At 31.5% G+C, this 60372-nt stretch overlaps 3 protein-coding genes across 8 annotated transcripts; all 3 read left to right on the plus strand.

Annotated features, from left to right (window-relative positions):
- The first annotated feature begins 17708 nt into the window (after nt 1-17708).
- On the plus strand, nt 17709-22998 carry LOC118446918 (cytochrome P450 6B5). The gene is made up of 5 exons (XM_035878126.2): nt 17709-19371; nt 19620-20196; nt 21348-21569; nt 21691-21942; nt 22539-22998. The coding sequence occupies exons 1-5, from the start codon at nt 19021-19023 to the stop codon at nt 22715-22717; spliced, it is 1581 nt and encodes a 526-aa protein (XP_035734019.1). The 5' UTR covers nt 17709-19020; the 3' UTR covers nt 22718-22998.
- Nucleotides 22999-23861: 863 nt separating this feature from the next.
- Nucleotides 23862-35595, plus strand: Pi3K68D (phosphatidylinositol-4-phosphate 3-kinase catalytic subunit Pi3K68D). 5 transcript variants are annotated; one of them, XM_035878123.2, is made up of 25 exons: nt 23862-24455; nt 25001-25245; nt 25313-25525; nt 25607-25844; nt 26290-26551; nt 26644-26864; nt 26937-27042; nt 27110-27271; nt 27356-27585; nt 27664-27763; nt 27848-28267; nt 28354-28555; nt 28641-28814; nt 28917-29177; nt 29248-29436; nt 29621-29846; nt 30865-31011; nt 31085-31333; nt 31409-31845; nt 31909-32065; nt 32688-32923; nt 33024-33224; nt 33881-34077; nt 34199-34446; nt 34561-35595. In XM_035878123.2, the coding sequence occupies exons 2-25, from the start codon at nt 25001-25003 to the stop codon at nt 34732-34734; spliced, it is 5295 nt and encodes a 1764-aa protein (XP_035734016.1). In that variant the 5' UTR covers nt 23862-24455; the 3' UTR covers nt 34735-35595. The 5 variants fall into 5 exon arrangements, with proteins under 5 accessions (XP_035734016.1, XP_035734012.1, XP_035734014.1 ...); XM_035878119.2 differs by having other exon boundaries at nt 23863-24455; nt 26934-27042; XM_035878121.2 differs by lacking the exon at nt 23862-24455 and adding an exon at nt 24589-24611 and having other exon boundaries at nt 26934-27042.
- Nucleotides 35596-45043: 9448 nt separating this feature from the next.
- On the plus strand, nt 45044-58867 carry cad (homeotic protein caudal). Of its 2 annotated transcripts, XM_035877969.2 has the most exons (4): nt 45044-46519; nt 47854-47928; nt 57835-57980; nt 58219-58867. In XM_035877969.2, exons 1-4 carry the CDS (start codon nt 45610-45612, stop codon nt 58375-58377), a joined length of 1290 nt encoding a protein of 429 aa, XP_035733862.1. In that variant the 5' UTR covers nt 45044-45609; the 3' UTR covers nt 58378-58867. The 2 variants fall into 2 exon arrangements, with proteins under 2 accessions (XP_035733862.1, XP_035733865.1); XM_035877972.2 differs by lacking the exon at nt 47854-47928 and having other exon boundaries at nt 45063-46519; nt 58219-58858.
- Nucleotides 58868-60372: the final 1505 nt, after the last annotated feature.

Raw genomic sequence — 60372 nt, forward strand, 5'->3', positions numbered from 1 at the left:
GGTAAGTCGAACGCCTCTTCAGAGTCTAACACGCGAAGCGGAAGCACGATGCGGCCTCACGGTCCAATGCTCTCACTTTGCTTGCTGGCTACTGAATTCTCGGCCAATTATATAGGGTTTTGCGGCGTATAGTCGGTTTCCCATTTTCATCTTTATCACAGCTCGTTTTTCGCCCATGATTTTCAATTTATTTCTCCTTCTTTTTTTTGTTTCTTTTTTGTCTTTTTTTTTCTTTTTTTTTTTTTTTTTTTTATTTTATTTTTTTCTTGAACGCTCACAAAATATGAGAATCTTATCTAATCGTTCAAATGTTTTCTTTCTTTGCTCTTCTTAATATCCTTCGACGTTCTCATATAAAGACGTCCAAGTGAAAAGGATAACGATAAGTTTCTGCGTGCATTCTCGATCCAGATTCAATTTGAGTGTCCATGTTCCATGGACTCGCGAGTAATAAATAACGATTTCAAACGTCAACCAAGAATTCGCCGTGGCTAAATTGATACCATAGATCAAGCTATGGAAAAATAGCTCTGGCATACCAACCTGTCTCTCTCTCTCTCTCTCTCTCTCTCTCTCTCTATCTGTCTATCCCTTTCTCTTTCTCTTTCTCTCTTTCTCTCTCTCTCCACCTTATTTATCCTCTCGTTTTCTCTTTTTCAAGATCGATGAAACACAATTTTCTCAGACGTTTTCTTGAAAACAATGGAACTGGACTAAATAACTCGGAGATCAATATTTAAAATTAAAAACAGTTCGTCGATTTTTTATTCCGTTTTATTTTTTCAACGAACATGTGTCAACACATAATATCATTCACAAATCAAAATATGCAAAAAAAAAAAGGAAAAAAGAAAAAGAAGGAAAAAAGGAAAAGGAAACTAAAAAAAAAAAAAAGATCTGTCGAATTTTCGACTAGCTTTGAGCTATTTCGCAATCCAGACTCTATGCATGCACATTCAAACGTGTGATCTTGTTTGATCGCTTCGGCGCAGTAATCACGACGGCTTCAATTTGTACGTTCATACCCACCGGTATTACATTCTCTCGACTCTGTTCGATTTTCATTCACTATGTCACCTTACCGTCAAAAGCCATTCCCATTGGTGAATTGCAATTGCACCGGTACTATCACCATCATCAATGGTATCACTCGCCGTCCGTGAGCAACACTCCTCTACAAATATATCGAGACTTTTTCAATTTACAACTGCGTGTAAAAGTGAATTTGGGAACTCGTCCAAATGTTAGCTCGTCGGTTAAATCCATACACAGGCAGGGGATAAGTGAGTTGAAAAAGGGGGTGGGTGGTTGGATGATGTTTGATATTGTAACTGTGGAGGTGACTGCGGTATAGACGGCCGCCAGTTGTCAGCCAACCCCTCTGTTTACCATATAGATGACTCGTTAGCGAATGTTAAATTACTGTATTTGCCTAGTCGAGATTTATCATTCATACCGCCAAATCTAACCATTCGTCGCAATAATAAGTCAGCTCTCTCTCTCCCCTCTCTTTCTCTTCCTCTCTCTCTCTCTCTCTCTCTTTCTCTTCCTCTCTCTCTCTCTCTCTCTTTCTCTCTCTCTCTCGCTTTCTCTCATTCACACTGACTCTCGCCATTCTATTCCAGTATTCTATTTGTCTGTTTGTCTGCCTCTATCTGTCTAACTGTCTTTCTCTCTCTCTCTCTCTCTCTCTCTATCTCTCAACCGTTCTTCGGCCACCGCTACTACCTGCAATTTACCTGCGGCGAACGCAGGTGGTAAAGCCTATAATTGATTTATTACCACACTGACACGTCCAACGGCATCTCCTACCAAAAGGGTCAGGAATAATACCTCCTGAATCCGAATTCACGTACGCGTAATTACTATCTATCTAGAATCGCAAGCATCGAATTGTTCCTTCGCTTTTGTATGCGACCTAGCGAAGCCTCCTTTTACAACCTCTACAACTTAAAGCCTCTACAACTTCTACATTCGTTATCGATTTATCGGCTATCACGTTTTTATCGTTAGACTTTTTAATATTTGTCAAATCTTCTTGCCAATCGAGCTTTGAGAGTTCGTTCAATTCTTCTTCTTCTTCTTCATTTTTTCTTTTTTCTTTTTTTGTTCGGATAGAAATAGTATTTGCAATGGTATTTATTCCAATTGTTTTTACGTAGGTACCTTTGTTTTTTTCTTTTTTTTTTTTGTAGATATTTTGGTAATGACGTTGAAACTTTAACTTCCTTAATATTTAAATCGTCCAAATAACTCCAATAGTGTTTCTAATTCAATAGCTGACGTCATTGTTGGAACGAAAGTACGAAAAGAAAAGCAGAAACGAGTATTGCGAATATCAGCGGATATCGGCGAGGTGTCTAGATTTAATTTTCCGGTATCACCATTGTGAAAAACTTTTGACGCCCAAAGCTCAGCATCATTGCGACGTTCGTTTCGTGAACTGCCGTCATCGATATTTAAAGCTTAAAGATCGTTATTCCATGGAATTTTTCTCCGTCATTCAAGATCGGTATTGAATGGATTGAGACTATTTACATTTCTGAAATACATATTATCTATTCTCTTAATCATCGTACTCGTGATTACGTAGATTCATTCTTGACAAAGGCAGAATGGTCTACACTTGTCCGATAGTCGACTAGACACGCGCCAGATAAATGACAAGAAAGGATCACGAAAAGAAACAATGACGGGACGAACTACGAAGATATACGTACGGGAGAAAGAAGGAGAAAAGAAAAAAGAGAAAAATAGAAGAGTATTCTATACCATGGAAAAATAATCACTGTGATTAACGCAGGATGTAATTAGTTCGCAAAGTGGAAACGCGCTAGCTCTGCTCTTTCTCTCTCTCTCTCTCTCTCTCTCTCTCTCTCTCTCTCTCTCTCTTGCTATAGACCCACCTTCGCATTCACCATAAAAAATAATGGTTCTCCCTGGCGTATTTTTGAATGGCCGAATGAATGGGCACTTACGGTGCTCTCAGGCTTCGAGTACAGTCCGTCAACGAATGAAAAGATATTCGCGTTGCCAAGCACAAATCGTACAATAGTTTTCTCTCTCTTTCTCTCATACTCTCTCTCTCTCTCTCTCTCTCTCTCTCTCATACTCTCTCTCTCTCTCTCTCTTCTTCGTGTCTCTATTTATTTCATTCAACTATCAACGGTACATCCACTTTTTCATAGTCACCACTTTACAAAACAGCGTCAATACCGGCGCCGTTCGATTCTCGAACGGATCAATTGAATCGTCATCGTACGATTTCGTTTGTCCTGAAATGAATTTTTGTAGAAAAAGAAAAAGGATGAATTTTGAATAGGTTTTCAAGCGTTTGGTTCATGGAACCGATAAATTTTACAATCTTATCGCGAGCTAGATGAAGAAGGACAAGAAAGAAAATTAGCATAAGGATACAGACTGTCGTGGCACGCACGACCAAAGAAGGTACTTCGTCGAGTTGAGAACGTCTCTTGAAACCTCCTACGAGTCTTGCAGTGCTTCGTCTACTTTCCGTTTCCTTTCTCCTCAAACCTCTTCCATTCCTCTTTCTCTATCTTGCACTTTCTCTCACTCTTAGATGCGGTAAACAAAGCTCTAATGAAACTTCTAACGAGTCAAATCTTATTATCATTCAGAGTGGAACGAGCGAATGGAATACGAGGTACCGTCGTCGTCGTCGTCGTCGTCGTCGTCGTCGAAGAAGGTGCTGCTACTGGTGCTGCCACTACTATTGCTACTGGAAGAAGAAGAAGAAGAAGAGAAGAGATGCTGTTGGCTGCGAGAAGGAGGTTGAGTTCGTTCGGTTTGAGGAGTGGATAGGTAAGGTAGGTAGATAGGTAAGTAAGTTTAGTTACTTCGCGTGCATAAACACACGCCATTACTTGGAATAACAGCAGACCCCGTTTCGCTCGAGTACTTCCAAACCGACATCCAGCAATACTTTGACGAACCTCTTTCCTTTGTCGTCCTAAATATTATCTCCTTCTTTCCTACTCTATCTATCTGTCCGTCTGTTTCTATCTCTGTTCTTATCTTTATCTCCTATAATTATCATTATTTATAATTAATATTATTATTTAGACATATTGTAACATATATATATATATATATCTACTCGCAAGTAATTTATTTTTTATGGTATTATTCTAATAAACAGCATTCTACAGAAAGAAAAATAAAATAATTCAATAAAAATGTGTTTTTAATTAAATGAACATACTCATTTTTACTTGAAAAGGTAATATACTAGACAGAGAGAAAGAAATGAGAGATGGATAGAAGGCTTTAGATGTAGGTATCACGCAATTATGAAATACCTTTATTCTTTAATATGAACTACGCTTTCAGAAGAACAATGATCGCAAAAGTACAAGGAGAGAAAGTTGAAGGACAAAAGCTAAAAGGAAAAAGGGTGAATCCATGGAAGAAAGGTAGAAAGTTAGGACAGTGAACGGTCCCGCTTGAATGAGACGAATTCGGATTACTTTCAATTAATTAAATACCAGAAGATAGAAGGGATTCGTTTAAAACACGATTCCCGATTTCGTTGCGAGCTTTCTATGGAAAGGACAGACTAATTAGTTGTTTTAATGAGGATGGAAGAGATTCAATAATTAACGAGGGACGATCGATTTCGAATTTATTGTGAATTTTTTATTTTCTTTTATTTTACATCTTATTACGTACAACTTAGTGATGTCGATTTGTTTTTAAACGAAGGTACATCGATCTCGTTAAAATTATTGTGCAAGCTATTCCAACGAATTGAGAATGGAATGAACCGATAATGATTTTTCGAGAATGGTGTAATACCCGGTTTATTTCCCCAACGTAGCGTAATTTCGATGCAAAACGAAAGAACCAACTATCTTTTGTTCGCTCTTTTAAATTATTCTTGAATCTCTGCCACTCAGACAGTGCTCTGCCATATAATTTTCGGGGCCTCATATTTCTTTTTCTTTTTTCTTTTTTCTTTTACTTTTTTTTTTTTTTTTTATATCGCATATGGAACAATGACACGCCATTCGGCTGCCATTGTTTGTCACCGTAATCGCGCCCGGGGCCTGCCAGTCTAGATTAATCTCTCACGATTTCGAGAGGTTCCCCTGTTCTCTTCCCTTCTCTTCCCTTTTCTTCTCTTCTCCTATCTCCTTCCATCTTAACTTTTTCTCTTTCTTTCATTTTACCGAAAAACATTTAATAACGATTTCTTAAAAATATTTTTCATCGTTCCTAATTCAATCTCATCGCATATCATTATATATATTTTTTCTTATTTAAAATTGTTTATATTTAATAATTTTTAAATAAAATTCAACGAGTAAACGGGATTCTTTTTATTCCATGAAATATTTTTCTCTATCTCTTATCGGATATTGCCTTTGTCCTACTCAGAGAAAAGTTGGTGGATGTAGCGGTAATACTCGCGAGGTACATCGAGGATGTCTACGGGTAACTTTTTTGCATGTCACTTTGCATTCAGATCGACAATGCGTTCTGTACCGTAAGTATAGAACTATGTAAGTATAGTCGCGTAGAGACATAGAATCTAAGGGGAAGGCCTTTTTTCGAAAGTTACAATGAATCAAAGCAAGGAAGAAACGGTAGTGTCGTACAACTCCATTGCTTTCCTCTCTCTCTCTCTCTCTCTCTCTCTCTCTCTCTCTCTCTCTTTTCTACATTTTCTTTCCTTGTTCTTCATCTTCTTACTCTTTCTCTTTCTTTTCTACATTTTCTTTCCTTGTTCTTCGTCTTCTTTCTTACTCTTTCTCTCTCTCTCTTTCTCTCTCTCTCTTTCTCTCTCTCTCTTTTTTCTCTGTCTATCTTTTCCTATCGTTTCTCCCTTTCTACTACTTTCTTGGCCGGTGACTGGGGAAAATCACTATTGGAAAGTTACCTTACAAATTAGAGTAAATGAAATTAAAAAAAGTTTCCGCCTGCAGTCTGGATTTTCAAGGAAGTTTGTCGGTGGAAGGAGCTTGCGTTTAACCGTGTTCCGGGTATAATGAGAGAGAGAGAGAGAGAAGGCAAGTCACTCTTCCCTCTCTCTCTTCTTTCCTACTACTTAAGCAACGTTTTTTTCTCTCTTTCTCTCTCTCTCTCTCTCTCTCTCTCTCTCTCGTTCTCTCCTCTTTTCATGTCGTCTCTCGAGTACCGATAGAAAACGAGGTACGTACCGTGCACAGAGTCCGATCAAATCCGACGTGAAAATTAGCTTTCGAGGATCGTCGAACTCTCGGAAATCTTTTAAATTTAAAAAACATTATTTCACACGTTCTCCATTTAATCGAACATTTTATCGTTCCTTCTCACGATTATATATATATATATATATATATATATTATATAGTTCTTCGTTAAAATATTTTTTATTTTTCCTTTCTTTTAGACATTTATTCATTCCTTACGATGAAATAAAATCGTGTTGGAATATTAAGTATAGATCGAGCATTTGTGCTTTATCGATAGAATAAAAACTGATAAAATGTGACTTGATAAAATGCGACTTGAAGAGCCGATCTTACCGCGGGCGTTTGACTTTTTAATTACGTGTCATAAATTGGCCGACACGCTCGGCCCGTTCTAGGACAGTCTATTTTCTGGATGGCCGCAGGTTCGATCTACCACCTCCATGCTTTGGGATGAGCTCCAAGCCGGTTCCTTCGTAAATTGTCTCGCTTGATAAATCGATTGGCCGGCAGGGTAGCTCCGACGTGTACGTAATATGAGGTGTCAGTAGGGTGAAGGAAAACTTAGAGATGATACTACTACAACTTCGTATAAACGCGTGATAATATCGAATCATAGATTTTCATCGGATTTTTATCATTTTATTTTTACGATTTTATTCGTCCCGACGTAGAAAACTCTCATAAAAATTTTATTCATTTTTCTTCTTGCGATTACATTTAAATTACGTTTGATATCATGTGAATCACCAATAACTTCAGATCATTCAATCGTTATTAATAGAAACACGTAATTAAAGTAAATATCAATATTTTTAAATGTTTCAATACTATCATAATTATTACAATGGTGTGAATATTCCCGTTAAAATAAATTCATTAAACACGATTATACATTTCAGCTTATCTGTTCTAGATAATATTCAAAAATAATATGATGGCATATGACGTCTTAAAAATATGTATATGTGAAATATCTACTTTGTTTCGAGTACTATCCGATAGTATATATAACATAAATAAATATACACACGTACATATATATATATAATATATATATATATATATATATATATATATATATACATAGATATAGATAGTACATGTACATGAAGTTTTCTCACTCCAGTCCAAAAATCCACCGCAAGGACAGTCGTGGTGCTATGATTCACGGGATTTGTTCTTGAAAATAAGTGGCTCTCGTGGTATCCTTCCTTTCACGTGGGGTGAAAATAGACGAGGGCAAGGTGTGTTGTGGTGGGTCGAACCTGCGGTTTCGAGAAGTGTCTCCCTATTGTACGATTGACAAATCCGAGAACTCATATGCAATAAATCTCAAAACCGCTACAGCGGGGTGCCTTTCGTATTTATGTCCGATGGAGATGCAGTAGTAGTAAGCAGTAGTGTAACATGTACGAAAGAACGTTCGATTGCGAACGTTCGACGAAAGCCTTTGGAAAAATGGTTGCTCTAGGTGATCGTCCTTATTCGTGTTAGTTATAGATGGTGGTAACAAGAAGATGGTTGCCAACTTTTCTCCATGCATCGATATGAATATAAATAATCGCAATTCGGCCATGTGGAGACACCCCTATTTCCCCCTATCCTCTTACCAATTTGCCCAGAAGTCCTTTTTGCCTTTCACCGTTATATATGGTTTATACCTTATATCCCATACTTCGCACCACATAAGCTGATTATAGGCAGCAATACCTCTCCGCTGTAATAGAGATCCTTTTCTTTTCGTCCTTAGTCGAATGCGTGGACCACCTTATCGGACCCCTACCGAATCGGCTCATATACCTTCTTCTTCTTCTTCTTCTTCTTCTTCTTCTTCTTCTTCTTCTTTTTCTTCTTCTTCTTTTTCATCTTCTCCATTTTCTCTTTCTTCCTTAACTGAGCGGCTTTTCTAATAAAAAAAAAAAAAGAAAAAAAAACATACATAAAAAAAAAATAAATCTTCTTTATTGGATCGTGCTCCCTTCTCATCTTCCTAGAACTCCTCAATTACAGGTTCAATATTCGAGAGAAATAATCGTCGTAATTCAAATATTTTATTATTAAATTGAATTATCTTTATCATTTTAATTTCGATTTTTCGTTAATTTACAGTTTAATCGATTTTCCGAAATCTTCAGAGATATACAATAGTAGATAGTAAAGGGGATTCTACTTAAACTTTCAATACCATTGTCTGCGAACAATCTGAATTGGTAAAACAAAAAAGAAAATAGAAAGGAGAGAACAAGCGAAGTACAATAGAAACGAGAGATATCTGTAGGACAACCTTAAGAATTTTAAGATCCTGTAAATGAGGAAAGGTGCTATGGTGGAGGAGAAAAGCTGATATCTACCGAGTGTAATTGTCATTCGTATCTCATTCTGTATTGCCACGAGGCACGAAGGTGGACGATGAAGAAGAAGAGAGAGAGAGAGAGAGAGAGAAAGAGAAAGACAGAGAGAAGAGAGAGAGAGAGAGAGAGAAAATGAGAGAGGGGTGTCAAGACAAGGATGAAAATGGGTGGTAGAATGAGAAGGGAGAGGTATAGGTATCGTAGCTTGGAAGCAAACACCGTTTCGCTACAATGAAACGCAATTTCCTGCTGTTGCTGCCGAGACTGAGCCAGTCGTCTCATTTGTCTTGGCTAAAAGCTTCACTCCTCACGCTCGCTGCGTTAAACAATCGTACCTGCGTGGCATTCGTTAAGAGAAGAAGGAGATGCTCTTCTCTCTCTCTCTCTCTCTCTCTCTCTCTCTTATTCTCTCTCTTACTCATTCTCTTTCTCTTCCTTTTCTCTAATCTCTCGAGACGTTCTTCGAGGATTATTTACAGCATTCGAGGATTATTTACAGCATCATCCCTGTATCGTTCCGGTATTCAACGTAAATATATTTAAAATATTGATTTAAATCGTAATAATCGAAATACAAAACTGAACTTTATCGAATAAAATGTCAATTTTCCTCACGAGGAAATATAAATGTAATAGACCAAGAGAAAAAGAAAGAATGTGAAGTAAAGGAGAAAAGAAAGAGAGAAAGAGAGAGAGAGAAAAAGTAAAAAGAAGGGCAGAGTGCCAGGCAGCAGGAAGACAGGCAGTATTATTGCTTTAATCGATCAGCCCGATAATTCTATTACCATTTGCGTTATTCAAATAGTATTTAATTTTCCGCAACGTTACCTTTATTTCCCGATTTACATTTCATTCATTCAGAATTATCTCGCCTACCGCAACACCCTCACCTTCGTTCTACCCTCCCATCCACGCCTTACCAATCCACCAACCTTCTTCTCTCGTTCGAAGCGACAACCTTCGCGTAACTTCTTCTTTTTTGGTCATTTAAAAACTGCGGTCTTTCGTATCTGCATATCGTTAACCTTTTCCATTTCTATCTTGGACGATGAAACGGTCAGATGCAGTATGCATCGACGTTAAATGTAATCAGCGGCCAACGTTGTCTTTTTCGTTCGTCTTTTTTCCTTTTTCCCACGTCCCCGTCCCCGGCGTTTGCTCCCGACTCAACTTTCTTTTTTTTCTTTTTTTCTACCGCGAACGATTTGAAATTTCAATAGCTACTACGCCTTTTTAAAATGTATAAGAGTCGGTGCGAGTCACCATTAATGGCTTTATGCAAATCGTACTAATGCTTTTAATCGAATTTGAATTTGCAGTACCCGGTCTTTCAACATTTCCCCGATACATTCGTTTTAAAATACGATTTTCAATCGATAAAGACAGATCTCTTCGTAGCTTTTCGATCTTCACCATTGAAATTTACGTTAACTCATAGAATACTTATCCATCTATTCAAGCTTTATATGTAGTAGGAAGGATGAAAGTAAAGAGAAGAAGAGAATCGATTATGAAGCGAAAGGATGAATGTGTAAGGAGAGAACGCAAGAAGACAGGCTAATAAAACGCACGACGAAACTCTGAGACTCCTCTCGAATCGTTTCCTCGCAAGAAGTCGACGTCTTCTGTGCTAACAGTCTGAAGAACAATTACGATATTGCCTCGACGTTTGCATAGAGGAGGCTCCACTCTTCTCTATCTCTATCTCTTTCTCTCTCTCTCTCTCTTCTCTTCTCTCTTCTATTCCCTTCACTTCTCTGATTCCGTACGCTCGTAGCTTTGCTACATTTCCTCGCGTGGAAAATGTGTTAGTGAATCGTATTGTCGTCCTTCTCGTATTTCGCAACCTTCTATAAAATCGACTACATTCTCTGCGGTGAGTACACTTCAGTCTACCGTCGTTCTTCTTCTTTTCTTATTCTTATTCTTTTCTTCTGTTTCTTCTTTTAAATTCCTCAAGACCTTTTGCCAACGTACTTTCACCTTCTACTTTTTTCTCTTTAAAAAAAAAAATATATATATATATATATATATATATCTACTTTCCTCCTTTAGCCACGAATATGATTACACTCGTTCCGTTCAGATCATATTTCATGCTAATAAAAAAAAAAGTCAATGTATATTTCAATTTATAGAAGTGATATTCTTGTCTTGTGTGCTTAGCGCTTCAAAAATTTTCTACGTGTGTATACATACTTATGTATCTCAAAGAAACGTTTTCCGCCATCGAAGAAAGAAATATCATTAAAAAATCTCAAATGTCTTTAAGAAATAAGAATGTAATAGATTTAATCGAAATACTCGGGTGAAACATGAAATTCTAAATAAATTATCTATTCCTATTGACATGGCCGCAACGTGAATCTATCTAATTAGAACATTAATTAAATAGAAAATATAGTAATTATGAAATTTCGATAACCTATCAAACCGAGTAATACTGTACGTATAGAATTTAATCTTTTTTATTGTTAACGACAAGAAAAAAATCGGATTATTTATTTTTACAATTCGAAAACAAAATATATGTATCGATTTTCAAAGAAATATTTTATTAGATTTTTTCATACTACTTTAAATATTTATTAACGCGATAATAATTTCTCTCTCTCTCTCTCTCTCTCTCTCTTTCTCTAGGTTCGTCTATTTATTTTCTTGCCTGAAAATTCAATAAGATTTTTCTATAAGTACAATCTATACGATGAATTTCAAATGCTACGACTCGTCGTAGAAAAGACGTTGATGTTGTTAAAAGGAAAAAGAAAAAAAAAGAGAAAAAAAAAGAAAGAAAAAAAGGAAAATGCTAAGAAAGATACCGCGAAGCTGGATTATTTAATTAAAGCGTGGTCGTACTTGGAAGAAAAATTTTTCTGACGAGGAACCAAAGGATCGATAAGAAGGAAAAATAGGCGAGTGATCTCGAACGAGAAACGAAAAACTTTCGAGTTCGGCCGATGTAAAAGTAAGGAAAGAGAAAGATAGATAAAAAGAGAGAGAGAGAGAGAGAGAGAGAGAGAGAGAAAAGGATAAGAGAAAGGGAGACGTGGAAATTTCTGGTGCTTTACCTTATCCAACCACCTCGTCCGACGTCGGTTTTCTCGTGAAGTAGATATCGGAAACTTTCTTTAATCAAGTGTTTGATCAGCGGACTCACCCTTCCTTTTCATTGTCTTCGTTCCTCACCAATCTCGCTTCGTTGAAGGTTACTTATAAGTAATATAAAAAAATCTCTGATACATCAATTGATATTACATTATATCGTGTAAAAAGATCTTAAACGAGATAATGTTTTAACAAATTACAAAAATGTTCACCAAATTGATATAATCAATTGATAAATCATAAATGAACGAACTTGTATCTACTACATATATTCTTATTCTTAATCATTATTGCCTTTATGTTAACTTGATAATTTTTCTTTTCTTTTCTTTTTTTTTTTTTTTTTTTTTAATAAAAATATTATCGGTATTGCATACGTGCATTATCAATTATATGTTGATGTTAATACTCGTATATTTGAAAATTTGTAAGCGTTTCACAACATTGGCAATGAGCATCATTTAGAAAGAGAAACAGAAGAGGAAGAAGAAGAAAAAAAAAAAGAAGAAGAGAAAGTCAAGGTGCAATGAACGGTTACTAAGAATCACGCGACACATAACGGTGCATTAAGGTTGGCTCTAAAAACGACGATATAATTACATGAGGTTGCGCTTGAGCCATGATTTAGGATGGTATAATGTATAATTCTTAGGTCGAGGGTAGAGCGCGAGTACGAGCGCGTACGCGAGAGACCGAGCGAGCGAGTGCGCGCGCGAGAAGCCACCCTCTCGTTCACGCCAACCCTGTCTTCCTCGAGCTTGCTCTAGCAGCACGGCATCGTTAGTGTAAAGTGTAGGTGCTTTCGCTAAAGTATCACGCCTATAAAATGAAATTAAACTTCCAGCAAATTTATCGGCTACCGCGGTATTGCGGCGGCTCTTCTCTCTTCTTCCTCTCTTTCTCTACATCGTACGTATCCCTTCCTCTCTTTCTCTCTCTTCTCTATTTCTCTGATTCCTTCTGTCAGCTCTATTACATCGCCTCTAACTCTCGCGATATCGCAAAAATCGAATCATTCAATTTTCAATCATCTTACGATTATATAAAATTAAATATAAATCTCTCCAAGTTTTTGTATCGTCTTAAAAAAAAAAAAAAAAGAAAAAAAGAAAAAAAAATAACAAAAGAATTATATAATGTAAAATTAGAAAACATTTAATCTTCCAATATGAAATGACAATAAATTTTCAATCTTTAAATGTGTAACAGATGTGTAACAAAAAATAGTGTAACGAAACAAATGCGAAAAAAAAACGGAAATATTATCAAAAATATTTGATATATTTATTGACGTGTTAATTAAATGACGTTATAAAAGATGAAACTCGATTCTTCTCAATCGATAAATTCGAAAAGTTCTCAACCGTATAAATGATTGACGTGACAATAATCGTATTAAACTTTTTTCTTTCTATTCATTTTTTTTCTTTTTTTTTTTTTTTTTATATACACTAAAATTTGAAAAGGAAGAAAATTCTTATTTATCTTCAACTATCTGAATAAATATCGTAAACTGCATACAACATGTTTATAATTTATTAGTCACATTATAGAAACTATCCTTGAAATGTGATCAATACTCAGTATTAATTCATTAAATATAATCTAACCATGATAGTTCATGTCGTCACGAGACAATTTAAAACGATAATAATTTCTTTTAATATAACCAAACGAAAAAAGCGTTTACATTTATTCATGTATTTTGATAATACGACAATATATTGATTTGTGTAATTTTTTGATAAATATCAAACTCGAGGTATATAATATAAAAAATAAAATATAAGAAAAGATTGAATTTCTCTTTTCTTTTATCGTCGATCATGAAATAAATTCGCATACATTTACACTGCTGATTTATATAAATTTATTACTTGTAAATATCTTCCAATCGAAATACTCGAAGTATATAATGTAAATAATAAAGAATAAAAATAAAATTGAATTTCTTTCTCTTTTATCTTCGATCATGAAATAAACACGCATACATTTACACTACCGATTTATATAAATTTATTACTTGCAAATATTTTCCGATAGAAATACTCGAGATATATAATGTAAATAATAAAGAATAAAAATAAAATTGAATTTCTTTCTCTTTTATCTTCGATCATGAAATAAACACACGTACATTTATATTGCTGATTTATTTAAATGTATTACTTGCAAATATCTTCCGATCGAATAATTTTTAAAATATAAAGAAAACGATATATTTTTATAATGATACGATTATACGAAATAATATTGAACTATTAAAAAATTATAAAGTGTCTTCTCCTTTTGTTTTAGAAAATCGTTAATTTAAACAAATTATCCAACTGAAATCATTATTAGAGTTAAGGCAAACATTTTTGATGAATCATTTTTATCTATTGTAGCAAACGTGTATATATATATGTATGTGAATAACGCGATCGTTTTTAGAGTAAAACTGCAAAGTACAGATAGAAAAGTGTTGGAAATCTCAAACGGGAGAAGATAGAGGTAGTAGTTAAAAAAAGAAAAAAAAAAAAAAAAGAAAAAAAAAAAAAGAAAAAAAGAAGGAAAGAGGAAGTTTGAACGGCAAGACTCGTGGAATTATATCCACGCTTTCGAGGCCCTTAAGCCGGTCTCTCTCTCTTTCCCGTTTTATCGATAATGCGTCTCTGGAAGCAGTTCAGTCTTTGTAATAAATCGCGCTCGGGGACGCAGTTAGAGGGGATCAAACCGACATCTCCGATACTAGACGAGTCTCCGTGTCTCCTTTTTCGTCCACCATTCCTCTCGAACACTTTCTTATCGTCTGCTATAAATCGATATAAATTTTCGAGGATCGTAACACTATCGATCCACCGGATATACATACATATACTCAATGGTCCTTTTACGTAGAGTATAAAGATTGAAACTCGATGGAGAATTGATTTATCTATGTGTATATTACATTCTTCGTCAAAATGATATTTTCTTATAATTATTTTTTTTTTAATTTACGATAACAATTAAATTACTTTTTCTTTTTTTTCTTTTTTTTTTTTGTGGAATATATAATTAACGAGAGAATTAGATATTTTTCTTCGAGCGTATTATCGATTCTAATTAATTCAATATTTCTTAACTTTCTACGTTTTATTTGTTTATTTATTAGAGAGGATGATTAATGATACAATCGACTGGATTCTTTATCTTTCTTTTCGAAATGACCGCTGCGTATCGTCTGTTTCGTGAATCGCATCGTTGAAGTCACGAGTTCTTTGTCGACCGGTTACCAACGGCAGATCAAAGGACAAACGAGTTCATACAATTTTTTAATGATTAACTTATCCTTGAATGGTACATTGTTTTGACGAGTAGTTTTTATCAATGGATTTAAAGTTTATAAAAACAAATCGTACGTTTTCTCTCAACTTTTACACGATATTTTTATAATTTGTCAATTTTCTTCGTTATTATTTTTCCTTTTTCACATATATCTTTTTAATTATCTCTATTGATGATTTGAATTAATGAAAAATATATTGTTACAATTTTATAAAATGTATCTACGCTTCAATCAGTCATTGATCTCTGAGAAAGTCTATCCAAGAGCAAGTCCCAGCTATAGGATGCGTCAACACGATCCATCGAACCAGAATGCGTCATTTTCGGAAAATATTCAATTACAAAGGGCTTTGATCAAAATTATACGCCAGAGACATGATGTAATTAAGTAATATTGTTTGTCTATGCTTCAACGTAATTTATTAATTATCTTATAATTTATATACGTAAAATGATGTATAGATGATATATCGTAAATTTTATCAAAGCTAATTTCTCTTTATCAAAATCTTTCTCGTGTAATATCACACACTTGTTGTCCTGGTTTAACATACTTAAAAACATTAAAGAATAAAATATGATAGCATTTATTATATCTCGTTCAAATTAAGAACATATTTCGGCCTACATAGAACACAGAATTCACATGACCGTATCGCCCACATGAAACGGTAACCATGTATATATACAGGGTGATTCATTAATAATTAGCAAGCATTATTTTCAAACTTGTATCAGTAAATATTAGCATAAATTGTTTTTATCGTATTTTAGAATACAAACAAAAATTTGCTTTTCTCTAGACGAATAAGTTAACTTGTAATAGTAATATCTTTTTTTCTTTTTTTTTTTTTTTATCGGAGATTTGATATAAATTATAATTTCTGACAGAATCTCTTTAATGATGAACTACATTTCTTACATAATATATACGTAAAAAAAATTGTTTAATAATTAAAAATCTGATTAATAACGCATGTCAAAATATATATACGAATATTTTACTTCCATTTTATATTAAGAATAAAATAAAATTTTAATAAACATTAAATAATTATATACGTATTTATTATTAAACAAAATTTACACAAGAGTCATATTCTTATCATCAATGGCTTCATGAATAATCTTTTGTAACAGTTTATGAATCATCCTATATACTTATCGATGCATATACGTACACACACATGTATCTATATAGTACATAGATACACATTGGAATAGCGATTGCCGATGAGATTCAACTAAGATACTTTACATTATATACTGTCACGTTGAACGCGCGCAATCCCGATAAGGTGAACCACAAATGACTTTTGATATAATATCAAATCCTATATGCAGATATATTCAAAAATTATTATTCCTTTCTATAATAAATTATCGATATTTTATGACGACAAAAAGAGATATGATAGATCATGCCAAAAAATTTTCCATTATAAATAATTTAGAGATTCTTTACAATCAATTATTTTTTATAGGTCGACTTGCAATTAAAAAACAAGCGAATTGATTGTTTATTTATTGAAATTGCAACAACACGATATTAAACCAACCGATTGTCCTTGTTTTACTCTGTTATATCTAAAACGAATAAAATAGATGGTTAACGGAAAAAGATGCGATAAGGCAGACCGAGAACTAACATTGCAGACTTCCACCATCTGTTTTCATCGAGAGATTCGTGCTATAGCTATATATATATATACATACATAGCTATCAACGTCGTAAAGGATCACCGAAAGGAAGATCTATTTTCATTTAAGAAAGATCACGTTTCCTCTGATTAACGAGACAACCTCGCATTCAAGGTACTCTCTTCTTCAACTTGCTTGTTATTTACATTTCCTACGAAAGATATTTATTTTTATTTTCTTTTATTTTTTTTCTTTTTTTTTTTTTTTTTTTTTTTTTTACAACACATGTTTTAGAAATGAAACATGTCGTCGTAACATCTTGACGATTTATATAACAAAAGAAAAAAAAAATGGAGAAACATAGATCCATCATCGTTTAACTCAACTAACTGTAATTAACGTTTTATATATATATACTAAAGGAAAAGTTTTTAAGTGAACCAAAAGTTCAGCATACTCTTTTTCGGATTTCTTAGACAAATTTTTCTCAGATTGTAAGTTTAGAAAGGACTTGAAAAAGAGTAATTGATACTTAAAATCATTAGAAGAACTTTCGGCCTGACCTTATTTTTGCGTCCAAGAGCAAAGTGATAATCTTATAAGGTGTAAAAAAGTGAAGTGGGGAAAAAAAGAAAAAGAAAAGAATAACAAAAATCACTGATAGTTTAATTTCATTAAAAAAAAAAAAAAAAAAAAGAAAAAAACAACGTATCTAATTAAACTCAATTAAATTCATTCCACCGTTAAATGATATCGTTATTGAACAATTAGTATTACTCCGTAGTATACCTTGCACTTGAGTTTACATTATTTCAAAAGTATAAAGTACACATCATCATATTCTTGGCTCGAAAATATAAACATCCGTAAGATTTTTCAGATCTTCTCACGTATAAGAACGAAAACGGAAGAAGAAATAGTGGCGTCTATTTAAGTATGTTGACCGAATATGCTATTGGTTGATTAGATGAAAAAAAAAAAAAAGAGAAGAAGAACGAATAAGAGAGAGAGAGAGATAGAGAGAGTGAGAGAGAATAAGAGGGGAGAAAGAATTCAAAAGACTTCGTCAGAGATAAGCGAATGAGGTGATGGTTTCGTAGTCGCGTTGTTGGCCACGCATAGGCTCAGAAAGAGTACGTCAAGAGGCTTCGTTGCTCTCTTCTGCAGACACACAAGGTCTCTATAAATGCGTGCGCGTTCGTTCATGACTACCAGTCGACACCGGTGGGAGGTCAGTCTCTTTCGCGGCGAGGCGCACGCGTCAAACGTATAACGCAACAACGTTTCTCTTCATCCTTTTCTAATCTCATACTCCGTTCTTCCTTCTCCGATTCTCTTTAGCTCCCTCTTCTTCGTTATCACTTCACTTGACAATGACGAAGATTCATCGTAACGCGGTGCATCATCAAAGTGCATAAACGACGTGGATGAAGTTGTTTACGCGCGTAATAATTCAATCGTGAATACTAGAAATTGCATCGTTCGATTGATCGAATGGATCGTTCGATCCTAGAAGAAAAGTGAAAGTTCATTGATTTTCATTCGATATCGAGATAATTATGAAATAGATAATAATTGAAGGAAAGGGGAAAAAATATCAAAAGAAGTTAATGAACGTAGATGAAAAAGGATAGAAGAGAGATGTATCTAGGTCGCACATATTCTACACGATCTAACATGAAAGTTTTCATCGATCATTCACTTTAGAAGGTTCTTCATATATATCGTGGAAAAGGAGTTAGTTATATATCTTACTGTTTGTAAAATCTTTTTCTTAAATATGAGCAATAGACACGCAAAGGATGTAATCAAAACGATGAAAGAGCTCTGATCAATTCTCGTTCATTCGTATGTGATAAGAACGATACGAATTGATTAAACGCGAGAAGTATATTTTACTCTTTCTTACAAAGAGAATCGTATATCGATAAACTTTTCTTTTGTCTCTTTTGTAAATGTTTATACGCGTTTATACATCGTATACGTCTATTCTATCGATATTTAAGATAACTCGTAATTTAAACCACAGTATCATGTGCGGTCGGATCGATTATAAACGTTTCTATGAGAAGAGTGTCAGATCAATATATCATCACTCATTAAAAGTGAATGTACGCAAGTAAGCGCGTGGCTCTCAACGACAAACGAGTCAACGACTTACCCACCGGCCACTTCGTAAAATTTTTTTCCACCAATCCAAATACGTTTGCATATTCGTATGTTGTTGGAATGCAAAAAGTGCAATCGAGCATTCTTATTCTATTAAACGAGATTACGTAGACAACGAACTTTCATAACGAATCGAAAAAAAGTTTTACGAAACACACACACACACACACATACATATATATATATATATATATTGTTTTGCAAGTAAATAAAAACGTTTAATCGACATCAAAGAAACAAAGATAGTAAAGATGTTGGAGCTATTAAAACAACTTTTAGATCCTTTCCTTTTAACTGGCCTATTTTTCGGCATTTTGTACTTTTATTTTACGGCGACTTTTAATTATTGGGAAAACCTTTGTGTACCATTCAAGAAACCAACCGTTTTGGTCGGTAATTTTGGATCCTTGTTATTATTTCGAAAATCTCAGCCAGAAGGAGTGAAGGAAATGTACGAGTGGTTCAAGAACGAAAGATTCTTTGGGGTTTTTCGTGTTAGATCACCGATTTTAATACTAAGGGATCCTGATCTTGTCAAGAGCATTTGCGTTAAGGATTTCGTTTGTTTTGGAAACCGTGGCATACCAACTAATAATTCCCAGGTAATAGAAACTTTATGGTTTTAAGCCGGCAATAAAATACGTATTAAGATTTATCAATATAAATTTTTATTATCATTTTCACATTTTATAGCTTTCACTAATGATAATAAATTACCATTGTATTTCATTTCGTACATGAAATGGTGGACGTTTTGACGTATAAAAAAAAAAGAAAAAAGAAAGGAAAAAAAGAACGACATCAAATTAAAAGTAAATATTTCAAAAAATATAAAAATAAATATTTCCAGGATCCATTGTCAGGACATCTTTTCAATTTGGAAGGAAGAAAGTGGAAGGGTCTGAGGTCTAAGTTAACGCCAACTTTTTCCTCGGGCAAACTAAAACGAATGTTTTATTTATTAGCCGAGTGTTCCGAAGAATTTCGAAAACTCATCAATAAAGCTTCCGAAGGAAAAACAGCTGTGGAGGTTCGTGAGCTAGCAGCAAAATTTACGATCGACGTCATTGGTAGTTGTGCTTTCGGCATACAAATAAATGCTTTGACCGATGAAGACTCCGAATTCCATAGGGCTGCAAAGAAACTCTCAAGGCCAAGTTACAAAGCGACGTTGTGGAGGATGCTTCGTACAGCCATGCCTAAGATCTATAAGTTTCTAGGCGTTCAGGTCATCGATCCTGAGGTTACTATGTTTTTCAAGAACGTCGTGTCGCAGATGATCAAGCAACGAGAGAGCTGCGACCAAAGGAGACACGATTTTATGGATCTTTTAGTGGAACTGAAGAACAAAGGAAGCTTGGAAAACGACATAGGATCGATATCGCAAGCATTGAACGAAGAGGACGTTCAAGCCGCAAAGGAAATTGGTAAAAGCAATGACCATAAAAGAATTTAATGTTATTATTTTGTTTGAACAATCGTAACGACGTGCTCTATATGATATCCGTTATTTCGCATTTTATTTACAGAGAACAATAATTTTAATGGCTTTGAACATTATAGCTGTTCATTATTAACTATAGAATTGTGTCATTGATAGCTTATAAAAAACGATTGAAAGGCGTGAAATCGTTTATTGTAGTTCGTTCTCGAGAAAAAAAAACCAATTGAGATTATAACAGGCATATAATATTATAATCACAATCGTTGAAGCAATCAAGGAACGAGAGAAATTTGAATATTTTCGATTAAATTGTTATGGTTCATTGACGATAAACATTTCTCTGTTCATTATTACTCTTTATTACTTTTAGCAACGTGTTAAATACTCTTCTCTCGGCTTAATACTAACTAATTTAATCGAGTCACGAACCAGTGCTCTTTCCTTGTAAATATTTATCACGTTCTTCGAATTCCATTGGATATTAAACATATATTGTCGAATAAATTGCACAAGAATATTCCATGTCTATAAATGACTTTGCTATTTTTATAAAGATACGTTCGATAATAAAGGAAATATACCAAAGGAGTTCGTAGTTCTGTGCTGCGCGTTCCATCGAAAGAAAGAAAGAAAAAAAAAAAAAAAAAAAGAAAAAAAACATAAGGCCTCAAAACGACTAGAAAAATGCGGTTCTTCTAGAAGGGGGCGGACCGAGATTGGACGCGTCGTGTATCATGCCGTGTAAGGAGTATTACGAAGCTCTTTTCGTAGTGTTTTATTCATACCGAACGTTTGATAAGAAGTCGACCTTAGGTTATGTAAATTACTCTCTTACAATTTCCGTCGAAGAAATGCTGTTAAAATAAGCGCCAGTAAAATAATCCGTCCTATAATTTTATTTGTTTTCTATCGCGTCGCAGACGTATCGCACTATGTAAAAAGAAAAGGAAAAAAAAAAAAAAAAGAAAAGAATATGAGAGAACTCGGACCATATTTGGTAAATACATAACAACGATAAAACCTCGTTTTCTCTAAGCTGATCAAGCGTTTCTCGGTGTAAGTTATGAAAAATCAGCGGATTTTTCACGTCGAAACGAAGTTATCATGACCTACTTTCAAACGTATCATTTCCAGAGCTCGATGAAAATTCCATCGCGGCCCAGGCCTTCGTTTTCTTCGCGGCCGGTTACGAAACTTCGTCCAACACAATAGCGTTCTGTCTGCACGAATTGGCATTAAATGAAGAAATTCAGGAGAAGACTAGGCGAGATATCAACGACTCCATAACGAAACGAGATGGGAAATTAACTTACGATGCCGTTCAGGATATGAAATATCTCGACTTGGTGATATTAGGTGAGTTCATTAGCTTTGTTCGAGCTTAAAAAAAAAAAAAAAAAAAAAAAGGAAAAAAAAGAAAGAAGTATTTACTTCCTGTTTTTTTCTTTTTTTCTTTTTACTAATTTTTTCCCTACAGAAACTCTCAGAAAATATCCACCAGCTCCGTTACTCTCTCGAAGATGCGAATACAAATATCAAATACCTGGAAGCAACGTCGAACTACCAGCTGGAATGCGAGTTGTCATACCAATTTACGGTCTCCATCATGATCCGGATCATTATCCAGATCCTGAGGCATTTAATCCTGACAGATTTATGGATGATAACAAACGAACGAGACATCCATATACTTATCTTCCTTTTGGAGAAGGGCCACGCGCTTGTATAGGTGCTCTTAAAATATAATTACTTTTTTTCGGATAATAAAAGAAAATGTAATGAGGATATAAATTTTCGTTACGGAGATTATATTTACGAGGGTATTAATTATTCTTTGTTATGGTTAGTTCAATGGTTTTATTGTATTTATCGGTTGCCGTGTAAAACACAAAGTAATTGCTATTTGATGAATATTTCGTTGGTATGAAAAAATGCTATCGTTAATCCAATTATATCCTTGGAATTTTGCATACCACAAGATTCTTAATCGAAACTTACGTCATCGATATTTACACTGCCACAAAGCCCGTACGAAGATAAGGCTTATCATTGTTTTTATAGTAGTAATTATTAAAACAAGCGGCTCTAGAGTTATTAGAGTGATCCGATAGTATATTTTTTTCTCTCGATAATTTCATAATAACCTTATTTTCGTCGATAACATATTTATCATCTTCAATAGGTAAATAATCGTATAAATATATCCTGGAATAATATTTATTATGATAATATATTATTACGTTTCGTAATATGATAGATTTACGATGCATGTTGACGTACTCATATTTAACTATATTACTATTTTTATTTCTTTTTATTTCTCAGGAATCCGATTCGCACTGCTGCAAATTAAAATTGGAATAATTTCCTTCTTGAGAAGTCATGCGGTTCAGGTTTCCAATAAAACGGTTCATCCTATTAAATTCAGCAGGCGAAGCCTTGTTACGACGAGCGAAGATGGATTTTGGCTTAATATTATTACTTCAGAATCTGACAATTCTTAAAATATTTTCAATCATTAGAATTTAATGTACTTAACGTTCTTTGTTTTTTTCTTTTTTTTTTTTTATTTATTTATCATTTTCTTTTTTTTTTTTTTTTTTTTTTTTGTTTTTTATAAAGATCATCGCACTTTGCTAAATTTCTAAGTCATTCTCCATATAGAAATAGACTGATATACTTGAAATTTTACTTGGTATTATTAAAATTAAAAATATAATTGATAAAGATCTTTAAATAGAATAGATAAGAAAATACACGTTCTTTTATTTTTATACGTTTTCTATTTTTTTTTTTTTTTTTTTTGCAATAATAACGGCTTTGATCATTTTACAAAAGTCAAGTCCTTTCGAAAGATTTTCTATGCAATTGCAATTACTGTATTACCCCATTATTTATCATACATCTCTATTAATTAAATAAAAAGTAATAATAAATTATATAAGTGTTCATTTTTCTTTTTTTCTTTTTGTTTCCTTTATCACAAAAAATACATTGAAATTGAATGAATGAATGTATATCCATAATGAAACAATCTTAATTATAGAAAATAATTTATTTCATAAACCAATTGATACGATGATCAATTCAATGAAAATATTCTCGTGAGAGAAACAGAAATAAATTCATTAACAAGCTCTCATTCGTAAGTTGTCTATAAAATAAAGATATATAAAGGAAAAAAAAATTAGAAACATGAATGATCTAATAAAATTAAGCGTACAAGATAAGTTGAAAACAAATAAGATCGTGAATTGAGGTAATCTTTCAAAAAAAAAAAAAAAAAAAAAAAAAAAAAGAACACAAGTTACATTTACGTTTTAAATCCTCTTTTTTTCTCCCCCTTTACGTGAAAGACAAGGAAAACAAAAAAATAAATAAAATCATAGAAATTCTTTTTAGGTGGATTTTTAATTCGTAAAAGTTTGTCAAAGTTCAATCGATACGCTTATGCGAATAATGATCTCTAATATCGAACGGAAAGGAAAGATGAGTATGTGAAAGGAACAAAAAAAGGGTGATAATAGGAGAAAGAGATAGAGATCGATAGAGAGACAGAGAGAGAGAGAAAAGGGTGAAAGAGAGAGAAAGAGAGACAGAGAGAGAGAGAGAGAGAGAGAGAGAGAGAAATGAATCTAAAGAGTGAGAGAAGCAATGAGATCCAGCAGCTGATCGCTCAACGCTCCGGAAACTATTACGTTCGCGCGTCATGGAGTCGCTTTGAGACTCTTTCAATTACAAAGCCGCACATCCGATCGAGTTTTATTAAAGCGTCGGCGTGTCGGCGGCCGCTACCAGTCGCCACCAACGCACGATGTACAAGTACGGTAACGTGATGATAGTGTTGGTTATGCGGCGTTTACACGCATTTCTCCTATCGTCGTCGTCGTCGTCGTCGTCGTCGTCGACTTCCTCATCATTATCCTTACCTTCTACAACAAACTTCAAGTAGGTACATTCTTTTCCTTCGTCGTGAAAGAAGAAGGAGAAAAGAAAAGACAGGAAAGTCGTAAAAGGCGACGTGAACGTATAGCGCCCGACGAAACGCGACAACGACATCGTGGAAGACGTGAGAGTTTATAGAGGGGAAGAGGAAGAAAGAAATATACGAGATGTCACGTCCCCGATCATAACGGTGTTTCAACCTTCGAATATATATTTTCTTTGCCCGTTTTTAAAAAGCTATTACGTTCTTTTCGTCCTAACATCTGTCAATAAAACTGCAATAAAAATAATGCCACGGTGAGCAATCAATGAAATATCTTTGTATCTAACAATCATTTAGACGCACTCTTTCTAATTCTTTTACGTCTCTTCCTTTTGCGGGAGAGCATTAGTCCGGAACACGATAAGGACATTTAAACGCACTAATACTGATACTTCTTTGGAAGTGTATCGGTGAGCACATCGACTTTATCACAACCAGCATTCCATCCACTAACGTAAACATTATTCTCTTTCTTCGTTTTTATAAGGTTATCTTTTCTTTGAATTATAACTTCTAGATATAGTATAATATAGAAAGCAGGTTTGTTTACTATATTAATTCTTTGATAACATTGTAAACGATAATAATCGAATAATCTATTTTCATATAAAATTATTATTATTTAATATAAAATGAATATCATTTTGATTTTATTTATAGGTTATACCTTAAATTTTCTTTATTAACTGTTCATAATTCTAAACGTTGCTTCATCATGTTATTTATATTAAACTTTATAAACTTATTATCATGAATTTTATTTGTCATTGTTTTTAATAATTTCATATCTTATTTATAGATGTCAAACTGCAATAGAAATATACACACGCAGGGATCTTCGGTGATAGACTATGAACGTCAATTTCAAGAAGATTTGGAACGTGCTCAAGCATTAAGCTTAGAGAGTTTAGCTTTAGAAAAATTTAAGTTACAAAAGCAACGCTTAGAATATAATAATATACAGCAATCATATCGATCACAAAATAATTCACATGATAGAAGTAGTGGCTCAACAACGACAGATGGTGCTTTGCAAGGTGATAAGTAAGTAGCATTTTTTACTTTGGACATAGTATAATATTTAAAATTAATTAATTATGGTTATTAATAGATTACAATTTAGAAGTCGTCCACGTCCTGGATCTTTTAATAAAAATCAATCGAAAAATGCTGCGCTATTGGCTCCACCACCATCAATTCCATGTAGGAGAAATTCAACAACCGCTACATCCAGCCAGGAAACATCTATTGATTTAATTAATTTTACAAGCCCTATCAAGCAGGATAGTTTATCAGAATATTGTACGCCACCTCCACCACCTCCGTAAGATGCAGCATATTTGTTTTGAAATTTACAGATGTTATTAAAATGATCTATGATTATGTAATATATTTATATAAATAGGAAAACGCCAATAGAACCAAAGTGGGAAACTCATCCTGCCTTATTAAAAAAGCAAGCAAGGATTTCAAGAAGTAATAGTTCTGTAGGATCTTATCAATCTCGAGATTTTAGATATCATTCACTTTCGCCTGGGCCTAGATCTTCTACTGCACCTTGTACACCTGGAACACCAGGAATTAGTCCTATTCTGTCAAGGGCCAGTAGTAGCAATAGCAATGTACCTGATATAACACCACAGGCAAGTAATATGTTTTCATATTTTTCTTAATCTATTTATATAAATCTGTGTGTGTGTGTGTGTGTGTGTGTGTGTGTGTGTGTATGTTTATATGTATACTATTTATATTACATATATCCGTATATATTTTGGTAGCTTCTTAGTAGAATAGTAAATATTTAATATATTATTTTTATTACAGCCTGCATGGAATTTCTTTGCTTTTAAAAATTATTTATCTCCACAGGTACATCCATTTGTATGTTAAAAGGTTGAATTGTTAAATTATGTATATACATAATTATTATACATAATATTGAATATTAAAAATTAGTTGTATTTGAATTATAAGTATTTAATAAGTGATATACTGAATTATGGGAATAAAAATAGATGAAAGAAAATTGGAATAATTAGGTATTATTATTACATATGTATACATAATGAAATATATTGTTTATTTCAGATTCCTCCCTTGCCTTTGAATTACAGACCTGGCATTTCAGCACCAGCTGCCTGTAATATGTTAGTACCTACATTTTGTGCAGATGAACAGTTAAATGTATTGAAAGTGATAGAAAAAAAACCAAATAGTAATCTTATAGATTTGAATACTTGTGAAGAAATAGAGGATAAAACAAATGTTAGAGTCAGTGTATTAGAAGCATTTGATCCTTTACTTGTTAAGACTGATGACAACAGTGAATACACAAAGGATATTAAGGATGGTACGCTATTAATTTTATATTGGTTAAAATTCATTTCTTTATATTAATGTGTTATTTAAATATATATATATATATATTCTTTTTTTGTTTAGATATTCAATCTCAAATTAGTGGATCTGTATATGATCCTTTTGATCCTTTTGACTACATGTATAGCACAAATGAGAGTGTAAATTCAGATCCAGTATATGTAGCAGTAGAAAAGTCAGGCAAATCTCAAGCTGTTTCTCCAGCTGCACCTCCACCACTGCCACCAAGAAATTCATCTGCATGGAATACTATTGAAAGAAGGAGAACATCCTTGGACCGCCGTGTAAGTTATATATATATATATATGATTGTTATATTTTTAATTTTGATATTGTTGCAATATCTTTTGCAGCAGAAAAAACAATCTCGTTTATATGAAAACGTAACGGTAATAAAAACTAGACCATCCAGTAATGATGGTGATCTAAGTGCTTTTCATCAAATGGTTAAATCGGTGCGAGGTTCGTAAGAAGAAGAACGATTTTCCATTCTATGTTAATCATAAATTAATTAATTTAATTTATATAGGAGAATATCCATTTAACAACCCTAGTACAAATATTGGTCACGTAATAAGTCCAACAATGGAAAATTTATATCCTGAAGGCACAAGTATAAAATTAGTTGTGCATCCACAATTGTCAGATAACGATAAAGATTCTATTCCGTCCATTTCATTTACTTGTAATGGTACGTTCATTTTCGTGATATTTATAAAACGTAAACATTCTTTAAACATTATAATGAAGTTTTAATTGAAATATGTTTTTGCAGTGAATTGTAGCGTTGAACATGTTATTTTAAATGTAGCTTGTTCTTTGGAGGATGAAGATACAGTAAATGTAGAGAAGTATTGTTTAAGAGTTTGGGGCTTAGCAGAATATTTAGCTCCTAATACAACATTAGCACAATATGAATATATTCATCAATGTATTAAATTGGAGAAAGACATTGAATTAGCTATTATGACAAGGGCACAAATCAAAAAATCTATAGCTCGCACAGTAAATACTTTAACTTTTATTAATTAATTTACTAACTAATACTTTTTATACAAACTATAATTTTTACTTTATTTTTAGCTTCAAGATGATAATCAAGATCAATGTCTTAAATTAGAAGATATACTACCTAATGAACCATTACAACCAATTTCTTATGATACATTGCTTATCTTATTAGGTATACTTTAAAACAATTTTAATGAATTGAATTGATATCTAATTATAATAATAATAATTAAAATACTTTCTTTTTATATCGCAGAAACGGTAGAAAAAGAAATGGAGCGTGTAGAAAATACTGCGATGCAATTAGCAAGAACAAATCATGGTTCTGGTCTACTACCTCAACTCAAACCTCAAGGTGTAATTCAAGCTGTAAAGGCAGTTTCTGCTCTGATGGGAAACATTGAAACTTTCGAAATCACAGAAGCAGTAGATAATTTCGTAAATGCTTGCTGTCAATTTTTGCCACAAGTTCATACTACGAACATAGAGTGCAAGAAACCTGAAATTGTACATGAAGATGGAGATTATTCGGTTGTAACGTTAAGAACAAAGTTTCCTGATGTGATTACCTCCCATTGCCATAAAATTCGCGATGCAATTCAAGATCTTGTAGAAACTTATTGTCATGCTTTTAAAGTTGATTTTCAATTGAATAGTAGAGGAGAAAATTCTACAAGTAAAGACAAGTCTTTTATTTTTATAGCTAATTTATATAACAAATTATATATATGTGACTATATTTATTTATTTACAATTTAATAGATAGGCTAGTATCTTCGGAAGTTATAGATACTGTACTTGTACGAGTTGGATCATTACATAGATTACCAGGAAATTGGAAACATGATGATTACATTATTGCAGCTCAAATATTTCATGGTACAAGACCTGTTGGTAATCCTGTTTTATCAGAACCTACAACAGTAAGCTTGAGTTTTTATCCGAGAATTTTATTTAACTCTTGGTAAGTAATGCATTGGGTATTATAATATATTTAACAATTTTTTTTTTTTATAAAATTATTATTGTATTGTTTAATATTAATTTAGGTTGGAATTCCGTGGGACCAGTGTATGTCAAGTTCCAAGAGAAGCTAGGCTAGTATTAGTTCTTTATGGACGTACTTTACAACCAACTGAACATGAATCAAATTCCGTATCAGAAGGTGCTATGAGAAAAGAAGAACTTGGTTGGGCTGCTATACAATTTTTTAACTATGATGGGTAAATAAATATAAAATCTCAAGTGACAATATATATCGTGTGATTTAAATCTATATGTTGCTCTTTGTTATAATTATATATATTTTTTTAATATCGTTTTAGTATTATGAGCCAAGGAAGTTTCTTTTTATCTCTTTGGCCTGCTATCGCGGATAAAAGATTAGGTCCTGCACCAGCACCCGGGACTCATCCTCATAGTGATACACATCCTATTATAGGATTGGAATTACCAGATTATGGAGGAAATGTTTTATTTCCAACAGAATTAAGAGATCACGATGTTGAATCATTGGATTTTAATTCATTGGATCAAAATACGCAGGAATTATTATTGGATATTACGCAGCAAGATACATTTTCAAGGTATTGATATCTGAATATTTAAATTATGAGAATATTAGATTTGATTAAAATTCTATTTTTATAACTTTAGGCCTCCTATAGATGAAAGAGAAATATTGTGGGAGAAAAGACATTATTTACACGACAAACCAGAAGCTTTACCTAAAGTATTATTAGCTGCACATAGTTGGGATTGGGCATGTTTGCCAGATTTGCATGCATCTCTTAGAGTTTGGAGTCCTTTACCACCTGTACAAGCTTTACAATTACTTTTGCCATGGTAAGTTACATTGTTGTATTATTAATTTCTTACATTTCATTGACTTTGCTGTGAGGACAAATTTTTCTTTTTTAAAAGCTTCACTATAAAAATATGTAAGTATCGCTGATCGACAATGTAAAAAAAGAAATAAAAATAAAAACAAAAACGTTCAATGTGCACAAGGGATTAATATTTTCTTTAGTTTTCCAGATATGAAGGTACGAGAAATGGCTGTTGGATGGATCAGAGAATTAAGTAATGATGAGCTCGTAGATTACTTACCACAATTGTTGCAAGCATTGAAACATGAAACATACGAAGCTTCTCCTTTGGCTAAATTTTTATTGGAACGTGCTTTGATATCACCAAGAGTAGCTCATCATATTTATTGGTTACTAACACAAGCATTACCAGGACAAAGTCCCCAGGTACAGGTTGGAATGTCGTCATCATGTATCATTTATTTTCTTCTTAATCCTTTCACTATCACGGAACTGATCACTAAAACATCACTGAATGAAATTCCATTCCACAAGTGTACAATTTGCGTGTCGACAGTCTCGCGTGTATAAGAATTTCTTTGATAATAAGAGAACGTGACAACAGATACGTTCTCTACGCACTCTATATAAATACAAAATATCGATACATTGAGAAATATTTACTATTTCGATAAATGATATATATTGAATAACCTTGGTCGTTTGTAATATGTAAACAGCTCAGTTTCGTGATAAACGACTTTTAGGGTATAGACGTATTAAGATATTAATGTTATTTCATGTGAAATCACGTACTATTATATGATTTCACATGACACTCATAGAATATAGAGGTCTGTGTTGTAATTACATCACGCTGTTCACGATATTACGTTTATTGGCACACCGAATTCACACCATTTAAGAATTTTATTTTATTGTTATGTAAGCTTAATGAAAGAATTATTTATAGAACGATATAATCATCAAATTAAATGGATTAAAAGATGTGACAAAAAAGAGACTTGAGAAAAAGTTTTATATCATTTTCAATTAGGCCATAAAAAAATACAAATTTATTTTTAATCATTCTAAAATATATGATATCTACTTATAGATATTTTTCTTGCAATTCTTTTACTAAATCACTATATTTTCTTAAATATATTTTCTCTTTGGATTTATTATCTATACTCAAGTTGATTTATGTATTTTATTCAAAGAGAAAAATACTACCAAATTTTCTATATCTTTTTTTAAATTGGAAGAATTATTGTTCGAGATATTATTAGCAGAAAACAATGAGTGCGATTTCACGTGACGTGATATTAATATGTTTCTACCTTTGTACTCACTCATGGTAATGAAAGGGTTTAGTTTTTTTTTTTTTCTCATATCTTTCACACTTCGCATAATAATAAAAATCCATTAACGTATTAATTAATATAGTATATTTGTCTTTTAGAATTCTGCAGAAATTGTACCAGAAGACGAAAAAGGTATCAGTTCTGCTAGATATCATAGAAGATTACAATTAATGTTGCGAGCATTGCTAGCAGTTATAGGAGATGCTTTAAGGAATAGTTTTCTTACTCAACAATTATTAGTTAAGGTATGTATCTTTGTTAGATATTTTCTTTTATATAATCATTATTTATTATATAATCTAACATATTATTTCTCAGAATTTAAATGAGGTTGCAGAAAATATTAAAGCCACTAAAGAGTCATTACGAATGGATGCACTCAAAGTTGGTTTACAAAATATACATTGTCAATTAATGGAGGATAATGGTACATGTTTACCGTTGTCTCCTAGTAAACAAGTATATGGAATCAATGTACAAATTTGCTCATATTTTCCATCATTTACACTTCCATTGAAAATTAATTTCATTAGCTGTGATAATGTATTATGTCCTGCAATCTTTAAGGTATTTAATTTATACAATAATATTTTTCTAATATTATCGATTATGAAAAAAATATAATAATTATATATATCACAGGTTGGTGATGATTTGCAGCAAGATATGTTGACTTTACAAATGATGCGCATTATGGATAAATTGTGGTTGAAGGAAGGCCTTGATTTAAAAATGGTAACTTTTGCATGTGTACCGACTGGTCACAAACGTGGAATGATAGAAATGGTAACAAATGCAGAAACACTTAGAAAAATTCAAGTCGAGTTTGGTTTAACGGGATCATTTAAAGATCGACCTATCGCAGAATGGCTAGCAAAGCATAATCCTTCTGAATTAGAATATGAAAGGGCAGTAGAAAATTTTACCGCGTCATGCGCTGGTTATAGCGTTGCTACTTACATTTTAGGAATTTGTGATAGACATAATGATAATATTATGTTAAAAACATCTGGTCATCTATTTCATATAGATTTCGGTAAATTTCTTGGAGATGCTCAAATGTTTGGAAACTTCAAAAGGTATAGATAATAATCGTAGAAATAATGACAATAGTTATTACATGGATTTTATTATTTTGTTAGAGATCGAACACCATTTGTTCTAACTTCTGATATGGCTTATGTAATAAACGGTGGTGACAAGCCGTCAGCCAAATTTCATCATTTTGTAGATTTATGTTGTCAAGCATTTAATGTTGTACGTAAACATGGCAATCTTATCCTACATCTTTTTGGATTAGTAAGTACAGTTAAATTTTATATCGTTATTATTTACAAGATTATTATTTTAAGTAGACGAACGAAAAAGCATATTTGTTTTTAATTTTCATCAATTCATCATATAAACGATGCGTTTCATTTATGATAAACTCTCTCAAGTTTTTTTTACGTGTTATATGCTTTGTTATGAAAACAACTAAACCGCGCAACGGAAAAACTTATCCACAAGTTTTATCAGAAAGCGGCCCGTTATCGTACTAAATTCTGCGCCTGGTACTTAATTAACGTTTATCGTTCGAGTCCTTATAACGTCGCAGTCAGAACAAATTGAACGATTAAATTATAAAAAGCATTGGACAAATTTCTTACGTGTTGAATAGTAGTGTTCGTTTCTATTGTAAAAATGTAAAAAATTGTGATTTCATTAATGGATAAATTCTAATAAAATTTGAATTTTGAAAAAAATATCACACTGTATGCATGTTAATATTAATTATTGATTCACAATGGAAAATTTATTATCGCAAAAGGAATTAAAAATGCAACTTTATAAACAAAATATTATACAACAAAAATTAAGTGATATTGAAATAAAAGAATTGTTAAATAAATCAAAGATGAACGAATATACAACTCCACAGATGACTTCATCTGGGATCTCTGGTGTTACAATGGATGCTGTTAGTTATGTACAAAAAGCATTGCTTCCAGGACAAACTAATCCTGAAGCAGCAGCAACATTTGCACGAATGATAGAGAGTTCATTGAAGAGTTGGTTTACGCAGTTTAATTTCTTTTTACATAACTTAGCACAACTCAGATTTTCTGGAGATCATAACGATGGAACATTATTATCTTTTATTCCACGTACATATACGTAAGTCTGGATTAATTTCTTATAAAAAAATATTCGGAATGTAAATTGGAATGTAATAAATTTGAAAAACAATATTCTTATATTTCTTATTTTTGCTTAGGATGCAACAAGAAGGGCAGTTAACAAGTGTACAAGTACATGGATATCAAAAAAGATATGATCCAGAAAAGTATTACATGTATATTTTACGTATACAAAGAAAAGGTCAAGCAGATCCTACATATCTTTTTCGCTCATATAAAGAATTTTGTGAATTTTATCAAAAATTATGTATACACTTTCCTCTTGCTAAAGTAGCCAGGTAATTAATTATAATATATATATTCTTGTTTATAATTCTTATCCTTTAATTTCTGAATTTGTTTTTGAAATTATTGTAGAACTTGACTCAATGTCAATTTTATTCTGTTCACCTTTTTGCATATGTTGTTTTGGATTATTTGATCCATTCTTTTCTATAAGTTGAATTGAATTTGAATGAGATATTGGACGATAAGTTCCCATATTAGATGTACTGTGGTATTTTTTTTTTATAATCAATTCAGCACGAAATCGTTTTAAACCCATTTTGGTCTTCCTCTTAACCTATGATAATCGATCAATCATTTATATTTAATGCTTAACTTATTTAAGATTCATTCGATAATATTTTCACATATTTATCTATTATCCTTTTTTTTTTTTATTTATTATTTTATTATAAATATGACTTACTTGCGAATATGATTAATTTTGTAGAATCGAGAATTTAATTTAACATACACATTTCTTTTAGATACAGTAAATTACTGTATTGTCTAAAAATTGTTATCTTGTATTCTTTTATATCTTATCAATCGAAATTCTTGGAGATTTTAATAATCGTCCACGGCATCGTGCAAACTTTCTTCTACATTCTTTCTGAATATCGAAGACAATATATTATTTATATATAATTATTTTGTTTAATTTAATTAGCTTACCAAGTGGTATAAGCGTTGGACGATCGAATATAAAGCAGGTAGCGGATAAAAGACGTGCGGACATAGAAAAGTTTCTCTTAAGTTTATTTAAAATGGCTCCAGAAATATCACAAAGCGATTTGGTGTATACATTTTTCCATCCTTTATTACGAGATCAACAAAATGCAGATATTCATTTACGTAAAGTAAAAGGTATATATATATATACATATATAATCATTAATGTCCATGCGTATTCTAATACGTATGTATTATTTGATTTAGAATTTGTAATAATGAATTTAATAAATTTAAATTAATATACTTTTCCCAGTTGGTAATTGGTGGGCAGAGAAAAAAATCAGAGAGAACGTGCAATGTGGACAAATAAAATTATCACTTCATTATACCCGTGGGACTTTATCAGTAATGGTTTATCATGCTAGAGGTTTGCCAAAAGTAGCAAATGGTCAGGAGCCAAATACTTACGTGAAAGTATATCTCAAGCCCGATCCTACAAAAGCCACAAAACGTAAAACTAAAGTTGTTAAAAAGAGTTGTTATCCTTCATTTATGGAAATGGTAAATTACACGTAATAACATTAATTTAAATAATATGCAATTGTTAATGTTTTTTTCTTCTTTTTTTTTTTTTTTTTTTTTTTTTTTTTGTTTTTAAATGTTCTTCTGTTTTAGCTCGAATACCGAATGCCACTTGATGTAATTAAGGAAAGAGCTTTGGAAGCTACAATTTGGAATCACGATACTTTACAAGAAAATGAATTTCTTGGTGGTATTCGATTACCACTCGGTCGATTGATTTTGACAAACGAAATAATCGAATGGTTTTCGTTGGGTAGTGTTCGATAAAAAGGAAAATAGAAAGACTGTGTTAATAATATTAATGCTCATAACTATTAGAATAATAGAAAATGCTATATCTTATATCGCACAAAGAGAAGGCATTGCTTTTAAAAATATTCTGCTATCGTAACTAAGGGATTAAGGATGACTAATGTTTTAATCAAAATATTTATATCGGCGTGGTATAATAGAAGCTCATTTTCGTTTGTCACTATATATTCCAAAATTTTTATTGAAATTAATATGAAGTATAAAACGTGCAGCATATTTCATAAAATTATTCAATTTTTACAAAAATTATTTAAAATTTCATAATTATTGAAATGAATGTTTAAAAACTAGTATTTATAAATGGATTTTATAATTGAATTTGTAAAGATTAGATATATTAAGAAGAAAAGCCCGCTTAGATGTTTAAACTATTATCAAAGGAATGATGGATCTGCATTTATACGATGCTGTTTCAGATGAATTATACACAGATATTTATTTAACATGTTTTTTACTAATCAATAGTTATCCTTCTAATTGTACATAAATATAATTGAATAATGTAATCTACACAGCGAATCATTAAAGGTAATATTTTTACATGGCTGTCATGTGTGTTGAAAGTATACGCATATTCATATTTTTCATTGCTGCAAACATGCACACTCATACACACAAAACCGCATAACATTTTCTGTAGAACATTCAGTTCATATATAAGATAACATATTTTTATTTTCATATTTTAACATTAAAACAAAATTAAGTCATTGACCTATGTCATAAGAGTAAATTAACGATGAGATATAAGTTATATTCGTAAATTTTCTTAATATTATTTTTTCTCTGAGTGAAGGAGGAACAAAATTATGTAAATATGCTATCGAATTTGTGTAATAAATTATCATTTCTTATTACATATATAAAGAAAAAAAAAAAAAAAGAAAAAAGTAATAATACGATTATCTGTAATATGTACGTGACGACGTTTTGGAATGAGCAAATATAAGTTAATAGACTAAACGAAAGATTAAAATACGGCAAGTATATGACTGTCAGATTTAATGATAATCATGTTCCTACAGAGATGTTAGTTCTTCGGTCTAATTGAAAGAATTTATACTATTTCGTATGTTTTCACACGAAAATATTTTTCACATATCATATATTTTAATAAGTGACAATTAATACTTTTAACATGTGTTTAGATTATTGTAAAGTAAGTTATTCAGGTGTCCTAATGAATGTTATTTCAATGATATCAATCGTGTTTTACTGGCATGCTCTCATCATCCTTTAGTTGCAGATTCGCTTAGCATTATCTTCTACTTTCTTATATTCTTATATGTAATTTTCACTTTGTTTAAGTAATATAAATGTGAAATATAAATTTTATATATATATATATATATATATATATATATACACACTATATATATATATATATACACTTATACTAAATAAATACTTTCCTTCTTTCGAAAAGATTAATTTTTATATATTATAAAATATAAATACAAAATGTATTTAAAAAATGTTATTTTCTTTTAGTTTTACTGGTAACATTTCGCAGCTTATATGTTATAAAATAATGAGTAAATAATTATATATTTTATGACATAAAGTAGTATAAAATGCAATCAATTTAATTAACTTTTAACTTTTTTACTTTCGGATAAAAATCTAATGACAAATTCTTTTACTGTTATAAAATAAAATGCCAATAGAATATACTTTATGGAAATGATATTGTAAAAATTATATCATAAAAGTAATGTTTTATTCGTTTGCAAAATTTTGACCATATTCGTAATTGAAATTCGTAGTTAAAATTCGGATAATTGAATAAACAAAAAAGGAATAATAATTGAATAGACAATTGATAAATAGTTAGACAGATAAAAAAATGGATAATTATTTATTTTTGTAAAAACTTCTAACTTTTTTTTTTTTTTTCAATACAATATATTTTTATGTAAGATAATACAAATAATAGTTGAGACGTCAAGAATATTTATTATTTTTATTATTGCAGCATTTGAAGGAACGGAAGAACAGCTTCCATTTTTAAAATCAATGGTTTCACTTTTTCTTTTTTTATTTTTTTTTACCTTCCTCCCCCCTCCCTCTTCCTTTCATTGTTCATTTTTGTTACGAATATCCTACCACAATGCGAGAATTAGTTTTGTTTGAAAATGTAAGAACCGGTTGGTTGTCCGAAGGACCAACCCAAACTACGCTTGTTACAGCCCCTTGCTACGCTCAGGACAGCCCCATCACGAATTTTCTCATGTTAGCGATATGAAAAGGTTCAGGTAAATAACTTTAACATTTGTTAATATCTTTACTGACAGAATTAAGCTTTTCTACAGAATCGGTAACCTGGACTTACACAGACACAACCTTTTTTCTAATTTTAAGCATGACTAATTTAAAACATTTTGAAAAATTCGGAGAAAATTTGTTAAATGTTAAATACCAAATATAATAAATAATAAGATTTCACAAATTTTCTACTATGAAAATTTATGAAATCTTATTATTCATGGTATTTTATAAAATATGATATATAATAAAATATTTCTAAAATAAAAATACTGAAGTAACAATACTGAATGCTATTAACAGAATATAAAAATATTATTGAATGCTACTAAAACAATAAAAAAATATTACTGAGTGCTAGTAAAAAAATATAAAAATACTATTGAATGCTATTGCTAAAAAACATTTTATTTTTTGCTTACGTTACACATTCTATATAAAAATATAGAATGTTTTTAAGACGTCTCTTATATCGAACTTTTTAAGCCTGAATTTTGTTTCTCTTTTTTCCCTTTCAATATGTATTACAAAGAAAAAATATTTCTTGATCGCGTTTTTAGAACGATCGCATTTTTTATAATTTCGCTTTGCGAAAATATAAAAAAATGAAAAAAAAATTGAAAAAAAAAAGAGAAAACAACAGAGTGATACTTCACACATTGATGCAAAGAATTATCGGAATGTCTCACTCATTATTGATGATGCAATACAGGTTACTTTAGCTGTTACCTGCTTAATACCTTCGAAATAAGCGACAGAGTATTCTTCGTTATCTTCCTATCCATTTTTTGCCGTTACCTTTATCACATTCTGTGCCATTGTTGTCTTTGTTGAAAAAGAAATTGAAGAAACCTTACGAGTTTTCCTTTTTTTTTTTTAACCACTTCGAAGACACCGAACTTCTTCTGTTTGAAACGTCATAAAATTGTCAAAACTTTATTTACCGATAAGATCGAAAAATGGGCTGTAACCATTTCAAGGATCTTACAAATGGTCATACAACAAAGTAAATATCCTTTAAAAGGAAATTAAGTAAGAAGGAGTGTATTTACATACAACGTATATACAATGTACTTCAATACAATGAATTTACTTGTAATGTATTTTCATGTAAAGAACTTACATACAATGTGCTTTCATACATAGTATTTACATACAAATGTGCTTCCACTGTCGTACGTACGTTCATGAAATATTTCTTTAAAGGATCCGTATAATTTTTTATTAACAGTACTTTCAACAGTACTTTCTCTGACATTTTCAAAAGCTTTTTCTTTTGTATACCTTTCGGAAGGATCACTTTATCCTTGTAAGGAGTACATACTTTCCCTTATTTTTCTTTTTAAAACATTTCTCTCCCTTTTTTTATCTACTCTGTAAACAATGGAACAATGACGTTACAGTCGGCACGAACGGTAGGACTTATCGAGAAGAGAGAGAAAGAGAGAGAGAGAGAGAGGGAGAGGGAGAGAGGGAGAGGGAGAGAGGAGAGTAATTTTTTTAATAAAAAGAGTATTCCATTCTAATCAATTTATTTATTTTTTCTAATCACGTCTTTTTTCTTTCTTTTTCTTTTCTTTTTTTTTTTTTTTTTTTTTTTTTTTTCATTAGGCTGAACGAATTATCTCTAATCGAAATGCATCAGTTTAAAATAAAAAAGTGTCTCTAGCTATGCGTCAATATTTTTTTCTCTAATTTCAAATTAAATAAGCTAAAAGACATAGCTTTGTTTTATTATCTATTATTTCATTGTGACAATGTTTATGAATGTGTAAATCATACATTTATTTTCGAATAGTTAATTCCAAAATTCTTTGATTATAATTATATTAAATAACAAAGAAAATGATGATCGAATTTCTAACTTTTTTTTTTTTTATTGAGGTCAATTGTTTATTGATAATCATGTTACTTTCAACGAACATAGAGAGATATATTCATTCGTAATAATTGCTAATGATGACTTAATATATTACGTTATTAAAACAGAAGATATAGGATCATAAATAATTGACGCCGAAATTCACTGTAATTCACACCTTTGGCCACCGTTTATGAGTTTAGTACTCAAATATTTTGTGAAAATACAATTATATTTATCGATTTATACCTGTAACCGAAGTTTGATTTATCCATTCATATACGTATACAAAGTTTCTTTTTTTTCTGACTGACGAATGCTCGCTCTAGTAAAGTTTTATATGATGATGATTATATCAAACTAAGAGCAAATATTACGAACATTATCTGTAAGAGAGTATAAATGTACCTACTCGACGAGCTTATCACCAAATACGTGTTGTCGTACATCAACAATGAAGATTTAGTAGATCTTCATTTTTGATTATGATGCTACTATTTATATTTAAACATTTATATTTAATAAATAATATTTAAAATTAACGATATAAAATATGAAACGATAATTTACAAATGATCATTGAAATAAATATCTTTTACGATTTTATCTTTCACAAATATAAATATTAATTTATTGATCAAGTTTCAATAATGATCGATCTATTTTGACATCACATTGCAAAGAGCTTTAAATTTGAAATTTAATAGTTATGCGAGGCGATTAAATACACTAACTTGAATGCGTTATAACATCGCGTTAAGTCATGGTATGGTTGGTAGATGGGGCCTATGAAGGCAAAGGGCTTTTAGGTACTAATTTTATGTAAAGTTATGAGACGTTGCGGTGCCCCGATGTGCTATCACGTCTTCCCGCAGGTGCAATAATCACAAGGTTTGCAATTCGCAGTCGCAAGCCCGCAGTATAACTAAATGTTCTGTGAGGAATTTCGAATCGTCCTCGAGACTTTAGCAAAAACGAAATCTACTTTATTGCAGAACATCGCGTTAGAGTTTTTTTTTCTTTTACTTTCTTATTTTCTTTCTTTCTCGTGTAGATATCGCGAGTAAACAAGATTCAATGTATCAAGAAAGAATACCGGAGCGTTGTCAGATACAAATAACCTGGTATACTTTTTTCCCCATTTCTTTTTTATCTTTTCTTTTTCTTTTTTGTTTTTTCTTTTTCTTTTTCTTTTTTATAATCACGCTGTACAACTTTTGATCTTTCCCGACTCTTTTATCGTACAAAATTAATAATACTCGAATAATATATTCCAAAAAGATCCGAATCTGAATTTCTACTTTAATTTCGAAATAGGTAGATATTTATTTTAAAAAAGTAAGAGAGAGAGAGAGAGAGAGAGAGAGAGAGGGTGGGAGGGAGGGAGGGAGAAAGGGTGAAAGGCGCATAAATGCTGCGATGCAACGTTGAAAGTACGCACGAGCATTTCTCTCGGGGCGAAGTGTTTATAGCGTCATAAAAAAATAAAAATAGAAAACATTTTTACGAGCTGATCATTAAAGCCGACTCGAAGCGAAGCAACGAAGATGTCCGCCAATTAATGTTTGCTTCAGCCACGTTCGACTTATAAGTCATGAAACGTTCGCGAAAGAAGACAAAAGAATACGGCGGAGTCGCGAGCCGCTATCAGATAGATTTTATTTTTCTTTCCTCATCTTTTTTTATATCAATTCGTAGCGAGAGAAATTCAGAGGTGTAAGGAATGATAAAAATCCCGTAAAATTGGCATTAACAAAAAACATAGTAGTAACAAAAAAGATAGTAAAAAAATCGATTACTCCGACGATGATAATGTATTCGCAATTTAAAATTCATTATGAAACGTTAAAGTCTACACATTGTTAATGTTTAGAATTAGAATTATCCTTTCTTTTATAAGATAACAGATAGATTCTTCGAGAGTCGATGAAAATTGTACGATCAGTAAAGTATATTCTCAATTACGAAGTTCGTAAACCAGTATTTCACCTGATGAGCATATAATAATTCGATGCTTTATTGTCCATAGATGACGGATGTTATTTTTATGGCGGTCAATAAATTCTTAGTTTATTTATACGAGAGATATTCTTCTAACATTAGACGACGCTGTTCTGAAATCTTTTTCCATTTTTATTTTTTCTTCCTTTTTAATTGGTAATCAATTTTTTAAACGTTACGATTGAGAGATTGTTTTAGATCGATTGGTTATAATTGATTATATATTATATGATAAGTTTCTTCTTTATCAATTAAATCCATACTAATATTAGTCATGAAGACAAAATCGTAAAAAAAAAAGTAATTATTTTTTCTCCATTTTTCTTTTTTTTCTTTTTTTTTTTTTTTTTTAACGATCATCGAAAAATATTATTTATAATAATTCATCAGAAGTATGGTTTACTCGTCACTTTCTAATTTGTTTTGTATAGTGAATGATTTAAAAATGAGTAAATATACAAATGTTAAATTAGAAAATTATTTGTCAGTTCAAATAGCTTTTTTTTCTAATTACTCACTCGTTTTATAATATTTGTCATATTACTTCACTTAAAACTACAGGTGATAGAGTATTTATTTCCTCATTAATGCGTTTTAATTCATTCATAGTTATTCTTGATTATCTAAACCTAATAATTAATGATGAAGTATATACTGTAAACGGGGTATTGTTAAAATCATGATCGGAATTGTGTCCAAGTTGATGTAATCGAACAATTGCTTCTAAAGTAAATTTCTGCTATTCTCGCATGCTGATAAGATTATATATAAGTATTTATTATAATCCATTTGGATTAAACTTTATTTTTGGAAAACGAAAACTACAAGAATTTGTAAAAATCCAAAATATACGATGTTTTGAAATTACTTATGTAAAAAGGAGCTTCATGAAAGATAAGTAAACATGAAAGGAATTAGGCATGACATTATAAAAGATACAATAATAAAAGATACAATAAAATTATCCTATACGGATGTAAAATGTTTAAGGATAAAAAAAAAAAGAGAAAGATTAGAAAGATTACGGACTGTATGTACTTTTAAAGAGCATAACACGCTATGTTTCAGCTCGACGGAAAGATAGTTCTTTGCTAATTGTTTTATTAGGAATGATTATACCATAGTTAAGTCCAAAATATTTTTCAACAAGTATGTAATAACTTGTATTGTTTCTGTTAAAATCTGTGGTCAATGATGTAAATGAAGTTTACTAGATATCTCAATACTAAATATCTATCAAATACTAAATATCTCAATAAAATCTCAATAATGTTTATATACTTATATTATATATATATATATATATACTTCCGATATTGTTTAATACAATATTGGAATATAAAAATTTTATGAAGCGAAAACATGATTGCCGAGAATATGCTATGATAAGTGCTATGATCAAATAAAACCGCGTAGGCATAAGCAAAAGTTATAATTTATTACTATCGAATTTAAATTATCGTATAAGCAGTATTAAAACGTGAACATGGATGGTATGTTTAATGATTAAAGTGCAAAAACGACTTTGATTTTTTTTTCTATTTAATCTAAACATTTTGACATGATTTAGCGTTATATTTGCGACAATTTGTATTTTTATAGTGTGTATATTATTTATAGATAATCTCAATAAGTTTGTGATATCGTTTTGAAAATAGTCAATCAAAATGATCATGTGGATTTTTCTTCTATTTTACTAATTTTTTTTCTTTCTTTGTCCGAGATCAAATTTGTCACTTGCGAAGAAAATTTGTCATCGCATTGTCAAATGCTACAAATATTTTTTCATCTTCGAAAGTCATAAATAGAATAAATAATCGAAAGTCATAAATAAAGTAAATAATTTAACATCACTACTGTCAACCTTGAATAGTAAGGAAGCTTGTATAGCTTTTAAAGGAACTATAAAACAATTTTACTCTTTTCTTTTGTTCTTGTCCTCATGGTGTCTTCTTTGATAAAATAAAGCGACAATATGGTCAGTCAGTATTCACAATAGGCACATTCCTGTCCTTTTTTTTTTTTTTATTATATACCGTAATCATATAATAATCATTTGGAATGATCCTTGTATAAATAATAATAAAGTTATATATAATAATGAAAGAAATATTACTATGATAAATAAGAAATGTTTCTTTCTTATTATAATGATTTAATGTAAAACGAATAACTTTTTTTCTTCCTATCTTTTTTCTTTTCTTTTTTTTTCAACATACTTTTGACGCATAAAACGCAACATATTTTACATACTAATATAAAATTAAATTTCACATACAAATATTTATTGGGAAGATTTTTCTTTTGTTTTTTCTAACGAATCTAACGATAATTAACGAAACCAAAGGCATGAAGAAAGATTAATTATGATGTTACTGCTTGATTATCGTTCTTTACTTAATTAAAACGACTCGTTGATAATCAGAGATATCACGCATGAGCAGACGTGATTGGAGAGGATAGGGGATAAAGTTTGGTCCGGATGGAAGGAGAACGAAACGTGCGAGAGAAAAGGAATTCGAAGAGGAGTAAGGGGATAAAAAGAAAGAAAAAGAAAGAGAGAGAGAGAGAGAGAGAGAGAGGGTATAGAGACAACCGTAGGCGGAGCGTTTCGAAGCGGCAGGCAAAATGGGCTTAAGGGACTGCCAGTTGTGGCTGCAAAAGAGTCAATATTGTGACACAAGACATTGTCGTTGGTTTCGTCAGCTGCCATTATGCCGAAAGATTATTTGCTGCTTCTACAACCTATGCAATAGACTTTTCACATCGTAACATTTTGCCATTGCCGTGATTCCATATCGATACTATCGCATATACGTCATTTCTGAATATCATTCCTGTCAACCTATTTTTCCATGGATAAGATTCAACAGATAAAAGATAAGATGAAATGAATATAGATCGTTTTGGAATATTCCTTTTTTTTTTTTTCGACGATTAAAAGTTGATCATCGGGATAATTGGATTTAAAATTGATCTATTCGATTTACGTTAATTCGTGATAATTAATAAAGGTGATAATTAACAAATGTTTAAGTTTCAAATGAATCCAATCTTTATATGTGATTTTTATCAAATAAAATATGTTTTAAATTTAAGATATTTATATCTAATTTATTAATTATGGTATTACGATTTAATAAATTGAAGAAATAATCCAAGGTGTGTAGACTGTATATAATAGTAAATTCTATAAACAATGATTATCGATCTTATTCATATCTAAAATAAGCAAAGAATTTATGACCGTAAATTTTATTCCGAATGTTTATGAACTATATCATCATAATTTATATTAGAGGTACCGGATTAGGTATTTCAAATCAATTAGATATTTCAAAGTTGAGCGCACATATAAATTCAATTTTTTTTTCATCGATTATATATTATCCATGATTCAAATGTCAGAGATTTAAGTCGAATATAATAAAAACTTTTAAATAGCGTAAATAATTAATTAACATCTTAAAGTCAAGTTATAATACATTATGTCGATTATTTTTCTTCGTTAGTTAAACATTAACAAACGTGTTATCTTATAAAAATCCGATTAAAAAAAGAAAAATTCTAGAATATGTTGCTATTTTATTTTGCGCAATATTTTGCCTTTAGTCTATTAATGCTATTGATTTCTTATAATAATAAAAAATTTATTATAATCATTTGATGGGTAATAAGATAATGATAGTTAAATATTATAAAAACAAATATATAAAAATTAAAACAGTCTAGAACCAAAATATACGATTGAAGTGAATGAATATAAAATTAAAATTTAGATCAATAGTTTAAATTGAGTTGGTTGTCGAATTAAAAAAAAAAAAAAAAAAAAGAAAACAAAAAAAAAAAAAAAGAAAAAAAACCGAAAAATAAAAGAAAAGTAGATAAATATCCAGCGATTTGTTGATTTTGTTAAAAAATATTGATTCTAACAAGTAGAGAAATTGTTTTGAAGTAAGAGAAGAAACGTCGCAATCGTCAACAATGCGTGGTGGTGGTAGTGATAGTGGTGGCAGAGGCGTGGGAGCCGCCTGGCAAGTCTCTTTATCGTACGGCCGTCGGGACGTCCATTAGGCGCCATTTCGGTTGGTCGACAGGCAGAGAGAAATCGGATTGGTTGATTCAAAGTGGTGGGGATCGAGCGTCGTGTAGGCGGCATCCTTTATAAAACGGTCGCACCCTTCTTTCTTACAGATGAGTCGATCCAGTCCTCAGTAAAACATCACTTATAACCGTGAAACATCATTGACAATATCGTTTATAGTCACTCGTCTATCATTTATCGTTTACTCATTTGTCATTCGTTATTGTCCATTATTTTTCTCGGTAGTTATCATAAACGTTTCCTTGTTTCCATTGCTAATTATTTAAAATAAAATAAAAATCGTTCATTAATGAGTTCCAATATTTGTGAATAAAAATTTGAAAATACTTATAGTGTGTGTCAACGGTGAAAGTTTCTTGTTGTAGATCATCCAGAAAATGTTATAATAAACTATTTAATTTTGTGATATATATTTTTGTTAAATATGCAAATAATCATCGCGAAGATATAGGAAAAAAGAAAAAGATTGTCAAATTATTCAGTGTTTCTAAGAAAGAGCAACAACAAGTTACTTGGACAAAATAACGATTTGATCAGTGATTTCAATATTTTCATCTTTGTTAGGAAATCTTTTGATTGTTATTAAAATATCATAATAATGACTGATTTCACTGGTATCGGCATGGTTCCATATTACAATCATATCGTCTACCGTCAGCAACAACAATATCCGCCACAACAGGGATATTCTCAGCAAATGCAGCAGCATACACCCACGCAACAAGTACAACAACATGCAGTTGCGGCTGCAGCAGCGGCCGCAGTAGCTGTAACAGATTCCGCACAACAATATTGGTATACAGGTTACAGTCATGGACATGCCCAACCGACGACTCACCATCATCACCAAAATACCGGATCACCACAATATTTCGAACACACGGATGTTTTCACGGGTTGGCCGGCTCATCATCACACACATCATTACAGTCCACATTACCAATACCAGCATCATACAACTTATCAGCAACCACAGGTGCAGCAACAACTACAACAACCATTACAGCAGCAGATTCACTACCATCATCATCAAGTTCCACTACAGAGATCACCGATGATTCAGCAACTTCCGCCTCAAAGATCACCAATTCAGCAGCAAGAACAAATGACTCAAACAGGTATCAATTCTTGGACCGGTCCGCTGAGTCCACCTACTACCGTTAGCGGTAGCGAAATCAGCAGCCCTGGTGCGCAATCTGTTTCACTAGAGAACAATAATAACTACTGTTATCAAAATGGTACAAACAGCGTAAATAGCGCAAACAGCGTAAATAGCGCAAACAGCGTAAACAGCGCAAATAGCGCAAATAGCGTAAACAGCGCAAACAGCGCAAATAGCGTAAACAGCGCAAATAGCGCAAACAGCGTAAACAGCGCTAATAGCGCTAACAGTGTAAACAGCACACAAAGCACAAACAGTAATAAGGAGAATAACTCAAAACCGGGATTAAACAGGAGTCCGTTCGAGTGGATGAGAAAACTGTCGTATCAAAGTCAACCGAACCCAGGTTCGTGTTACTTTTTTTCTTTGTACATCTCTCATCTTTTCCTAATTCATCATCTCTTAATCCTTCATTTCGAAAAATTGTTCACTTTGTTAACTGGAGTATAAGTCGAATTCAAAGTAGATTCTTTGTCCGAACAAACTTTCTTCAAAGAATTCATTGACAAATATAATCGACATCATACATGATCGATGACGGTAATTGAAATGAAATACTTTTTATTACTACCGATAAGCAGATATATTAAATTAAGGGATTACAAATTAAAAGATTAAAATTTTTCGAATATTATCGATATTTCTATTTAAATATATCGTTAAGTTTATTCTACCGGTCTAATATTTATTTATCTCGGTGACATTATAAATGTAAATAATACGCTTTCGAGAGATAATAATTTGAAAGTTCAAAATGTATTTCAATTTCTACCAAATTTCTTATTCCAATGTCCCTCGTAACTTATTATTCGTGTTGCTTTTCTCGTGCTGCTTTTTGTTTGTTTTTTTATCTTATCTCACGTTTCGATATCGCCTAAAGAAACGAAGATCGAACCAATCCGGAGATTATAATTTGCCAAGGATGAAATAGTAATCACAATAGGTATAATGATAATTCGGGTTAGTTTATGTTTTACAAGAAAGTAAAAACACAGTAAGAGAAATGTGTTTGTAAAGTTTGCAACAGATGCAATTTTTTCTATAATTAAGGGATTTAGGAAAAAAGAGAGAGAAGACCTCGATCATATCACGTATATACGTACGATTATAAATACATCTGGGCGGACTAGATACGGGAAACAATGTAAATACGGTAACAGACGGGCAAACACCTAATTGTTTTCAAATATTTGTAAGATAATCTCTCTCGTCTCTCATAAAGCTCGATATTTTACTGGACCATACAGAAAGAAAGAAAGAGAGGGAGAGAGAGAGAGAGAGAGAGAGCCTCTTCCATTTTCAGTAAATGATCCTGAATCAACAAGCGTTGGCGAGGGAAAAAAAATCAATCCTTTAGAAATTTTTTCTTATCAACTTTAAACGGAGAAATTTCCGCGAGTTATGATCGATCGGATAACTTTTGAAAATTCATCTGTAAATAATTTTTCAAGGTTATATAGTAACGTGTTAAACGCGAAGAAATACAACGTATGTATTGATTTATATCGAACGTATTTACGTCTTATGAGAAAGGTCGTACAACTAACATCGTGTTTCTTTTTTTTTTTTTTTCTTTCTTTTTTCTCTTGATTCTTACAAATCCTCGTAATCTCGTGAGATTTAAAATAAATTTTACGAGATTTGTCCTAGTTCTGCGAGCTTGATCTTGTACTGTTGCAGTGTGTGACGTAGCCACAGCCTGCAACACGAGTCAGGCTACGACGCTTCACGAGTTCTGCATCCTCGACAGCACCGGTACGAAAATCTTATTAATAATTATCGTACCGTTTTCATTTCCTCCTTATTTCTATTATATTCGTTTTACGTTACTGAGAAAACGTTCTCTAATTCGATTTGAAATTAGATACGTTTTCGCGTTGCATGAGTCATTGAAAAAGTTTATGGCATGTTCGATAGATGAATTTTAATTTTTCTGATTAATTATCGATGTAATTGAGTTGTAATAATTATATGCTCGAAGTGTGCACATACGCTTTGGCTTTTACGCATAGAAAAAGAAATGGAGAAAGAAAAGTAAATAGAAAGATAGAATTAAAATTTCTCAAAGCAAACAATTTTTTAAATTAAATTATATTTATGATATGAGATAATTATTTTTCTATAGAATTGATTGATTCGATTAAACCGTATTTTTTCTATATCACATCTAGTCAAATTTTAAATATATTCACAATAATATATAATAGTTATTAATTTCGATCTAAAGATTGTATTTATACGATGTCTGTTTTTACATTCATTTTCATTCCATAATCATGGTTTGAGTAATTATCTTCTTTTTTCTTGTTTTTTTTTTTTTTTTTTGCGTACACGAAAATGCTTACCGTCTTGCAACTGAATCGTTCGCAATTATCTAGACCTTTTCTTTTCTATCTCGATCTCTTATTCTCCCTTTTATTTTCTTTTTCACTTTCTAGACCTGATCTTTTCTTTTTTGCTTCTTCGTTTCTGTCTTCGTTTTCTTAGACAGCATTATTTCATGACCGTGCGACCCTCCAATACCTTCCAACGGTTATTATCTGCATTTTATGGTTATATTGCAGGCGGCCGCTGCATCGTATAACATCGGATCGCACGATTCAAAACAGTATTACGATTTTCGTTCTTAAAACTTGTACGCTCGTATACCTGCCGATGCAGCAAATCATTTGTCCTCTACTTTCTACTTGGAAAAGCGGACGGGCAGATGAGCAGACAAGCAGACAAAAAGCATCGTTTTTTTTGTCCGCCGCGAATATTTCTTTTCTTTTTTTTTCTTCGGGTATATATATATATATATATATATATATATATGTATGCGTGTGTGTGTGTGTGTGCTCTATCTTTGAGTCGAGTAGCGGCCACCATTTTGGTATCTCGCTGCAATCAAACATCGCGAACAGAGGAGACTACGAATGTTTTCCTTCGAATCGAGAGATCGTTAACCCTTTATGGAGGAGAGAAAACCGACGTTACAATAATATTTCTTCTTCTTTAACTACGATAGATGCTTGTACGTGTTGTTTTATTAAAGTAGGGACTCTGCGTATGCAAACACGTGCGAATTTATTACGCAACTCGTCGTTACAATAGGTTTTAAATCATTTATGATTTTGATTGTGACTGTTACGCGACGAGAATTTCTAAACATTTTTGTATCTGCGAATATCACTAGGTAACCGATTTTTCGTACTAAATATATTCTTTATTTTTATTACATTTATATACAAACAAATATATATACAAACATATATATATATGTTTGTATATATAAATTCATTAAAGCCGTCGGTCGTAAAATTAAACGTTACAACATCAAGCGTTGTATAAGATTGAAGGACGATTTAATTAACGTCATAAACTATTTGTCTATTTAGAGTCATTTTATATTAACTATTATATTAATATATTATCACGTCGTCCATTTTCGTTTTTAATGAATTTTATAATTGTTTAATTATTGCTATCAAAGCGAAGGTGGATCGAAAGATCAAATAGAATTTAAAGGATACCTGTTCTATAGTTCAAAGATCAATTTCCATGATATAAATATAGAAAACAATTTTTCAAGATAATTTCAAGATCAAATATCGTTTGATAAGAATTTATCAAGAATATAATCTCTAGAAGTTCTTTCATATTCTATCAAAAAATTTTTATTAATTGATTTAAGCACGTACAAGTAAATTACATTCGATATATATCAATAGGGGGGAAAAAAGACGAAATAACAAAAATCGAAAGTGTTAATGAAAAGGCTAATTTTATTTATCCTTCCTTGACGATAGCGTTGTGTTTTAAATTTAATCTTCAATTAATTATATTTAATTATATATATATATTTATTTAATTATGTTTATTTAGTTATGTTTACCTTTAACAATGATTTCTTTTGCCGACAGTAAAAATTAATTTTTATTTATTTGGTAAATTCATTCTTTTTTTAACTTTTAATCGTTCGTTTTGTCCGAGGAATCTAACTTCTAATGCTTCTATTACATTTTTATTTTACTAACTTTTCACCGTCGGTCACGTTCAAGAGCTTTTTTAGATATCTTTCATTGATATCTCTCATTGATATCTGGATACAGATACAATGAATAAGTATCTTTCTCTATGTACATATACGAATTTGTATATACAAATATATACAAATAGTAAATAAATCCTGTAATCCGAATAAGACATTAATCATAATCTTTGAAATTCTATGATTAATAAATCATAATGAATTGAAGGAGAAATAGTTTCTAATACTTTTCTGACTTTCAAATTTATCTAAGTGAAGAGTAGAAAAGAAGGGACTTTTCTGACTTTTAAATTTATCTAAATGTAAAGGATAGAAAAGAAAAGAGATAATGTTCGCTTATTATTAACATGTTTCTGTATAGCTTTTGAAATTTAAAGTTATATTTCCATTATTTTGCTAGGTTTTAAGATTTTGAGTTCTTCGGTGAAAGCCATTATCGAAGTTGTCGACACTTCTTCGAGTTGGTTTTAAAAGAATTCTCTTTGAAGGGAAAAAAGGAATACGCTTAATTCTCTTTGGTCAATTATTATATATTTTTACATTGTTCTAAACGTTGCTGTTAATTTAATTATCAGAGAGATTTTCATATTGGTAATCATGATAATATGAAATTTATTTCGATTGACAATAAAATGGTAAAAGTTAGGATAAATTAATGAATCGCGTAAAATGAAAAATTAGGATGAACAATTTTTTAGGAGTATGAAATACTCTTACGAGCCAATAACGAGTTGGTAAGTTAACGAGTTAATCAAATATTATTAATTCGATAATTTTATAATTTTTATATGTGTAAAATTTCGATGGAATCTGAAATCAATAATTTTGTTCATTTTTAACATTAAAAAAGACGTTCATTTTATATATACAAATATAAAATGAACGTCATTTTGCAAATAATCTTTTAATTTATTGGGAATTTCAATCCTTTTATTCCGGCTATGGGTTTACAAGAAATGTGACTGTTATAAATTGAGTGCGCGCATTGCCGACGACTCAACACTGATGCATAAATTGATTATGACGTAGGATAGAATTTTTTATTCTCCAAACTTTACAATAAAGTTTATAACATTTACCTGATTATTTTCTCAAAATAATCGTAATAATTGTAATATATTTCTTCTTACTTTTATTCTATATTTTTAATTGCAAAGGGATAAAATTATAAAAAGAACACGGTATGGTAGATCATAGAACCAACATAAGACTGAAGACAGTAATATTTCGATTTTCCTTTTCTTATCCTCATTAGTATAAATTTTCGAGTTTAATTATTTTTTGTTGCTGAATTATTCGCAAAAATTGCTGTTGTTTTTCTCATAAGATAATAAAACATAGGGATTGATGTCCACGTTTCTTTTTTTTTTTTTTAAACTTCAGTACATTATAAATTTCATCGATATGAAAAGAAGAAAAACGTATTCGTAAAAATGGATACATGAGACATTACAATATCGATCTTAAATATTTCTAATAAAAAAATCGTTTCCCAGGCAAAAGACATCCGTGATTCAGGGTGTATCATGGTTCAAGTAAAAAACAAAAAAAAAATTATTTTGAATAAATAACGGGGGAAAAGAAATTATTTCCTTTGCTCGAATAAAAACTTCTCTAGAAGGATCACATAAATCCAAAAATGTTGAATATACTTCGTGAAACCACTTATCACATTTCACACGTTGAATCCAGTCGTCTTGTTTCGATGCACAGCTGCATAACTCTCTACACTCGACACATTCAGTATTATCTTCTTCAGTATTATCTCAAAACTTTCTTCGAATTCTTAGGTTAAGAAATATGAAATATTTTCATTCCAAGATGAATTTTCCGTAACATTTTTAAGTTTGTGCTTTAGTATCTAATCCTAGATTTTTTTTACTCGATCAGATGATCCACTTGTTTTTTTTTTTTAATAATACTATTTAAATACTATATTGATGCACTGTATTTAGAAGAAATCATTATGTTTTGATTAATCGTTATTAAATTATGATTTAAAGAAGAAGCAGAACGTTTTTGAGAATATTTAATTTCTTAATTGAAAATAATCAAAGAATATTATTCATAAGTTTTAATAATTGTCAGTTCTAACATTGAAAGTATTTGAAAATCGAATCGAATCTATAAAATATTTACAAGACCGAATCGTTTCAATACTTAATTGACAACAATATTTCATGTGAAGAAATGTGAAATAAAATATAATATAATATGTATATATACAGTTGACGTATATATATACACATACTGTAAAAGGATGTAGTAGTTTGTACTTATTTACCCTTTGAGGGTGTATTTATTTCTCCGTCGGAGCGAAAGGGTTAACACGTTCTTTGTCGCGTGGATCGTTTTCGGTACACAATGAATTTCATTTTCAGGCTAAATGATATTTTTGTCATTTACTGATAAAATGCAAGAAAACAATTATTGGTATTACTATTTTATACTCTATGATGATGTTTGCAATACTTGTTAAGCCATGCGCCGATAACGGGTACATACGGCGTAGTGATGAGTTGTCAGTTGCGCAATACAGTTTTCTTTCGTTACAAGCATTTACTTTGCAATTGGCTGGCTAAATATTTGCATTATCGTGAAAGAAAAAAAAAAAACAATGACAGAAAGAAGATTAAATTATAAAAATATTTACTAGGGAAAGGTCATACAATAAGCATAATTAGTATATAAGCGTTGATTCGCCATAAAAGTTAATCGCTAGAGACATATATTTATTTGGTATAAGTCATGGAATTAATAAAGAAAATTAAAGAAAATTAAAAAGTAATTAAAAGTGGAAGAAAATAAAAAAAAAAATCAAGTTTTTCGTTATTTCTGTTTATTTTCAATATAAATTGAACTTATTTCTTTGTTATATATCGTGAATTTCATAATATTAATATTTAATCTACCAATGAATAAATTTTCAATTTACAAAAAGCAAAAGAATAGATAAGAATAAATTTTTACGGATTTTTTAAGCTCTATAATGCATACCTTTAATAATACACGTAGCTTGAAAATGAAATTTGCTTATAAATGATTTGGCAATGAACAGTGTTAAACTAAACATCTTCACATGTTCACATCTTACAAAAGTATTTTGTAAAATTGAAACGAAATTGGTTCGTTTATTTCGTTAATTTTTAATCTAAAATGATTTATAATTAAACGAGTGATAATTTAAACATTTTCAAGTAATTGGTTTAAAATTTCAAGCATAATAATTTCCACAATAGTAGAGACATTATATGTAAGATTTCATTATCTTTGAAGTAGCCAATATATTGATAAATAATAGTTAAAAGAAAGTTCACATATAATGATATACCGACACAAATACTTAGATAAATACTTAGATTTATGATCATCATGATTTCTACAGAACTTCAAACAGAATTGAAAGATTCTATTCTTATTAACAATTATAACAAGACTAACGTTATATATGTTTCTCATAATAATGATTGCAAAAGGAATTCTTCTTGAGAAAAAATTATATCAACTTATTGCCAAAAATAATACATTTTAAATCTTATATTTCAGGTAATCTTATGTTTTATTTTCTATTTTGTTTTTTGTTTTTTTTTTCTTTTTTGCTTTTTTTTCTTTAAGATTATACGAAAATTAGAAAAGTTGAAATTGTTCGACAAAAATATCAATACTCAAATTTATTATATTACTCAAGAAAAATAATATATATCAATATCTAATAATACAATTTATATTTCATATATGTATCATTTTAAATATGTAAAATAATCGAAATTAAAAAATCATCTTACATTATATAATAACGCACAATTGTATGTATTCTTTCTTTCGTTTAATCGCTTCCATTCATCGTCAATCCCGTCAATTCTAAAGTGTATAACGTTTCACAGGAACATTCCGCAAGATTATCGAAAAGAATCCTCTTGGTCCATAACTCTTGGGGCTATTTGAAACATATCTACTCGTATACAAATGTGAGATGGCACAATACGAGTAATTGTGATGCCACTGACGAATAGGACCCCGGCGAGATGCGTGAACGTTGGAGAGTTCCGCGAGGGGTTGAAGAGACACGGGGGTGGATTCAGTCTTGGCAGGGAAAGCAGGGCACGCGCTTTTGCCATTTCGTAGCTCGAAATGGAAGAGCAAATGCTATAATGGGGTGGCAACGGGTCCCACGAGCGTACTTTCTTCTCTCCCTCGACTGTCTCTCTGCGTTCTCTCTCTCTCTCTCTCTCTCTCTCTCTCTCTCTATTTCTCTCTTTCTCTTCTTCTATCTTCTTCTCTCTTATCACACGCAACACCAACACGTTTCAGTCATCTCGTCCACATTTCTCTCTCTCTCTTTCTCTCTCTTTCTCTCTCTTTCTCTCTCTTTCTCTTTCTTTCTCTTTCTTTCTCTCTTTCTCTTTTTCATGGATGCACTTCCAACCAGATATTTTTATCGCGATACAATTCGCCTTGATCTCCTTTCGATGATTTTTGATATTTAGAGTGAAAGATTATAAAATTCTTTATATATTCAAAGATCTACGAGAGGTACATGAATGATTACTTAAAATGATAGCTTATCGGTTGATGACAAATGGAAAATAATTAAAGTAATTATAACGTAGATATCGATATAAGATATTTTATTCTTTCTCCATTCCCCTCCTCCTCCTTCTTCCCCCGACTGAAAAAAAAGGTGTAACTACGTTCTGAAAGATCTTTTAACGCGAAAAGTATGAAAAAAGAAAAAAAAAAAAATGAAGAGGATCATAAAATTATGTCCGTGATTCTAAACGTACACCAGCCGGTAATCCACGAATAAACAAGCACGACGTTCTTGCGTATACGTTTTACAAACACAACCTTTAAAATTCTTCCATCCGAGACTTCTGGTATCAACGACCGGGATGTATCCTTATCATTGGTGTCTAGCACCGAATTTCATAATTTTTCCACGGCCGCGTTGCCGTAAATACGAGACAAAGAGTTAGTAAAAAGTGATACAGTTGTAAGGTAAAATGAGAAATAAATATTTCGTTCAAGGAATGAAATACTCTTTACAATTATGATGATATTCAGAACGATTCGATGATAGTGCGATTATGATTATGGTAGAATCGTCGACAACCTTGACAAGTCGATGGATAATCGTCACGGAGTGTTCAGATATCGAAAAGATGAAAAAGGCCGACGGTAATCCCTTACTGAGTCACGCAAACGCTCACACAGGACTATGTTGAAACGACACACTAGCTTCTCTCTCTGTCTCTGTCTGTCTGTCTGTCTGTCTGTTTCTCTGTCTGTCTGTTTCTCTGTCTGTCTGTCTGTCTGTCCGTCTCTCTCTCTCTCTCTCTCTCTCTCTCTCTCTCTCTCTCTCTCTCTCTCTCTCTCTCTCTCTCTCTCTCTCTTTCTTCTGCCCTTTCAAACAACCACATCCGTGTCATGCGAGTCTCCAGAGAGAAACCAAAAAAACGTTTTCGGATCTGAAAAGTTCAGGTGTTACATTTCGTGGAAATTGGACGGGTTTGTGGAAGTCGAATCTCATGAAACAACAAACTCCTTCTCGACTTCGTCCACGTTGACTCTTTTCTCTTTCTTTTTCGTCACTTCTTTGGTCGGGCGTTTGTATATAAAAATAAAAAGCTCGAAAGCTTTAGATGTAAAAAAAAAAAAAAAAATAAAGAAAAGAAAAGAGGAAGAAAGAAGGAAACAAAAAGTGAAACGACGAATTCAAAGTGACACAGTTGTATGCTAACTCGGAAATTTTTTTTTCTTTTCTTTTTTTTTTTTTCTTTCGTTTTCGATTACGATCTTTAAAGATAAAGTCTGTCTTTCGATAACGGTTTACGAATATTTTAGATATGTGTTTACGTGCATCATACCGAATGAAACCGAAGACGAATCGCGCTTTAAACGTCGTCAAATATTTACAGATTTTGAGAAGATGCGTAAACGTCAAAGGGAAGGATTTATCGTCTTGAGAATCATGATTTCAACGTCATTGCCGTCGGTTCAACGATAGTTAGATATATACTTACATACCCAGCTTTTTTATTTCTTTTCTTTTTTAAGTCCCCTTGCATTACGAGGAATTTCGTACGTTTGCCGTGATTCTGGATAGTAGAGCCATCATAGATATGAGATAGGAGCCTTGATGTACTTACGTTTCGATAACGATCTCTCGTAATCCCAATAGAGATTCGAAAACTTAAAGCCTAATATACTCTAAATGTATTTTCATTGGCTTAAATGGTATCTCACAAGGAGAGTATATCTGCTTAAAATTAATATAACATTAAAGACACAAATCCTTCGATATCATTTCATCATATCATAGCATGGACAAACTATAAAAAAAAAAAAAAGAAAATAATAATAATAATAATAATAATCACCATAATAATAATCATAATAACAATAATCATAATAACAATAATCATAATAATAATAATGATGTTTATTCAATATTATTTAGAAGATGAATCATTACAGCTGATGTCATCATTTAATGTTATTCATCGTACAAAATAATACATTTTAATCTTTCAATAAAATCCTCTTTGGATTTTATTTTTTTTCTTTTTTTTTTAGCAAGAAATAGTGTGTCAGCCAGCCATACTGGATCCACCTATTTGAACGGTCAAAAAATCTAAGGTCGAAGCCTATTCGTGATGCTTCGAAGACCTCGAGTCCTCTTATCGAGGAGTGGTGGATTAACGTGCACGCCTTTGATCTCGCCGGCTAGCCTTATCTAATCGGTGTCTCTTTCCTCTCTGTTCCTCTTATATTCTCTTCTCTCTCTTTTCTTTTCTCTCCCTCTCTCTCCCTTTCTCTCTCTCTCTCTCTCTCTCTCTCTCTCTTTCTCTCAACCGGTCCTTCTATACCTAGCTGCTCTTACTATAGCACTCTCTTCTTCCATTCCGTATTCCATACGAATGTAATCGGTTCTCTTACTACGCCACGTCGCGTAAAGATATTCACACGTTGTACTCAATACCATAGTCGGCTTCCTTTTTCATTTTTCCTCTATCCTCTTTGATTTTATAGCCTATAAAGAATTTTCTCGTACAGTAAAAAAACTTGGTTTTTTTTTTCTTTCTTTTTTTTCGGTTATCGAACGAATAGGATAATTAATAGCTTGAGAATTAATTTTTATTTTTTTCTACTTTTTCTTTTTTTTTTTTTTTCTTTTTTTTCTCAGTATCAACATAAGTATCTGCAATGGATCCTTATCGCGCAGTTTAATAACGATAGTAATAGAGCGAAAGGGATAAAGAAGTTTTCACGATACTCGCGATAACGTTTCGTTATCTTCTAGCCAACGAATCTATTCTAAGAATATATGTACTCGTGGTTTTTCGTTATTTCAATGATTTCTTCTTTCGTTTATTTTTTTTTTTTTTATTATTATTAGACAAATTTGCTTTAATTTATAATATACTAATAATTATGATATAATATACTAATATACTAACAGTTTTTTATAATATTCTTTAATATTGTTTTCTGTAATGTACTTAGTTGTAAATAATTTGAATCGAGCAATGAAAATTGTCATTGACTTTAACGAACGATAATGAAGACGGAATAAAAGAAACATGAAATTCATCGACAATTATTTTATATTATATTTCTATCTTTTTTAGGAAAAACTCGGACCAAAGACAAATACAGAGTGGTTTATTCGGATCATCAAAGACTGGAACTCGAAAAGGAATTTCATTTTAATAGTTATATTACGATCCGACGTAAAACAGAACTTGCCAGCTCTCTTAATCTTTCTGAACGACAGGTAATTTTTGAGAATGATAATTTTTAATATAATAACTGTTTATCATTTGAAAAATATTATGATAGTTAAAGAAATCATCGAGGAAAACACATCAATAGTTTCAACAATAAATATCGAATAGGTGTCGATAATTTTATATCGTTCAACATCATTGATATAAATATATATATATATATATATATAAATTTTGTTAATTCAAAAGATCATTTCAAATGGACATTTTTTTCGATGTTAACAGGTCAAAATTTGGTTCCAAAACAGACGAGCGAAACAAAGAAAACAAATGAAGAAACGGGAAGAAATGGAACAAAAAATATTTAAAAATCCGGAAACACTTACTTTGGAAGAAAGAAAAGCGCGCGTGGAAGATAGGATCTGGTGGAGTTACTTGCAATAAAAATAGGAAAATAAATAGACACACTTTGCAACTATAATGTGTAAACTCTGTATATAGATAATATATAAGACATTAATATATGTAAGACTCTAATAATTAATTTATGACACGTGTAATTAGGATGTATCAGCAATAAGACACCATTTTAACGCTGAAACGCTCTCGCATTGGATTTAAAATTTTAAATTTTAACATACTGTTCTTAACCTTGGAATGCAAATAATTTGTTATTTATATAAAAAGTAAATTATTCACATTATTAGAATTAGCAATTTCCAATGATGTTCGGGACAATAATAAACAAATTCCAATGCTAAATTATTGTATATAAGTGCATAAGAAGAAGAAAGAGAATATAACGTGTAATAAATTATTAATTAAAGTCTTATACATTTAGTTGCCAAGTGTTGTAATGTAATGATTTGTGATTTTACTATAAAAAAAATTTTAAATCTAAAAGTGATACACTATATTTAATACCTTGAAAGAAAATTTTTCTTTCTTTCTTGTTAACTAAAAAATCTGATGCGTAATGCTTCGTGAAGCATTATTTGAAGTTTACTTATTAAACGCTTAAATAGACGAAAATTAATATTTTTTTAACACTATTTTTTTTTTTTTAACACACCTTTCCATTTATAATTCCGTATTATCTGAAATAAATATTTTCGAGAACGTTTCTCATTTACTTTTCAAATCCGTTCAACGATTTTGTTATATCATGCATAGATAAATAAAAACCTATAAGCGTGTGTAATGCGGAGTATTTGAAGTGCCAGTTCGGATGGCCGATGGCAATGAATGCCATGTATATCCAGACGCCACATGTACATGTAGATAAACGTATAAACGTAGAAAACATAGAAATCCACAAGAACGCACACTAAAAAGCGGTAAAGCTACGTAGGTGCCAACGAGTCCCGCGGGAGCCCTGAAGTTAACTACCAGATCGATGTCCGACCCCAGACCACTTCATCCCCTGAAACCAACCCCCCGGCACTTCGACGACCGTGATGCTGCGAACGAACCGACCAACCTCTCCACCCATCCATATCATCCTCCTCCTCTTCCTCCTTCTCCTCCTCCTGCTCCTCCTCCTTCAACTTTTTTTCCTCTCATACCTTCGTTCGACCTTAACTTTCCGTGACTATGTGCCACGCCGTTTCGGCTATGATTTTTATTTTTTTTTCCTTTCTTTTTGAAGATGACTTTGATCGTCGGATAAACAAGTATCTTCAAACTAATGAAAGAGGGAGGGAGAAAAAGAGAAAAAGGGGAGTTTAAGGGATAAAAAGACATACACATATATCGTGTGTAAATATTTTGCTTGAAAATTTCAATTTAAGGATATTAAAGATTATTGTAGGATTTAATAAAAAATAATAGATTTATATATAATGTTCAAAGTAATATCATTAGTTCTTAACAAACTCCATTGAAATTCGTTATCATCAATACGTGACTTTGTGGAATGAAGAAAATATTTTTTATTCACTATAATGCACTACAAAAGAAAATTCTTTTTCATGAGCTACTATTTCTATCCTTTTGGCATCTACCTTCGAAACAAGTAGGGATAAGAAAGAAGTGAAAAAAGGAGTATGGGTCAGTTTTTTTTAGAAGATGAAAAGAGGAAGGTTGGTCGGCAGTCAGGCGTAATTGGACCCCAGAACGTAACATCGTTTTACGTATACTGAGAAAAATTCCGTGAGGATACGCGGACGAGAGACCTTTTTGTTCGAGTTTCTCCGGGTTAGTCGGTCCAGTCGCAAACACCAAATAGATACTTTTATGAGGGTTATAAAGTTCCTGAATCGAGTATCGATGGTTCCAAAGGGGCTAATCTGCGGATGAAAACTGTAATAAAACGTCCTCTCGGTGATGTATTTCAAAATCCTTTTGCAGAGATTCTTTGGTGTCCTTTCTTTAGTCAGGTATCCTTCCTATCAGTGGAAATCTATTTTTATCGTTTCTATATGTGTTATATATTATTAA

Source organism: Vespa mandarinia, chromosome 3, assembly GCF_050613455.1.
Source record: "Vespa mandarinia isolate Hongniang chromosome 3, ASM5061345v1, whole genome shotgun sequence".
Taxonomy (NCBI): domain Eukaryota; kingdom Metazoa; phylum Arthropoda; class Insecta; order Hymenoptera; family Vespidae; genus Vespa; species Vespa mandarinia.

Bases quoted from the DNA above. Each gene is read 5' to 3' on its own strand.
- Pi3K68D (XM_035878119.2), top strand. From the start codon at position 25,001: ATGTCAAACTGCAATAGAAATATACACACGCAGGGATCTTCGGTGATA. The intron at 28,556-28,640 runs GTAAGTAATGCA...ATATTAATTTAG, and splicing joins AGAATTTTATTTAACTCTTG to GTTGGAATTCCGTGGGACCA. The intron at 28,815-28,916 runs GTAAATAAATAT...ATATCGTTTTAG, and splicing joins CAATTTTTTAACTATGATGG to TATTATGAGCCAAGGAAGTT.
- cad (XM_035877969.2), top strand. From the start codon at position 45,610: ATGACTGATTTCACTGGTATCGGCATGGTTCCATATTACAATCATATC. The intron at 47,929-57,834 runs GTACGAAAATCT...TATCTTTTTTAG, and splicing joins CTGCATCCTCGACAGCACCG to GAAAAACTCGGACCAAAGAC. The intron at 57,981-58,218 runs GTAATTTTTGAG...CGATGTTAACAG, and splicing joins TTAATCTTTCTGAACGACAG to GTCAAAATTTGGTTCCAAAA.
- LOC118446918 (XM_035878126.2), top strand. From the start codon at position 19,021: ATGTTGGAGCTATTAAAACAACTTTTAGATCCTTTCCTTTTAACTGGC. The intron at 19,372-19,619 runs GTAATAGAAACT...AAATATTTCCAG, and splicing joins TACCAACTAATAATTCCCAG to GATCCATTGTCAGGACATCT. The intron at 21,943-22,538 runs GTGCTCTTAAAA...TTTATTTCTCAG, and splicing joins AGGGCCACGCGCTTGTATAG to GAATCCGATTCGCACTGCTG.